Source organism: Cupressus sempervirens, chromosome 7 (genome assembly GCF_028749045.1).
Source record: "Cupressus sempervirens isolate cs-2001-9-10 chromosome 7, ASM2874904v1, whole genome shotgun sequence".
Lineage (NCBI taxonomy): Eukaryota > Viridiplantae > Streptophyta > Pinopsida > Cupressales > Cupressaceae > Cupressus > Cupressus sempervirens.
The window spans coordinates 650,756,111-650,828,199 of record NC_143124.1 but is presented as its reverse complement, the minus strand read 5'-3'; positions in this window follow the sequence as shown (position 1 = coordinate 650,828,199).

Below are 72,089 nucleotides of genomic sequence, written 5' to 3'. Positions count from 1 at the left end.
CAAGTTCAGATTAAATCTAGAATGATTTTTATTGAAGTCCATCAAATTGAAACATAGATAATGGACACTAAATTGGAAACATGAATGCAATACATTTTCAAAGGGTGCAAGTACAAAGATAATTTAAGTAACATTGATCACATTTTCAAAACCTGGGGGCTTAATATACCTTGGATATTATAATCATGTCAAAAGTTGAACTATTTTGGCTTAAGCTTGGTTATGTTGTCCTATATTTAAATTGATTCATTTTTCCATTACAATTGATGATCAACATAAAAGAGAGAGGAAAAATGAAATCAATTGCATCAATGGGTGTGTCCTACTCAAGGTTATGTGGAAATAATGACAGCACAAGGAGGATTCAGGAATGTTGCATGGGTGCTTATCAATTGCCTTATTAAAATGAAACATTGATTATAGAGAGAACATACATTGGCATGCCAATATTTTCACTAGCATGGAGATAATTAAAAGAAATATATTTCCTGTCAAAAAGTTCTAATACTTTGTTTCCCTCTTTTGGATACTTGATGGGGGCTAGGGAGCATTTCTTGGCTATACACGCTCATTTTGTTGTTGAAGTATGTTGTGGCATAGGAAATGATCAAGGACATTTCAGACATATCCCCAAAGTTTGCGACACTTTTAAAAACATCTTAGTTGTACCTACAATGTCTAGAAACCAAATTAGATCAATCTTATGATTGACTTCATGATTTTATCCAAAAAAATGATGCCCACACAACAATAAAGATTCTTTAATAAAATTGTGTCTTTATTGACACCTTTCCGCCTGTGCTTATTGCTCTTTATCCAATCAAAAACATTATCAAAACCATCCCCTTTCAACTTACATTACATTCCAAATACCCAACCATGATCTCAATCATCAAGACCCTCTTAACTTTTTTAAGAAATGCTTTTTTAAAATTGACATAATATTCAACTTGGTAGACATGAAAAGCTTATCTAAAGTTATTCCTATCTACCACCCTTAAACTTATAGACTACATAACAAGAACATAATTCTCCTCCAATTCTCACTCTAGCCAATTAAATTTGTTGCACAACCACTCTTTTCAACAGTTGTGATAGTTAGAATGACTCTATTTTGTTGGGTGGCTTTCTAAAATTAACAATGAAGAATTTTCTCGAAAAAAATAAAATCAAACTATTGCAAAATAGGGTGTTACAAAAACCATGTAACTATTGGCAGAAAAAACCTAACTAATTTGGAATGATTTATGTGGAAACTTTTAATTATTGTAAAATGAATTTCGTAACAACTATGTATTTGTTGATAAAAGCCTGCTATAAGAAATCAAGGTCATGAACTCTTTGCAAAAAAAACACTGATTCAAAATATCTAAACCTGAAATTCCCTAATAACTATAGTTGAGATATATTATTTTCCACTTCAAACTTCAAATAATTGCACATTTGATATTGTTGACTCAAAAAAAAAACCAATATTTAGACATCTTCTACCTTGGTGCTCCCCAACCATGTTATATCTAACCAATTGCTCAAATTCTTCTTACTAACAAAGTAACAAATTTGTCATTCTCTAAATTCCAAACACATTCCACCTTCGTATTCCTCAACTCTACTATGTCAAATGAATTAAATCTCTATAAATAGATATGCAACTATTTCACTCATATAAGACATCTTGTCTCTCTTCCTAAAATATACATTTCTCCTCTTGAAAAATAATCAAAACCTCTAGTTTTTGCTTTCATCCAGTAAGCTTCAAACTTCACCATATATTTTCCAACTGCTATGGACCTCTCTATAGAAAAATGATAATGAAACGTGGTTTTTAAAACTACCAATATTTAGACCATATTGGGTGCTAAATTCAGTGGTTTCTACCTCTTTAATTGTTCCCATAATAAAATTGTTAGAAAGTAAAGTCCACCAATAGAAGGGGTTGGGGTGAATTAGTTGTATGCTGAATCAAACTTGACTTGTCAAATCCAACTTTAATAACCAATAAAGAGAACAATTCCAAGAGATTAAACATATACAATGATACAATAATTTGTTAACTAGGGAAACACTTATTCAAAGGAAAAACCCTGGTGGGGATGATACCCACAAAATGATATACTAATATAAAAGTTCCTTGTAAGAGGATATGACCCTATTAGGAGCCAATTACATACAATTAGTCTATATGAGTACCTATTAGGGTACCTTTAATTCCTATAAGAAGAATCTAGTCTTGTTAGGAGCAATAAGGAAGGCATCTAAACTCATTGTCCAAATTGCTTCAAAACTATCCCACAAAAAAAGATATTTAGGATAACATATCCAAGTAGTGAACTGGCCAATATAAAAACCTCTTAGCCAATACAATTCCTTTTAAATTCTCAAGTAAATCTCAACATAATCCTCTTCTCTTCTCTGAACAAATTCACATCCTCAACATTGGAACATCGATTACACAATACCACACACATACTTAACTACTCTTACAACCAAGGAAACAACATTTCCTTTATACCTTGTCCTTATAACTAATTGAGTCAACATGTGAGGGATTTCCCAATATAATAAGAGTAATATATTACCTCAATGTAATATTACAATAAAGTTCCACATGCTACAATACACTTTACAATTTCCAAAATAAATCCCATTACAAGAGTTGACTACTGATAAGTAGGAGATGATTTCCACAGCTAGTCAAATTGTGATGTGAATATCAGGATTTAACTGTGTGATTTCTGAGTCAAACTCGATGACCCATGTTTCATGAGTAGTGATTCAACATGAATCCATCTCTCATGATAATAAATGGAACACTTAGCACTCATTGGATCTAGGTGATGCTCACAGAGTTGACTACTATTGAGCATATCACATGTTACACTTCAATGACCTTCACAAAATAACCTTCAGCATCTTCTATCATGAAGATATTATCACAAAGTTGTCTTCAACCATGAACTAATCTCTCTTACTTTTATTCCATCTCACTTACTAGATACAACTGAAATATATCGGTAAACTGTTTCCTGTATACTAGCCTACAACTAGTCTTCACTAAATCAACTATAACTCATCTAATATTTTACATTAACATGCACAAACACAAATGTAGAATCTAAACACATCCATGCACATAATAATCAATTATAATCTCCATAGTGTAGTTACACTTATCATTTACTCATGTAGTAGATGACATATTAGGAAATTTATGCATGATGTGAAAGAACAAATACATGACTAGTGATCCAAGTCTAAATGGTTGGTATATTTCATGCTTGATTCTCCTAATGCTCTCAAGTAATTGTTCAAGGACATTTCATACATTAAAGTTCTCTTTTTCTATCACCATCTTATATGTTGTATGTATTATACTTGCTGCAATAGAGTTGTGCCTAGAGCTATAGTACATCTTATATCCAAGAATTTTAGCAATCAACCTCACATATGTTTCCCTATTGTCTAATAAAGTCATATCTCTCTTATCCCATTTAGTCCTTGTATTCTCAACCATTGTAACCTGTGGAACTTTTAGTAATATCATATTGAGGTCCTATATTACTCTTTGTATATTGGGAAATCCCTCACAAGCTGACTAATTGGTTATTAGGACAAGGTATAAAGGAAAGTTTGTTTCCTTAGTTATAAGTGTAGTTAAGTGTGTGTGTGGTATTGTATTTGAATGTTGAGGATGGAATTTTTTCAAAGTAGAGAAGAGGAATGTGTTGAGATTGATCTCAAATATTTGATTAGTCCTTTGTTCTCTCTTGCATCTGCACATGCATATAAACTTTTTCTCTTCTTTGATCATCAAAATACCATCTCATCAACATAAAAAAATCTCACACATATGATCAATCATATCATAGAATAAGCATTGGCATCTTTGCTCATCCAAAAGATCTACCTTTATACCATTTTCTTTAACTCCTCTAATCAGTCAACCTTGTATATTATCAACACATTACCAAAACTTATTATTAACATCTCCTAGGTAAGGGTTATCATCTAGGATGTTGTCTCTATATTCTTAAGTCCTTGATTTGACAAGTCAAATCAATTCCTTAGACAAAATGACCATTTTGTCTCATATGTAATGCCCCGCCCGAAGATCCTTGGAAACAAGGATTCAAATCAAGCCAAGATATATATATATATATATATATATATATATATATATATATATATATATATATATATATATATACAAGTATGAATGCACAAGAAAACATCATACAAGGATCACAAAGATCGCAGCGGAAGACTTCAACACAATCCCGACAACCAACGAATCTTCGAACGCCACTACCCAACTGACACACCCAAACAAAAGCCAAAAACCACCACAACAAGATGAGGGCACAAGAAATGACCACTCATCAACAAAACACCAAGCTGGGGTAAAATGCAGAATCCCGAAATTTGGCCAAGCCTAAAATCCTGAAGCCCTGAAAATTGGCTAAGTTTGGATTTCTGAAGCCCTGAAATTTCCTGGAATCCATAACTTATCTCCGAGAGGTCTGAAACCTATCTCAAACAATTTTTCGCATATATTAAAATATATCTTAAGTATAAGAAATTAAATATACGTCAATTTATAGTTAAACGATATATTTTAAACCCCAAGAGACTAAGACAGAAACACGAAAACTCAATTTCAAGAGAAACCGACAGAATTCAAAATGCAACATCATAGGGTCGAAGAATGCCCAAAAGGGTATCTCAAACCACTCTCAAAAAGATCGAATCACGAAGAAAAGTGCCTGCTGATGGCATGCGCAGGTTTTTCACAAAAATCGTGCGACACTTTTCACTAAGGGAGGGTGACACTTCTCCCTTACTACGTGCAACACTTCTCAAGAAGGCATGCGATACTAGAAAAGTATCACGTGACATTTCTCATAAAGCCGTGTGACACTCTTCCAGTGTCGTACGACACTTCTCCAGTAATGCATGCGACACTTTATAGTATCGTACGACATTCTCTCTATGGGCGTGCGATACTTTATCAGTGTCGCACAATGCTGAACAAATGTTGCCCATAGAAAGTCAAAACACTTCTAGAACTCAAAAACGGGGAAAAACCAACAAAAGAACCTCCACACCGGGGAATACCGGATCCACAAAGGCTCGAGGAATGAACACTCGAGTGCAAGAACAACACAGAATGAAGAACACCAAACCATCTAAACTACAATAGCAAAGAACACACTGAAAATAAGCATCGCAGAGAACAAAAGCAACATCGCAATGTACAGAAATACATCTCAGGAACAAAGCAACCAAACTAAGTACGCGGTTCCTCCCAACCGTCAATAGCATCATAAGACCATCGTGGGTCCTAGCCATCCCCCGTGCGTAACATCCCAAACCATCGACTAGATCATCAGTACTGTCGTAATAGGGATGTCACTACTAAAACATGCATAACAACAGCATAAGAAAATCTAACATGCTAGTGATAATGCATAAGATAATCCTACAGTAGATAACATCACCTATCACATGCTAAACAACAGTAAGCAACAGATATGCTACTAAAGCAAATCACATCATCTAATCATATGCTAATCATCATAATAAGGGAATGCGCCAAATAAAATAACATCATCTAAACATGATATACAAGCATCCCAATGAAAGCATAAATCACAAGAAAGCATACTCTGAAACCCGAAGTAACAAGTGAAAACATCCAGCAATGGTTGCACTAGGACAAAGATCATCTTTGTACACTGGTCCCTAGCAGTGGTGAAGGTAGCTACGCCTCCCAACGACGTGGCACCCGTAGGTCCACACCCGTCGTGTTGATGGAGATAATGATCCAACCACAAACACACAAAAGAACATCCAGGCTAACACTCATGCCAGACAGTATGATGGCTGCAACCAAGAACCTAAGACAATGCAAGGAGTAAAGGTCCTGGTCAGACACTCAAAAGGCTACTAAGTAGGGGCTGACATCATGGAGAGTCGCTTGGCATCGACAAGCCCAAGCTCGGATCGTGCATTTCAACTCCTCAACGGAGGGCCCCACACACACATTTTATTATCTTAAGTTTTATTATCAGTCACACATTTTCTTTAATTATCACTTATTTAAAACTTCCTCTACCAACCCTATGGGACTAAGGTCACCAGGCTGTGAGATAGAAGACCCCTCCATATGCTACCCTACCCTACCCAAGCTCATCCTACAACAAGTGCCCATGGGCATGCATACTCCCATCCCAACCCCAATGATCATAACTTCCGACAAATCCACGAAAGATCGGGCCTCGCAAGTCACCCAACAAATGTATGCGCACGTACTCGTGTGTGGCACACCACCATCACGAAGATCATAAAACAAGGACAGGAATGAGAACACAATGCAAAGAAAACACCCAACTGAAAGCAACACGGGAAGGATGCATTCTACACGAATCCCAAAGCCAATAAAATCATACATCATGAAATCACTCAACTGGCCTCAATCCGAGAGTATGGATTCTACACGAATCCCAATGTCCATGAAACAAGGCAAAGGTCCAAAAGAAAACCATAACAGGTATAAAATCACTCAACTGAACACAACGTCGGGAGTAAGGATGCAACACGCATCCCAATGCAACATAAAAGTGCAAACATGGTTTGACTGATATCCAAATGGATCATCAAGGTCCACGACCCACATTGTGCCAAGAAAACTCAAGAAAATAGGGCAGCATGCAAAACGAGGTAAAAATCTCAAATTTTAAAAAAACTTCAAAATTAAAACCCATTTGGCCTTTGGGTTCAAAAACCCCAAAAATCCAAAAATAACTGAAATCGGGCACCGTATGCAAAAATGGCCAACATAACGGTGCAAAACTCCAAACACTCATCCCGAAAAAAGGAAAAATTTCATACTCGCCCAACTGGGTAGAATTAACATACAAAAATGGAGGGGAACACTAGTTCTCAGCCTCCAAACAAACGGCTACCAAAAATAGAAGTAGAAACGGAGCAGAAACAATAAAACGGGAAAGCCCTACCTCACAACCAAAAGGGCAAAACGGGAATCTGAACCATAAAATAAATATCTTGCAGAAGTAGCTGAAAATCATGGCAATCCAAGGTTTCCTCGAGCTGGATCCAATGAGCCCAACCTCGCGACGATCCCACGCCCGTAGCTCCCACAACGAACAAAACAGTAAATCCTCATGAAGAGGATTTTGGGTTTTACTCTCCAACTTTCCAATTTGAAAGTGAGAAGTGAGGAATTAAATTCCTTTTTTGGATACTTATTCACTTTTTGGGTGAATAATCGATTAGGGCATTTAACTAGCCAATCTAGTTAAACCCCAAATCGACCCAAACGAAAATAAGTTATTCCTATAAATAGGAATTCATCTATGGCAAAGCTGCCAGAAATTAAAATAACTCAATTAAAAAGCCCAAAAACCCAAAAACACATAAATCTCCTTAATAACTTTCGCGATAATGTGAACCTCTAAATGCATAGACACGCTTACTGGTCTAATCACATAATGCAAATGAGTTCGGATTTAATAATCACTGAAAGGTTTAATTTAAACATTTAATTAAGGATACGTCGACCATACAAGGATGACATTGGTAAAATATGAACGGTTGAATCACTAACTCCATGTGCCACTGCCAGGGATATAAATCCTGCACACTAAACAACACGATCAAGTGCAATTGCATATAATAACATAGCCGAAGAAATAAATGTATTAAATCACCTAATTTAAACATTTATTTAATTATATTAAAATAATCTATTTACATCACTCACGTTCGCAAAAGGCATAGCAACGCAGGAATGAAGTAAATAACCATAGCATTAAATCCATCACATAACAAAATCAGAAGTATGTCCAAATACCAGATAACCAAATAACATCATAAAACACACTATCATCTCAAAATGGCATCATCATGCAATATGATTAACTGAACAACATAGTAGTCTAATATCTATGATACTGGAATCAAAGAGTAATATTTGACCCTCAGGTCATCTCAAATGTAAAACATAACATGAGTAACAAATATCTCTCTAATCAAAATAAAACAAGGTAAATGTCCGCAACACATAACCAAATAATCCAACAAGAACAATCCATTCTAATTACTTAAGCATTTAATAATGATTGATTACTCTGCATTAAAAAGGCATTTAAAACACATAAGCAAACACAGTCATTAACATGACTAACCACTGCTACAAGAACCTAGTCCAGTGTAGCATGGTAAAAAGTACACAGTGCAATCTTTGCACACATCTCAGGGTAATCACTGAACAACCTCATAATACCACATTGATCCTGGCAACCACTGGCACAAACCTCAGTGAACCAAAAATCACATCATAATCTCAAAGGTCAGTCAAAAGCATAATCAACGCAACTGATAAAGAAACATAAATCCAAACACATCAATGGTGTAGACCACTCAGGGTCACAATCATGATCCATCACAACAAAAGTTTAGCAAGGTTGCATCCATCAGGAGGACTTACAAAAGTCAAATGGGAGAGGCACCACATCGTATGCTCTATTTTTGCGATAACAAATTGTCAGCATGTTTCCATTAAAAGCATGTGCTGAATATAAAACAAACTTAAGTAGCCTTAGATATATCATCTATACTCCCATTACTAACACTTCCCAGAGTTATAGCTATGTAGGTGTATCAAGTGAAGCTCATTGACAAAAATAATATGACTGTTCACTATTTTCTTGAGTTCAGACATTAGGCAAACATATTGATTGCTAAAATTAATGGATATAAGATGACCTATAGCTCTAGGAAAAAATTTATTACAACAATTCTAATACATACATCTTATAATATGGTGACAGAGAAAGAGCACTTTGATGTATGTGATAACTTTAGACAACCAGTACTTGACAACATATGGAGGATCAAACATGACAACTACCAACCATTTAGATTTGGATCACTAGTCATGTATTTATTATTTCACAACATGTATAAATTTTTTCATATGACATTGGAAGGATGTGGAGGAACTATAATTGAAGCCAAGGTATGTTACAAAATTTTGAGATCTTTAACTCTTGCTTATGAGATTAAAACATTAGCTATTAAAGAGATTATACCAATTATGTCAAATGTTAATAAAGAAACACTAATTGGAAAGTTGAAAGCATATGAATGAAGATTAAAATAAATTTTACCTAGATCTGAGACTTCTTTTAGAAGTAGTATGTAAAATGATAAAAGAATGCTAATAAAAAATGCAAGCACTAGTGGAGATTTTGCTAGAGAATAGATAGATGTAAATAAGAAGATTGATGAATCTTGTTCACTTATCGTAAAGAGGGAACCAAGAGGTCAATCTTTTTCTTGTTGGTGTTGTAAATAATTTGGAAAAATTTCATCTCAGTGTCCTAAAAGAGAAAGGAAGGTGAAATCTAAAAAACCTTACAAATCAAAGATTACAAAAGATCATTTCTTTGCTGATGAAGATGATGAGTTTGATTTCAAAGATATAAATTTATGAGATAGTGAAGATGAAGGTGAAATAGGATTATTTTTCTATAAAGAAAGAAAATCTTGTAAAAGAAGAGAAAGAACTTGTATCACATGTAAAAAAGAAAAAATATGATTGAATAATAGATAGTGGATGCTCACATCATATGAAAGATGATAGAGAAAAAAATTTTGAATTCAAAAACTATGATGGTGGAGTAGTCAGAGTTGGTAAAAATGCTCCATGTCCTATTAAGGGAAAATGATCTATTTTATGGTAAAACTAATACCTAGAATGTCTATTTTTTTGATGGATTGAAATATAGCATTTTGAGTGTTGGACAACTTCTAGACAAGGGATATATTTTGTGATTCATTGAGAAGACATGTGTTATCAAAGAGGAAAATGGAAAAATGATTGAAACAGGTTTAAGGACTAGAGGTAATGTATTTCAATTGAATGTTACAAAAAGTTGTTTAGTTTCTAAAATTGATGACCGTTGTGGCAAAAGAGATTTTTCATATAAACTTTGATAACATTGTGGGGTAAGTGCACCAAGTTGTGGTGCCAAAAAGATGACACCTTTTTTTTTTCTAGTTTTCAAAAGCATGTATGCACTATAGAGGGCATGCGCTATAGCATGTACACACTTTGTAAAATAATTTTTTTTTAATAAATGAGCTGCAAACCTACAAAGCATTTCATTTTAACTTCATTTTACAAGATTTCCTCCTCATGGAGTGTACATGAGTTGAAGGAATTGAAGATTTTTGCCACTCGCCTCCTCGTCACCGAAGTTCGAGATCGAGATTACGTCGTATATTTTCTACCCTTGTTTTTGCATTATTTTGTAGGTTTTTTCAATTTTTCTTTAAATTTGTTTATTTATTTAGATTGCAATTGGTTTCTTATCAAGAAATGTGAATAATGAACCGAAAAATCCCCAACAAGATCAAAACCAAAACCTTGCACAAGATCCAAAAAAAAACCCTCCACAAGATGAGAATCAAAACCCTCCACATCAAGAACAAGAAATTTTGTAACTTGCACCAATTGGAAGACCTCCTCCTAACACACAAGACAACATAATAAATGAAATAGAAAGAGGGAAAAATGAATTAGAAGCACTCATTGGTAGGTTGAAAGCTTGTGGAAAAACCATCCAATGAGAGCACAATTAGCATCCTCCCTTGAGTCCATTATGACCCATGTAGTTTCTGCTAGTGGTCAGTTGGATATTTGGCATGTTAAGAGGGATGAAAAAAAAATAAAATTATGCAAACAAATTATCATATCAAGATGTCAAAAAAAAAATTCCAAAAGGTAGCATTTGTGCATTGTTTAGAAAGCCTGGTGAACAAAATACTGTTAGAGAGACAACTAAACCATTCCCCATCCATTGGTTCATACATGATAATCACAAGGTCCCAATGTATTTCTTAAGGAAATTGTATTGTGAATTTTTCCTTAGGGAGATCCCCAATTATTTTGATATATTATAATCTCAGGGTAGAGGTCGGGGGTCATCATTTGAGAGGCCGGGGGCACATCATGACCCTAATGTAGTTAGGGCACCTATTGTTAAGCCATAGGGTGAGCATGTGATTATTCCTTAAGTTGTGAAGGAACATGTAGAGACTAGCACTCTAGGGACTATTAATGCTTTGACACAAACCCTCATTCATTGCATGAGTCCATTAGTTGAGAAGGAGCCTTTTGTGCATTGTGGTCACATGTGCACATCATGCAGATCCTTATGCACATTTGGCAATCATGCTAGAGATAGTATGGATGATGGGCTAGTCACTGATCAGATCCTGAATGATACATTTAGCATTAACACGCATGTAAATTACAATTATCATAAACTAATTTGATCACATTTCATATGTATAGTGAATGACTAATTAATTAGCATATATTGACATTGTTCAAAATTTAGGGTCAGAGTGTTGGTGGCCCTAATAGAGATCCCCTGACCCCATCTTTTGTCCTATCAAAAATTCTAGAGGTATGTATCAATTTAATCATTTAAATTAATACATATATTTGTTAAGTAATCATATTAATTATTGACAAAATTTTTATGCATGTGCATCAGTTCTCTACTGGACCATCGACATTCACTAGGGACTCCAAGCCTAGGCGTGATATGAACTTCGTAGAGGTACATTTGTTTCATGTTAATTTAATTCATTTGATTATATTTGTTTTATGTTTCATGTTACATGTAACTTGTATTGTATGACATGCAACTCTTGACATCTGAGACTCCTCCTCATCTTTGACAATCCATTGATTGTGGAGTTGCTGCAGTGATGGCTAGTTCAGAGCCATTGACTCAGGTATGAAAGAATTTTCTTGGTTTTAGTTGTTGTTTATAATAGTTAGTATCAAAATTTCTAATGTTATTTATATGTGATTATATTGATTGAATTTTTGTAGGGCCTTGTTACACTTGATCATCTATGAGCCTTTGAGGTGGACGTGCAAATTGACTATTTGATGACTGTAAGAAAATAATTAATTTTGTGTGTACATATATTTGATTTCAATATATAATAATTATTGATTCATAGCTACTTTATTTGTATCAAATTGAGTTAGAGAAGATCCTAAACAAGAGGACAAGCGAGTGTGTGAGGAAGACCCCATCATCCCCATCATCTCCCTCCACACAACGACCAAAGACCTATAGGGATTTGTTTCGTTCCCCTCATGGGAAGGAGAAGATATAGTTGATAGACACATATGTATAGGCATCAGTGGACATATATGTTGGATTTTATGTTAGTGGACATATTCAATATATATTTGATGTATGACATTATTGGTTAATGTATAGTATGTTTGTTCATGTATGGCATTATTGGTTATCATAATATATTATGTGTTTATTAATGTATGACATTATTGGTTATCATTTAATATTATATGTTTGTTCATGTATGACATTATTGGTTATCATAATATATTATATGTTCGTTCATGTATGCCATTATTGGTTATCATAATATATTATATGTTCATTCATGTATGACATTATTGGTTATCATAATATATTATGAGGTTACATGGGTACTTGTACCCACACCCTTGGTACTCATACCCAAGTACTCGGCACATGTATCCCAAGTATCGAGTACTCAGTGGAGAGCATCATAGCTAAGGACCTTGATTGAGATTTCTGAATTTTTTTTTGGTTTTTTGTTTGTATATCAACTCATTGTTTATTGAGCTTAATTCAGTACCTAATCAGTTCAAAACTTTGATAGAATATTGATTAATAATAAATTTTATCATTGTTCAAGCATAAGTTTATCATTTCCAATATGTCATCGTCATATGATTTATGATCTTGTTCATGTTTAAAGTTTTCCTGCTTTGTTATTTGTTTATCAAGCTTAATTCATACCTAATCAGTTTGAAACTTTGATACACTATTGATCAACAATAAACTTTATTAGTGCTAAAGCAAGAAATTTGTCATTTGCAATATGTCATTTTCATATGATTTATGATCTTCTTGTTCATGTTTAAAGTCTTCCTTCTATGTTATGCATCTAAACATTTATCATAAATTATTATTACAAACATATAACAAATTAGAAACTAAAAATAATACATTACATTTGCAAACTTTATCACTATTCTTTATTTAAAAAATCATTGTCGTGACTCATAAATTCAAGTTTTCTATAAAAATAAAAGTATAATTAAAAATAAAGTTTGACATACCCAAGTACCCCCATCCTCTATTATAAAAAATAGTTGTACCTGTACCTGTAATCGTACCCTAAGTACCCCAAGTACCCCCATCTCCATGCAACTTTGTATATCATATGTTTGTTCATGTATGACATTATTGGTTATCATAAGTTAGTGAACAGATTATCCTCTAAAGAAATAAATACAAATTAACTCTAAATGCCCATATAGGAATCAACACTAACAATTGGATAGGTTATCATTGAATTGATAACCTTCCTCTGAATTTTATTAGGTACAACTCCCCATACATGATTTGCAATGAATTAAATATGGATGCTTTTAACTAGAAAGCACAAAAGTTTTGCAAACATCTACTCGTACACACGAAATAGATGCAAAAACTAAATGACTAAAAGAAAATAATAGGAAATAACACAAAGTCTATTTGCCTAGATCTTGCATTACAAAATGAATGAAAATCTTGATAAAGTGAAGAATTAGAACTTTAAAGGTATCTTGAAATCAAATATATTCAAGAAATAGCGATACTAAATGCATTTAGAATAAACTGAAAGTTACACTAAGATAACAGTCAGTGGAACAAAATTTGCCCAAACTCAAAGTTTTGGTATACAATTTTCTCCCAGATCTCCCTTCCCTAACATGTATAAGATTACACAGATCTCAACACATATTGCATCAGAATCACTCTCTGAAGTAAAACAAAATCTCCCTTCATTACACCTAAAATCAAAATTTCCTATTCTTACTAACACAAAGTTCAGAAAAAAACAAGAATAGGTCTCTACAATAATGGATCTCAGTGTTTTTGAATTGCTTGTCATGGTAATGGGTGGGAACCTGGAAGGGGAGAATCTCATAGGGGGAATGGACCCATGTGGGACAAACGGATCCCCTAGCAAAGTCTATAGAGGAGGACGACTTGGGGATTTGTGGGGTTCAAAAGTCCTCTTCGGGTCAGTCACCTGACCCTCACGTGGTTAGTCAGGATTCTGGTCAAGTTGATGTGTTGAATGTAGAGGCTTCTCAAGATAGAAAAGCAGATAATAGGCAGAAAGGTTTGGAAGATCAAAGGCCGTAGGCTTTTTTATTTGGTAGGAAACTTGGTGGAAAATCTTCTTTCCCTCCTATGACTTTGAAACCTTGTTGGGAAAAAGGTGAGTTCCAAATCTACATTCCTGATTAGATTGTTGATTTTTTTGTAACTTCAATGGAATATACTTTGGTTGGTAAATTTTTGGGGGCAAGACCAAATATTGATACCTTGAGAAATATGTTGAAATGAAAGTGGGTTATTCGAGGTGAAGTTGATATTGCCCCAATGGTGAATGGATTTCTATCTTTTATTTTTAACTGTAAGGAGGACATGAATATGGTTCTATGTGGAGGACCATGGATGTTTGGAAAAAGTACTCTCATAGGTAAGAAATGGGAGCCAAACATGGACTTATCTGATGTTTTTTTCTTAACCACTCCTATATGGGTGAGATTGTTGGGCCTCCCTCTAGAATATTTGCATGAAAACATCTTTAAAGGAATAGCAAGGTCCTTTGGGGAACTTATTGTTGTTGATCAAGCTACAGCTACAAAATCTAAAATGAATAGTGCTAGGCTATATGTGAAAGTGGCTAATTTGAATAACCTCCTTGAAAAGGTGGAGCTATTTTCAAAATTAGGGAAAAGAACCCAAGAAGTTACTTATGAGGATCTTCTAAACACTTGTTTTGCTTGTAAAAAATAGGGTCATTGGGTTAAGAACTATCCTACAAAAAGTAAAAATCAAGCTAAGATTATTCAGGAGGACAAGAAGAAGGAGGTTAAGACTTAGAAGAAAATTTGGAGACCAAAAACTACTAGTCAGAATGATAAAGGTAATACCAATAAACTAGGATCTGAAACTGAGAAAGGTAAAAAGAATTCCTTGAATCCTGAAAAGTAGGAGAGACTTGATTTTCCTGAGAATGGAAATCTTGTGCCTGATTCATGAAGCAAATTTTTATATACCAAAAGAATGACTCTAAATGGGAAGATCTTGATGACCAGGAGGATATAGAGGAAGCAAAAATCTTGGAAGATCTATATGAGGAAGATCAAGAAATGCACAAGGGGGAAGATGGTATTGAGATACAGAAAAATGAAGATGGTCAAATTTTTGAGATATAGATATTTTAGTTCGAGTCTCTTGAAATACCTCAATGTAAGGACTTAATCCCTTTGGGGGATGAGGTGGATCTTGAACATATTAGCTTGGATGAGCATGATCCAAAACAAAAACAGAGTCAAAGGAAAAAATTGAGAAGAAAAATCCCTCAATTTCAAAGAGGATTGAGACTTGAAGTAGCAAGATGGAGCAACAATCAAAGATAAAACCAAATGTGGGGACACAAAAAAAATTGGGAAGAAGATCTTCAAGGAAGATAAGAGAAATTGAAAGCCTACAGAATATTATGGATGGGAGATAGGAAACTATTCTAGATTTTACCCCTAAAAAATTATCATGAAGATCATAACCTGGAATATTGGGGGATGAATAGTATGCATAAAATGGACATTGTTCATAATTTTGTTAGGGATCAAAAACTAGATTTTTTTGATTCAAGAAACAAAGATGGATAAGGAAAGAGCTGAAAATATTAAATCCTTCATGGGTTATAACTTAAAAGCTAGTAATTCAGAAGGGGCTTTAGGAGGTACTCTTATTCTTTGGAAAAAATCCTTTTTTTCTGAATTAGTTCTAAAGGAAAGAAAGCACTACATGGTGGTCAAAATGACTAACCTTTTCCAAAATTTTGAATGGTATATTATCAATATGTATGCCCCTAATACTAGAAATTCAAGGAAAAAGGTTTGGAATACTTTATCTAATATTAAGAATAAAGAGAAGAATGGAAGGTGGATCTTTATGGGTGATTTTAATGTTCCCCTCTATGACCAAGAGAAAAAAGGTGGTAATGCTAGTAAGCTTGAGGGGATGCTAGATTTATTGGAATTTATCAATAATGAGGGGCTTATGGATATGGATCTCCATGGTTTAGAGTTCACTTGGAAAAACAAAAGGGTTGGCAATGAATGTATTCAAGCTTGATTCGATAGGGCTTTGATATCTCTAGACTAGACCAATGAATTTATTTGTAAATTAGAGGCTTCTCAAAAAGTTGGATCGAACCATTTTCCTTTGATTTTTACTGTTGTTAAGGAAAATTCTAAGAAAAATTATCTGTTTAGATTTGAAAATATGTGGATGTAGCATCCACTTTCTAAAAGAAAATTGGAGGAATGGTGGAACATTGAAGTTGATGGAATTGTTCTTTATAAAGTGGCTACTAAACTTAGGAATGTTAAAAGGGAGGATAGAATCTAGAATAAAAGATGCATTGGGAACATTTTGGAGATCAAACCTAAAATAAAGGAAGAATTGACTATTATATGTGATAGGATACAGAAGGAAGGGTATACCCCTGATCTGGTTAGAGAAGAAAATGAGAAATTGGCCGAGTACCATGACATTGTCACTACGGAGGAAATCTATTGGAGGAAGAGGTTCAAACTTGTATGGATGAAGGAAGGGGATAAAAATACCTAGTTCTTTCACCTTTCTACTATGAAGCGCAGGGCTAGAACACACATCTCTAAATTAATGAAAGATGGTAGGAAAATTAGTGAGGAAAAGGATATAATGAAGGAACTGGTCTCTTTCTTTGCTTGCTTGATGACTGTTGATCCTAACATTGATCCTCTTAACCAAGATGAAATTCTAAGTGTCATTCCTTCTTTGGTTTCTAGAGATCAAAAAAATATGCTAGGATCTATTCCAAATGATAAGGAAATTTATTAGGCTGTTTGCTCCTTTGGGGGGGGGGAAATCTCCTAGTCTGGATGGATTTCCTATGTTCTTTTTTCAAACTATGTAGAATCTAGTCAGGAAGGATGTTTGTTGTGTTGTCAAGGAGTTTTTTGGGGCAAAGAGAATGCTGAAAGAGGTTAACTCTACTTTTCTTTGCCTTATCCCTAAAAAAGTGGGTGTTGACTCTCTAAACCAATTTAGGCCAATTAGTTCATGCAATTCTTTTTACAAGATCATTTCAAAGGTCTTCACTTCTAGACTGCTATTGGTGCTCCTAGATATTATTGCTAAATAATAGAATGGCTTCATTCTAGGTAGGAAAATTTTGAACTCTGTCATAACTATGCATGAGAATATATTTATTGTTTATCTTGTTCTAATAACTAGGGATTCATTATGAAACTTGATATTGCAAAAGCCTATGATAGAGTGGAGTGGACCTTTCTTGAAAAGGTGTTACTGGCTTTTGGTTTTAATTCAAATATTGTGAGGATGGTCCTTCAGCTCATAACAACTTCTTTGATTGTTGTTTTGGTCAATGGGTGCTCTTCTACTTTTTTAAATCCCTCTAGAGGTTTGAGGCAGGGAGACTCGTTATCCCCTATTCTCTTCACTATTATGACAAACTACTTAGGAAGGTATATTGGGAAATTGGTTTTGGATGGTGACATTAAGGGATTACAACCCTCTTCCTAGCCCCTTATCTGCTCTCATGGTCAATTTGTTGATGACACTATATTTATGGGAAAAGTGGATGTAAGGGAAGCCAGGAATATGAAAAAAGTTCATAACGTCTACTCCTCGGCTTCAAGACAGTTGATTAATTGGAATAAAAGTTCCTTTTTCTTTGTGAATACCCCAGTGTCTCAACAAAATAAAATTGCTGGAATTCTAAGTTGCTCCATTGGTTCCTTTCCTTGTTCATATCTTGGCCTTCCCTTGGGACTTAATGCCCCTGACTCCTTCTGGGAAGACATTATAAAAATGTTTTCTAAGAAACTTGTTGGATGGAAGGGAAATTTGTTGCATCAAGCTGGTAAAGTTAGTCTTCTCAAATCTTGCCTTCAAAGTATACCTACTTATGCTTTGAGCCTTTTCAAAATTCTTGCTAAATATGTTGACTCCCTTAACAAAATCCAAAGAAACTTTCTTTGGTTGGGCTCTGAGGAGATGAAGAGAATGGCTCTAATTTCCTAGGACCAGAATTGTAAACCAATTCAAGATGGTGGATTGGGAATAAGGACTATCCAAAGTATGAATAAAGCTCTTCTTACAAAGCAAGGTTGGAGAGTGTATCATGATAACAAGGAATGTTGCTCCATATGGAAATATAAATATCTATATGATGCCCCCTCTCTTTTTGATTTCTTAAAGTATCCTAACATTATTTCCCCTTCTGCTATATGGGGGGTAGTGTAAGGTGCTAAGTCTATCCTAAGTGAAGGGTGCTCTTGGAAACTTAGTAATGGGCAGAAGATCAGGTTTTGAAAAGATTCCTGGATATTGGATCATCTGTTGATTGATGACTTTGAGGATAGGAATTTCATTGAATAATGTAAGTAGTTATATGGTACTTATAAGAGAAATTATTGGGTTAATAATAGTTGGGTTAGCCTTACAAACAATAACTAGGTTTTTAACAACATCCAGATTATGCTGAATGCTCATTATTTTTATCCCTACAAGGAGGATAGAATGATATGGAGGAATGATGCTAATGGGAATTTCAAAGTCTCTTCTATTTTCAGATCTTAAGATAAAGGACCTGGACCATTATGGTCGAAATCTTGGATTAAAGGCCTAACTCCTAAGATCAATATCTTTTATTGGATTCTTTTACAAAATAAAATTTTGACCTAGGATAATTTGCAAAAAAGAGGGATAAATGTGGTCAACTGATGTTGTCTATGCAAGAATGATTTGGAGGATAGGGATCATTTGTTTTTGAACTGTAATTATAGCCAAAATGTGTGGAACAATATCCTTATTTTTTGGAATATTGCTTGGGTTCATCATAATAAAATTGAGCATTGTTTTCAGAGTTGGATTTTCCTAAAGAAGGATAGTGATGTGGAATTTCTATGCAAAATTACTCTCCCTCATTTGTGGTGGGGAATTTGGAAAGAGAGAAATGATAGAATTTTTAGAGAGAAAGAAATGCTTGCTAATTTTGAAAAGGTCATTTTTTTCACATTCCATATGTGAGGGTAATGTCGTTGCTAACTAGATTGCCAACAGGGCAATGCAAGGGGATACTATGTTGAGTTGGCATAATGACCTTAGATCTAATGTGGATTTAAAGTCACTCATTAATTATGATAGTACATATGTGACAGAGGGAAAGATCTTCCAAGATTAGTAATTTAATGATTATTAATAGTGGGCCTATGGAGGGGTGTGTTATTATCCCAAGATTGTACTTTAATTCCATTATTATCTGGACATGGCATGAAGGAAGCTTAATGAAACTTTGGTTAACTTTAGTGATGCTTTTAGCTTTCTTTATTTTATCCTTTTTACTAGGGTTTGCTTCCCTATTGATTTTTAGTCTGCGCATGAAAATGGGGAGAGAGCCAAGGAAACAAGAGCCCAAAAATTGTAAATATTGGAAGGAGAAAGCTTCAACATGGAAAATTCTTGAGAATGTAAAGGTGACTCCTTACCTGGAGCATTTGCATGGGTTTAAACCACACGTAACAGAGGGTTTCTTCAAGAATTGGTTCGAAGAAAGGGTTGTTCTACATGGGGTCATGGTCCAAATCATTGAGGATTTTATTGTAGAAGTAGCTGGTCTTCTAAAGGAGGGAATGAAATTTAGCATGGAAATTTAGAAACTAGATTCAAAGGACTAATACTTTTGTTTTTATCATATCTTAAAATTTTGAGCATAACTATCTTCAAATTCTTGTTGAAGTTTAGAAATTTCTAATTTCAGAAAAAGGTGTCCACTTATACCCCCTTTTTAGCACCACAACTTGGTGCACTTACCCAATGAAGATCAGTAACCATAATACAACAAATTTTCCAAAGATTATGAAACTTTCTAAGATGATTTGTAAGGAATGTATGATGGATAAGTAGAAGAAGAATTCATTTCCATGAGATGTATTCACTACATCAAAGAAATTGGAGATTGTTCATACAGACTTGTGTGGTCCTACAAGAACTAGAACATTCTATGGTGAAAGGTATTTCATTTTTTTTCATTGATGACTTTACAAGAATGATGTGGGTAGCATTTATTAGAGAGAAATATGAAGCATTTGAGAAGTTTAAGATTTTCAAGGCTAAATTTGTGAATGAATCAATATTGAGAAGTAAAATTTTAAGATCTAATCAAGGAAGTGAATTTACATCAAATCAATTTAATATTTTTGTGAGAATAATATAATCAACAGAAAAATTTTAGCTCCTAGAAAAAATTGCAATAGAATGTGATAACAAAAATAAGGAATATCAAACATGGAATCCACACTCCTAAGGATCTCTTTTCAAGAGCCACCATGAGTTTCAGGTCATGGGAAGCTATGCAAGTTCAGTACCGCCTTATTAGTATGAATCAATAGACTTTTGACCTTCTGCTGTCATCCATCCCTGTGCACCTTGTTCATAAGGTGGGGATTCAGGCTCGTCGACCTTGGTGGCATGATTGGAAGTGGTATGCTGCCACTCCATTTGCCAATTATAAGCTTAGTATGGGGTACTGATTGCTCTCGCTCCATCTTTCGATGGTTGACACGCTTAACTAGTGGTGGCATTTGCAATCTTCGCTCTCTCAATGGAGAAAACATTTTGACACCATTTAGTGTGCCATTACAAAACCCAAGATTGCCCACTTTGCTTGGTGCTTTGCCTTCCAAGGTCTTCCCCTGGGGCCTCGGCTCAAGCACATTGGGGTTCTTGATCCTAGATGCCCCTTCGGTGTTCAGCCTGATTCTTTTTTGCATATTTTCTGGTTTTGTAAGTGTGCTCAAAATTATTGGCACTGGATTCATGATTTTTTCAAACCTTTTAGGCTCGAACCATTTTCATGGCACATGATCCTATTGGGTGATTCCCCCAGAATTCCTCAGAAATTCACCTAGATTTGGCATACCTTCAGGATGAAAATTTTGTTTTCTTTGTGGAAAGATAGAAATGTTGTCCTGTTCACTCATAGCTTTTTGGATGTTAACATTGTTATGTACACTAAAGCATGCATTTGTAATAATGTGATTATGCAGATCCAGGTGCAAGCTAATAAAGTTTCCTTAGAAGTTTCTCACTTATAGGAATTGTTAAATCACTGGGGCAATGCTCCTTGTACCATTGCCAAAGTTCCTTCGGATTCCTCAGCTGATACCTCTACGCCTCGTGGCCACCGTTCTTTCTGCCACTCCTCAGGTCGCCAATCTCACATGCCGCACTCCCAAGCTTCCCACCACTGCTCTCCCAGTGGTGGTGATGGCAGATGGAGGCACCGCTCTGCTTCCCCACCCTGCGGTGGTTCTGGCTAGTCGTCAGCTCCACCTCCTGGGCCTCGGTAGGCCCATTCAGGGAAATTTCCTTTCCTGGCTTTGGCAGTTTCTCCTCCACGACTAGAGGTTAAGGAAGTAGAGGCTGCCCCTGATCTTGTTGTTGCAGATGACGATTGGACTATTTCCAGTCTGCCCCACAATCCCATTGATATGTGGGGATTTCCTGACAAAGATGACCCTCCTCCTTCGGCTGGCACTACCTTGGTAGCCTGAGGTGGTTTATTGTATTTTTTTTTGATGAATAGTTGCTGTTTTCAGCTGAAGTTGTGTTGTTAAGTCCGGCCACAGCCATGTGAACTCTTTTGCAAGGTGATCTTGTATCCCCTGGCCCCTTTTTTGTGAATTGTATTCTTAGTATATTTTTTTAATAGAAAACGACTATTCATTAAAAAAGAAGAAGGAATAAATCATTATGTAAAGCAACTAGAGAGATGATGCTTAAAGGAAATGTGACACATATCTATTGGAGAGAAGTATTTACTATAGAATTATACACTATGAACATAGTTAGATCAGTCAAGGTACTAGTAAGACATCCAATGAACTTTGGTTTGGACATACACCTATTGTGAAATAATTTAAAATCTTTCGAAAAAGATGTTACATCAAGAGAGAAGATGACCTAGGATTTTTGTATTCTAGAATCGATGAAGGTATATTTATTGTTTATTCATTGAAAAGAAAAGCATACAAATTTTATCATTAGAGATTAAGAGAAAAAATTTGAGAGAAAAAATGTCAGGGTTGATGAGAGATTCATAATATAAGAAAGAATACTTGATTATGATTATGATGATGAAGCAAGTACTAGTCAAAGGCCTAATCATTAGAATGTAGAATAAGAGCTATTTTATGAGATAGATAATGATTTTTAGATAAAAATTGAAGAACCTAGAGATAAACTTGAATAAGAGGTTAGAGAAGAGAAAAGGCCACTAGAACAATAGACACCTAAATACGTTGTCAGAACCATATTTGTGGAACAGATTATTGGAAGCACAATTAAGGAGTAATGAAAAGGAAAAAGCTAAATGAATAGATATGTTTTATTTCAAAAGTTGAACCTGATACAATAGATGAGGCATGCTAAGATGAGTATTGGATGAAGGCTATGAGAGAAGAGCTTGATCCGATTGAAAAGAACAAGACTTGGGAATTGGTCCCTAGACCTAAAGATAAGAATGATATTGGCACTAAATGGATATTTAGGAAAAATACGAATGAAAAAGGTGAAGTGGTAAGAAACAAAGAAAAGTTAGAATGGAAAGGGTACTCACAATAGGAAGGAATTAATTTTGAAAAAACTTTTTCCCATGTTTCTATACTTGAAGGAGTAAGAATGTTTTTGTCTTATGCATCTAACAAACACTTCAAGGTATATCAAATGGACGTTAAGTCAAAAAAATTGAATGGAAGACTTGAGAAAGAGAAGAGAAAAGAATGATAGAAGAGATAGAGCCTCAAGGAGTCGAGTCTTTAAAAAGGCTAGGACCAAGGGAGGCTTGAGGGTATATCACAGGAAGAGGTTTGCTAGGAAACTGATGGAGCTCGTAATACTAGAATTTTAGGAAGTTGAAGATCCAATTAGAAGAACTCCTTCTCCATAGTCTCGAAGACCACTTAGTCCACCTTCACCATTAGGAATGCACCATGACTTTGTACTTGAACAAAATGGAGCCTCATGAAGTGTAGAGCCCCCAAAGATGTGGGGCAGCTAGGGGAAGTAGATATCCCAAAGGAGGAAGATGGGGAGGAGGACTATATTTACATTCCAAAGGAGTTATTAAATGAAAGACTTCTTCAAGTTCCTAGGACACCATTTTCTAACATTACTACTCAAGAGATCAAGGGAGTTTTTCCTAGGGATCTTAGAACAAAATTTTTTAGACATTTGTTTGAGGATGATGAATTGATTAAATTAGTGGCTTTCAATTAATGATCTCATTCAAGAATTTAAGGTAGAGATGATGACCAAGTTTGAAGCTATTATCCCAGAAGAGGGGAGTAAAATTGTGAAGGAATTAGGAATTCTATTATTTCTAAATGTCAATATATTTGATGCTATGGCATTTGATTTGGTTATGCAAGACATGAGGTTGAAAATATCTAACATTAAGAAATCAGATAGACCTACAACAAGCATGTATTATAGTGAATACCTAGATGCCTTAGCTACTTGGTCTTTCTCATCTTCTACTTCTAAGAAGGAGATTGTTGATGATAGTGGAGTAAGGGGAAACATAGTCTTGGAGAGAGTGGAAGATGCAAAGCTCTAAGAGAAAATAGGTATTTAAGAGAAAATGTTTTTTATGTGCACAATGTGGCTAAAGTGAAAGATAAGAAGCATAAACAATTACAAGAAATGTACATGCATATTTTCACTTCCTATGAAAATCAATCAAAGTAAGTGGATAGATTAAAAACTTAGGTAAGCCTATTAGAACATAAAATTTTTGAGTCAAAAGAAGCTAAGCCCCTCCATGCAGATAGGCTATGAAGTGTAGATGAAGCAAGCCCTTCAAGACTGTTGAGTATAGTACCATTTACCCCAATAAGTTCAGTAGTGTCACTCCAAAAAATTCCACCTAAGGAAGGAAAAGATATTAGTTCTCTGATTAAGGAGGTGACTAACTTGCTATTAAAGATTGAAAATGAAAAAAGCATTTTTTTATTATAATAAGGATATCATTGCTCAAAATGCATTAATACACTTGCATGAAAAAATCAATTCAAGAATGTTTAGACTTCACAAAGAATGTTTAGACTTCATAAAAAATTAATACTTAGCAATTAGCAAGATGGAAGATTATAGGAAGTTGGCCAAACCAACTTATCAAAAGTGGGTGAATAGAATTGAGAAGATGAAACAAATTGATTTGTGTGTGAGGGTAGACCCAAATGTCCCTCTAGTTTCTACGCTCACAGCTAAAATTGTTAAGTCACTTAAGATTTTTTTGGTTTTACGTAATTATATTGAAAATAAAAGGATGGAGCTAAAGGAAATAATAGAAGGATTTAAAGAAACATTGGTGCCACCTATTCTTAAAGAAGATAAAAGTTTGAAAGAATTTATTGACTAGAGAAATGAGGCCATTGCCAAGGTGAATGACATGGTAAAATCTATAGCACAAAATACGAATATGACACATTTTTAGGAGGACATTTCAGAGTTAATAAATTTCTCCATATTCTATGAAAAATTTGAGAAAGAAGTTACACAAGTGACACTAAATTACAATCCTTATAGACATGTGGAAGATCATATCCTCGAGCATAAATGACCAACCAATGATGAATATGAGGAGTGGGTAAGAATATATATACCTATTGATGACTCTAATAATGAGGGCCCACCTAAATAGCAATGATTTCTAAAGATATTCCCTTTTGATGGAGACAGGTATTTAAGATGAGAAATTAGAGAATCACATGAATCAAGAGATGTCACATTAGGCTGGTGAAAGGCTAACTACATATGTTATTCTTAGTAAGTCACATGCTTTTTTGTAACTAGAAATTTTTTTCAAATGATAAAATGACATGTGTCTTTTCCTTCCAAGTTTGAAGCTTGTTGCAACTCATCTCTATAAATGAGTTCCCAAGACTAGAAGAAGGGTCTGAATTTTGGTTTGAGAAATGAATATTCACTTTGAGTCAGTCCATCTTCTTTGCGTACTCATTTTATTTTGTTAATGAATCAAATATAAGTAGCTTAAGTTATGTGGTTTTCTAAGATATAGATATGATACTGATGTATAATTTTCAACTAAAATTAATACAATTTGAGAAATTAGTGGAGTTATGCAATATGGATCTCGTCTCTCTTTATTTTTTTCTTTGATTATTTGGATTCAATATCAAGTATATGTGAATTTCAGCTTTAATTCTTTTTGAATTATATCTCATCTCATGGTTTTTTATTAATATGATGGATTGAGTAATTTCCAATCATGGTATGAGAGAATCACAGGGTGTTACAAATAGATTGTGATAAGTATGGGATGTTGATAGTATATTGGTTTTACTTACAAGGTAAGGGAATAGATCATAGGTTGCAATGTTGGATTTATAAATTTGAGCTCAAAGGATAAAGATTGGTCACACCCCTATTCTGAATGGAAATAAAAGGTTACACAATAACAAAAACTTTAATCAAATTCTTTTATATTTCATGTTATATTATGGATCTAAATGAATTTTCCCATACTAGACTTAGGTATCATTAGATATGAATCAAAATCTCCACTTCACTCTTTTGGTTATCCTATAGTTAGAAGAATCAAGGCTTGTTGTCTACTTTAATGGGGATTATTGTTTAAATATTACTGTGAAGGGAGTGGTGATTAATCCCAAGGTATACCCACCTAAATCCTATAGAATTCAAAGGAATAAAGCATCTATTTTCTTATCAGTTAGTCCTATTGATTTTATTGGATATACTTGTCATGATTTATATCTAATTCCTATGTATAATCCTCATCTGAAAGGGTGATTAAAATCTTATAAAGTTAGGAGTCAACAATATTGAATTCATGTAAGTCACCCAAAAATTATACCAACTAAATCATTAACATTAGTGAACATAAAAATATCATGCATAATCCTTGTTCTAATATATTCCAAATTTTTGGCCTTTCATCTACTTCCAATGAAGCTCAGTGATGTAAACTATGTATCTGCTAATGGTTTTTCCTAGATATACTTAGATAATTTCTTCATCCCAACATACCAATAATTTGTTCTTATCTTAAGAGGCCTTAGATATTAATGTTGTTTAAATAAATGAAAAAATATAACCATTCAAATTATCCAACTTGCCAAAAATCTCCCCCTTTGGCATTGATAGCAACACTTAGTGAAAAATTGACTAAGTGTCAAAATTATTCAAAAATTCAAAATTAATTTTACCGTAAACTTTTATCTTCTATACATATCTAACTATCTTTCCTTTACAATCCTTAATACATATCTACTTGATTCCTTATGTATGTGCAATACTTATTTGATTAAATTTTTCATTTTCTACTTACTCCCCCTTTGACATCAATAAAAAAGGTGAGTTATCTATGTACAAGTCAAAATTGTAATGCCAATCTTCTTCTTAACTCACATACCTCAATATACATGCAAAATTCATTCTCACAGTCACATGATTTGTATCTTATGATTCATTTTTCATTAAATCTTCTACTTGGGTGATTTCACATATAGCATAGTCTTATATCTTTGCTCCGTTTATGTCCAGTGGAGTGAATTATTCACAACTCTTTCTTGAAGACTTCAAATTTTTGAGTTCCTTCTACATCATATCAAGTTTGGGGTTAGAAAAGTTATTAATAAGGTTTAAATCTCCCCAATATCCCATCTCTATCTCTCTAAAGTATACTAATAGAATCATAAGTTTTACTTAATCCCTTATCCATCTCAATAACATGTAAATTTTTTTTTTTTCAAATTCATTAGCTAGTTGTTATAACTTATCCTCATCTTCCTCGATGCATTTAGTAAAATCCTCTACATAATTAGTTGAACTAGTACATTCAATGTAGATCTTCTTACCCTACTGAATTCATACTTTGATATCCTTTACACCTTCATCTATTGCCTACACATAATTGGATATATGTTTGTATGTACTTTTAAAAACTATCCTAACTCAAGATTTGTCTTCGGTCCTATTTTAGCTACTTCTAATAATAAAGAGTAATGACTATCAAAATCTTCTATTACCTTGCTCAAATTTTCTACAATGTTGTTTCTTAGAATGTAATGTCTTCTAAAATATATCAAAATCTTGCTCAAGAATCTTCATGTGTCTCTTAGACTTCTTCTCAAACTTTTCTTTTGCATTTTCATATGTAAACAATGGTATTTTTAAAAATACATCTTCGTCCATGTCATATTTTACTAGCTTGGTAATATCTTGGCTCAAGCTACTAGTTGGCAACAATTCTTGGAATGAAGTTTTTAAAGTAACATGAGTGGTAATCTACTTTTCCTTCTCAACTATGATATTACCTTTCATATTTATCCTTTGTACAAGGGAAGTGGATAGAGTTTCCACTTGGTTATTATCATCTACTATGGGAAATGCATATTCATATTAGTTTTCCATATATGTTAACTCTATCTGATCAACATCCATAATTTTTTTCCATTCATCCTCTCCTTGGTTCTAAACTTATTCTTAATTCTGATTATTATCATCACTATCAATATGACCTACCATATCTACCACCTCTATCATGATTTATGCAATGATAGTTGTATTTTTTAGATTTTTCTTGACATTTTCCTTTTCTTTCTTTGTCTCTTTAGGTATAGCATTAAAAGTCACTAATATCCCACTTACAAAGAAATATAGCTTCTTCTAAGTGATAAACAATTGATTAGTATCATCTACCTCATTAGTAACCTTATATGTAGGTTCATTAATACTTTACCCACTAATCTTATCTTAGGTTTTAATGTAGTGTGAGGTAGGTGAATCTTTGAAGGAGATGACCTAGCCCCCAACAAGTAACCACATAAAAGAAGATAAAATATAGAAAATATATTTAGATCCAAAACAACACCAATTCTCATAGTAGAATCATAAGATTTACATTCAACACACCTGACTGCAAGGTCTTCTAGGTTATGGCCATATATAAAGAAATTACAATAATAGTTTTGCAAGACTTCACAAGATCCAAACTCTAGCTAGTCCAAACCCACAATCTGGTAGAAATCCCAAGAAGAATCTAAACTTATGCTCGCTACCAAGCCACATTCATGTTTCCCAAGCCCATACTTAGCTACTAGTTCTGCCAAACTTCTCTCTTCTCATATTCTCCATCTTCTCCATGCTCAAATGATGTCTCAAGACAAGAAAATAACCTCTATTTATATTAAACCAAGCCATAAGTTAGTCTAGCAAGTCACATTAAATAAACACTCAAGCTAAAAGTTGGTCTGACTAGCTAAATTAAATACATACTTAGGAAAAGCCCCAAGTTTATAATGCATAACTAACTCTTATGACAATGTAGAAGTATACACCCTTAGGCATAGATCCATATGCCATCCAAAAATTTGAATCCAAGAGCACACAAAATAACTTGCATAGATCAAAGCTCGTAGAAATAATCTCCAAAGCCTGCCTAGGAAATAGGAACATGTTACTAGTAGCCACCAAAAAAGGATCTAACTCCAATTTGATAACTCCAATCCTTATGCACACATAGGAAAAGGTCCACCAATATGCCTTGAACATAAACTTTAATGCTCCAAACATAGATCCACAAAATTTGAGCTCGGTTCTCTTGCATATAAGACTACCACTACCCTAGGATGCTCCTGCATTAAACACCCCATGTGTAAAGAAAATATTTTCTTAATAGCTAGAAGAACATTTTCTAGGATTCAACACATAAATCTTGAATTGGTTTTTCAAATACATGTCCTCCAAGTTATCAATTTTTACTTTCTTATGTTTGTTCCACTTCTACAAATCTTTTCTAGAAACAAGAAAATACTCACTTTTCTTCTTCACATCCTTCCTTGGTGTACTAAAGGTGTTTTTTCCATAATAATCTCTAACCCTTTAGGAATCCTTCAACTAAACTTGGCTACCAAAACATAGGTTCCTCATATGAAGTTTTGCATCCTACAAAAGAATCAAGGAAAACTACTTGCCACCCTTCTCAACAATAAACACATTCTTGACACAATCATGCACTACCCTACAATAATATTGCCAAAGTTTATTGAGTAATATTTGATAACTACTCATGTCCACAATATCACACAACACTTAATCAAGATACTTCCCAATTTTAAAATTAACAAGACAACACTCCCTCACTTCTAAAGGATGTTCATCTTGCAACCAATTGATCCTATAAGAAGAATGATGTCTCACTTTCTTCAAACCAAGCTTATGAACCAACTCATTGGCAACTAGCTTATTGGTACTACTACCATCCATAATCACATTTTAGTATTGATATAGTGCAAGGAAAGTTAATCCCCAAAGGAGATGACTTAGCCCCCAACAAGTAACCGCACAATAGAAGATAAACAACAACAAAGAGATTTAGATCCAAACAACATCAATTTTCATAGTAGAATCATAAAATTTACATTCAGCATGCCCGACTCTAAGGACTTCCACTTTATGGCCAAATATAAAGGAACTAAAATAATACCTTTGCAAGACCTCACAAGATCCAAACACCAGGTTGTCTAGACCCATAATCTGGTAGAAACCTTCAGAAGAATATAAACTTCTGCTCACAAGCCACCAAGTAGCCTTCTTGTTTCCCAAGCCTAAACTTAGCCACTACCTTTGCCAAACTTCACTCTTCTCAGCTAATCCATATTTTCCATGCTCAATTGATGTTGCAAGACAAGAGAAGACCCTCTGCTTATACTAAACCAAGCAAAAGTTGTCCTAGCAAGTTACATTAAATAAAAAATCAAATTAAACAAATACTCAAGCCATAAGTTGGCTTGATAGACTAAATTAAATACATACTTATGATAGGCCCCAAGTTTACTTAACCAACTCATATGAAAATATTAAAGTATGTCCCCTTAGGCATACATCCATGTGCCAAACAATGGTCCAAATCTAATGCCACACAAGATAAACCACACAAATTAAAGCTGACAAAAATAATCTCCAAAGACTACTAAGGAAATAGTAACATGTTACCAATAAGTACCAAAAAAGGCTCTAACTCCAATATGATCACTCCTATCATTATACACACATAGGAAAAGGTTCAATGTCTCAAACATAGCCCTAACTATGTGAAACATAGATCCACAAAATTTGAGCTCGATGCTCCTACATACAAGATTGCCACTACCCTAGGATGGTCCTACATCAGGTTTAGTGGCATGAGACTTCTTAAGACTAGGATCATTTAGTATGTCCATTAGTTATTTTTTAGTTTATCTCCTACTTCATCATGTAAGTCATTCATTATCTTTACTAACCTCATCTTTGTCCTCAACTTAGGTCTCACATTATCCAATACTACATGCATCTCATCATATGTAATGAGTGTTCATATCTTTCACAACTTATCTTATATCATTTAATTTTCCTTCTCTAATTCTCCTAACCTCTTATCATCCCACTTATTGAATAAATGATTAGGGATACTATCCCTTCTAAAATTCAACAAATATTTGATGATATAATTTTCAATCATACCTTGTTGATTCTCACCATACCTCCAATAATACATTTGAATTTGATCCAATTTTATATCATGCTTAGTTATAATTGTGATAGACTTCAAGTCTATCTTCCATTTCTTCCTTTCTACCTCAACACCAATCTATGGATCCTTAGGTGCATCCATAGTAACAAGTTCTTCTTGTGCTTCTTCAAAATTTACTATTTTCTTACCATTTTGTTCCTTCTTACTTTCTATGACCTTAGGCTGCTTAGGGTTAGGAATTTAGGCTTTTTCTTTCTATCTTGGGGTCCTCTTAGACTCACTCTTCTCTAGTTGTACTATATTCACTGATGGAGGATTCCTTATGGATCTCCTTGGTGGATTGTGAGGTTTGAGTGTAACCTCTATAGTTGTAATCTCCACATTTGCAACATCCTATAATTAATTGCCTCTAAAGTTGGCTCCCTTGCAGGATCGTTACTTGTTCCTTCAAAATTGGTCCTAGAGGGGACTTCATTTGATCTTTTGATTTCTTGCCACTCTTCCTTAGTTATCCCTTCTTGGGTGGAAATCATTTCAACCATCTTCTCTACCTTTCTTTTTCTTGTACCTATGTATAGATAATCTCTGACTTGGTTGAACTTTTCTTTATAAGTTCCCTATCTCTCACATTACTTGTCAATTGGCACTTTTTAAACTGATATCTAGGCCTCTCCTTAACATTATATATTTGAGGTTTTCCTATTATTATATAGTCTCAAATATAACTGCAATTAAGTTCTTAACATCATAGTGATTAAATACACCATTACAATTCTTCTAGGGAATCCACCAAATTATTCACAAATGCTTCCAAATCATCCTTATTCTTCACTCAATGCTCTCTGCAATCTCAAATAGCTCAAATTATGATGAATTTTTCAATTTTACCCTTTAAATATTTGGTAAAACACTAAGTTATTAATGCATTTTTGTGTAAGCATAAAGTTGATACTGATATAGAACATGCTAAATTTTACAATGTTCCTCTATAACATCAAATCAACATCTATGAACTTAGATACAAGATCAATGATAATCGTAGATAAATTTGCATACCTTAACTCATCAATTAAGGAGACTTATATTTTTATCGTAAAGTGCTCCCCCTCTAGCTATGTTGGATATTTAGATTATAACAGAGGGTTCAGTGCTAGGCACTACATCCACTTTCTTCTATGTACATATCTATTTTTTCTCTTTCCATACTTTTGGGATGGCAATACTTTCTTCTCTCACAAATTTCTTATCAATGTTCTTATATTATTTCCTATTAGTATTAGCATTTATTCTTCCACCATAATTATTTCTTCTAAAATTGGGTGTTCTTATTGTATTCACAATTCCATTGAATATACATAATCAACTATGTAACCCAAATTATTGCAAATATGACATGTAATGACTAAATTTCCATATCTTGGCCCAAACTAATTTACTTATAATTGTTAATCTCTTCTCGTGTGTCCAATTTTTTTACATTTATAGCACATGACACCATTGTGGACGACATTATTCATTCTCAAAGGTCTACTTGCTATCATGTTAGTTCTCTCACTTGTTTTCACCCTAGATCTTTGATTAGGAATTTTACATTCATGTGATTTATGTCCATAAGGAAATCAATTGAAATAATATCCAATAAAGGGTCTTGTACCCACATTACCTTTTCAATCCTTCTTCATGTTCCCATATTTCTTCATGTACAACATTTGCATTTAAATGATTTCCTCTATTCTCTATGTTTCTCATTTTTATCCAATATTTGATTAGGTCCATGCCAAATTATTATCCTATAGTGTTTAGAAGATTCACCTTCAATATATTTAATTATTTTCATATCTCTTTTAGGAATTTGTGTCATTAATTGCTCATCTAGTTTATTTGTACTTGAATATGACTTATCAAGGTGTAGATTCATTTAAACAAGTTCACCTTTCATAATGTTGTTGTATTTCTCAAGTTATTTGTACTTCAACTTTGAATGATCAAGTTATGACCTCACCTTGGGAAGTTGAGTGTTCAATTCAGTAATCTTATCTTTCATATCTTCTTTTGGTTTAATCTCATCTAATATCTTGACCATCTTTAGTGATGTGACTTCAAGCTCATGCCAAGGTAAATTTTAGTGGCTAATATTCAGTAATTGGCTAATTTTAGATTACTTTTTTTAGAAATGTTTGGCTAATAATTTAAGATTTAATGCAACCTAAATTACCACATTTTTATAAAACTTCTAGTTATAAAAATATTTAAAATTGCCCATAATTTATTTTATTAAGAAAATTAAACTCAAAGATTTCCCACAATGTTCAATACATGATTAAATTTGATTCACTTAAATATTATATATTACTCAAGAAATTAAAATTAATTCACCAATAATTATCATAATTATTAGTTACTTTAGGGATATATCACCAATATTTAGTTTTCTCTATTGATTTAAAATACAATGTAATAATCTTCATAATATTCCATGAGGTAAAGAATGTTCAAGTTTGATTTGTAATGCTTATGGGGGCTAATATTTCATTTGGATTGTGGATCACAATAGAAATTAATGGCCTTGAAGTAATTGTGGGTCCTACTAGAATTAAAAATATTATTACATTTATGTTACACATTGCAATGAGGATTATTAGATTTCATTTTAAAAATAATACCAACTAAATATTATATAAGATCTATAGTGCCTACCCCTAGTTTACTTTTCACTTATTATTGTCAAACTCTTTTAGGCCAACTTTATAATTATGTTTGATGATTAGTGGTATTTGTTTTCCAGATTGTTGGATATTATCCTTGCTCAGTTGATTATATGATGAGACTACTTGGTACTAGTTATTTCATGTATGTATGATTATTCCTTGATGATAAAGATTGTTTATAGTTATTTCATTTATTTCATGATGTTAGTTAGATGGGTTATTTATATGGGTTTTCTATGAATATTTACCCCATACTTGCATGTGTATGGTGTACCTGTATTTTTTATTTTATGTATGATGTTTTTGCTATGGTTGAGGGAGGGAGTTGTAGTCACTTGCTAGTCAGGATCTACACGATGTACCACTTCTTGCCATTGCCTATTTGGTTTAGACTATGTGTATGTACATGCATGAATTTTAAGTAGATTATAGGTACTGGGTATCAACTTTCCTGAATTGCCAGGATGAGTGTACCCTATCACAAATATCTCAATGGTAAGAGAGGGGAGATAACTCTTGAGTTCAAATCTTATCCTTAAACCATTTCTCTTAAAAAGTAGGGCAAGAATCTAAGTTTTCTACCTTCCAAATTCGTCAAGTGACTAAACTTGTGATTATAACCCTTGAGTTTGATCTAGTTTTTTTTTACTTTATTATGGGTTTTCTTTTCAGTCTTATGGGTCTGTGATTATTTTCTGTTATAATTTAATCAAATTAAAAGAATTATAAAAGATTTAATTTAATGTGAATTTTATAAAGAAAATTCAATATTTAATTATATTTAATTAATTGAGAAATTAATTAAATAAAAGAATTAAATTTATAAATAAAGTTATAGTTCTAATTTTGGAGCATAATAATATTAATTTAATTTAATAATAATATATTTAGGAGATCATTTTTGAATAAATTTTAAATATTATTATTACTTAATAAATATTTTTATCAAAAATGCTTCAAAAATTAAATTAAAGAGAGAAAGAAAATTAATTTAATAAAGATATGTTAAATGGTAAAAAGTGTGCATGAAAATGTAAAAGTTAATAAAGTATTAAAAAGAATTTGATAACCGAGTTCCCTCACATGATTGCACAATTAGAGCCCCAAATTAAGGGAGAAATCTTTATTAGAGATGTGGAGCTCATTTTTCAATAACTAGGTTTTGGAAAAGCGACTTTTAGAGAAGGAAGTTTTTAGAAGGGGTTTTCTCGTGTTCTTCATGGGATTGCGTGTTTATGTGTTAACATTAGATTCAAGTAGAATCTTGTGATTAATTTATGCAATAAGATTTCCATCTTTCCAATCTTCTGTTTGCTTCATGTTTGGATAGATTGGTTCTCAGATATTTGTAGATTTGTTTGATATCATTGATGAAACTCTGTTGTGAATCTTAATTTTTCTTCATATCAAAGCTATCTATGTTTGAGGAATGAAGTTTTTGAAACCCTCATTCGTTTAAATTTTTAAACAAATGTATTTGTGGATTAAAAATTGAATTCTAGAATATAATTTCAAATGCTTTTTCTAGGTTTCCCTATCAGAGTAATTGATCACGTTTAAAAAGAAATTAGTGAGGGGGTGTTTGTTTTATTTTTACATACCAAAAAAAAATTTAAAAAATAAAATAAATAAATAAATAAATATATATCTAAATTGGTGGGCGGGGGCCACAACCCCCCACCTACCCCTTACCTTTTTCCTCCCCCCTCCTGCATGGTAGAGAGGCTCCTGCTGATGGCCATTAAGGTCACCACACGACAGACTTTGTTGCCGTGATAGTAGGTACTTCCATAGGTAGTACTTTGCTATTGTGATAGTAGAGCTGCCCACGACAGGCTTTTCAGGCCAGGCCAACGAGCCTTTAAAATTGCAAGGACCTTTGCTTTATTTTTTATTATTATTAAAATTTAATTTATTTAAAATTTAATGTATTTAACTTTTAAGTTATTAACATTTTTAATTTAATTAAAATTCAATTATTAATATATTTGATTAATAGTTTTCTTTTAATGATTAAAGTATTTCAATTATTAAGTAGCTTCTTTAAAATGTATGTTATCAACAATTAATTAAATTAATTTGTTAATAGGACGTTAGAAGGGAATTGATTAATGAAGCTCATTATAATATTTGGTAGTGTTAAATAATTATTAGTTAATTATTTAAATCTAAGATCCTTATAAAGATGTCAGTTTGGTGAGTTGGTGGTTATTGGGTGATCAAATTTTAAAATGAACATGGGTTCAATTATATGGGGTTTTTTAATCAACTTTATCAAATCAAAAACTTACATTGAAACAAAAATTTGAACCCTATTATAAATTTAACTATGTATTTTCAAAACCAACAGAACTACGAAACTACATTGTATGTTGTATGTTTTCTTGTATGTTGAGTTTGGGGTTGACTTAGAGTGTTGACTAGGTTTAGGATGTCTACCAAAGGTCGGGAGTATATTGTTTTGACGATGTCATGTTTTGTTACAAGTATGTACTTGACTTTTAATCAGTCCTATTAAGATGATTGTATGGGTAAAATCTGTGATGCCTTTTCAGTAATTTTCCAGTTGCTTGCTTAAGGACTGGAGAGTATTTATGGTTATATGAGACTTTCTACTTTTGTTGAAGCCTAGGGTAGGTTATCTGTATGTGATGTTGGAAAGTGGCTTGCAATGGAGGATGAGGCCTTAAAGAGGCTAACGGGTAACCCATTGTAGCTTATTTTAATAAGTGATAACATTACATTAAATGAGAGTAAAATGAACTAATAAGAGTCTTTTTCTTTCCTCACCCATGCCTTGAGTGCTAGTATAGACTAGGATGGGAGTAGAGAGGATGCTTGGTTGTAACCTTGCTTAGTTAGTATGCCTTGTTAGTACGAAAGGATACTAGTGCCACATAGAGTCATTAGGGGGCCAAAGTATTAAAGGACTAGCTAGGTAACCTCAGAGTTGGCTCATGCAATGAGACTTGCCCACTTACATAGTAGATTCCCTACATGTCTTTGTTTGCCTCTGGGTTTAGATGTCACATATGTCTTGGTACCTTGAGCTAGATTACTTTAAGGTTTTCCTTGACCTAGATATTACTTTTGACTTTTGGGATTGTTATCCTATTCTTGACTTGAGACTATCCCCTTAGCATGGTGGGAGTGGACCCTTTTCAGGTTACCACGAGCTCAGGTGGTAGTGCTTTTTACTCTTACCATTGAGATCTACCAGTTCAATGTTGTGGCTAGAGTTCTATGTTCTACATTTCCTTTCTTTCTATCTTTGTGCACTATGATGGATTGTTATACCTATTGTATTGTATTTTTATTTCATGGAATTCAAAGAGATGATGTAATTTTTTTATGATGTATATTCTTTAGCCTTTCATACCTTGTGACCCATATAGTAAATGATTTTGTATTTCGACTATTGCCAAGTGGGATTCAAGATAATTGTATATTATTTAAATGGATTTGAACTTATTCTTTAATGTGGATGTATTATATATATTCATTTTAGTATTAATTAAACTCAAATGTGATTCAACGTCATGAGAGCCCTAAGAATTGTAATCTATTTTATGGTATGTGCTTATGTGTATGTTATTTCTTCTGTTATTTTATATCTATTGTTGTTATGTTATTATCTTTCAAAAAGAAAAATTGTTGTCAAACTTAGTGAACTTTAGGTTATTTTCTTTTGGGTTCCTTGGTGGGACATTAAAATGTCTCTTAAACTGATCTCTACATATAGCACAATAATTTCCAATAAGTATTCCATTTTAAAATGGAAGTATTTACCATGGCTTATTGCTCTAGACAGGGTTTTTTCTATACAGGACTTTGACTCTAACATCAAAGCAAGGTTTGCATTACCAACTTGGAACACTTTGGGACCACTTGGTGGATCATTGAAGAGAAGAATCTGAAGGCAGATATGAACATTGTCACATGGAAATTATTTCTAGTCCACAACCTGAGACAATTCACTATGACCATAGTAAAGTATGAGTGTAGAGTCTATGAGCTCATGCCCTATGTGGGGATCATCAATAGCTCATCATAGTTGGTACAACATTTTATCAGAGGTTTGAATTATTATCTAGTTAAACCTAAAACCCTCAAAGATGTAGTACATCGAGCCATACTTGTAGAGAAGAGTCTTACTCTAGGACATGGTGGCTTTGTGGGAGCACTATAGTATCAGGATCCAAGGTTAACCACAACTCAGGTGGAAATAGGAAACCCCCTTATCCTAAGAGAAATTAGAACCAACAGCAACCTTAGAAATAGTAGCTACAGAAGGGATCATACCCTTTGGCACAGAGTGGTGGTAGTGGTTCTAATGCTAGGAACTACCATAACTCTTAGCACAACAAGCAAAATTAGAACAGTCAGCTTGCAAAGAGCAACTAGTCTTTTTCTAGTAAGGCTAGCCACCAGTAGTTGAGTGCACCTCCAACAGAGAGGGAATCTGGTAGAGGCATGGGATGTTAGTCTTGTGGATAGTTTGGACACATTGTAGCCAACTACCCACAATGAACATCTCACTATGCAGGTTCTAGGCTAGTAGTATCTTAGCCTATAGTTGGAGATGTAGGTAGAGCTCACAAAGTATTTGCAGTGGTGGACCACTGCCAAGAAAATTATCAGGGAACTATGGTTGAAACTACAAGAGCTATCTGAGGTATACCTCTCTCCATCTTATTTGATTTAGGTCTTACAAACTCTTTTATTTCACCATCCATAGTTGCTAAATATAAGCTAGAGGTGGTAAAACAGGGCTTGGGTTGGAAAATGGAACTAGCCTCAGGCACTAGGGTTCCAATAGATTCCTTAGTGCAATAGTGTGAACTAAACCTAGGAGGGTTTTTTATGTTAGTAGACCTTCGGTTCATTCCTCTTGGTTCTTACAACATGGTTTTAGGTATAGATTGGTTGGGCTCTCATAGAGCTAGTATTGATTATAGAAAGAAAGCCATTTTGTGTAAAGATGATCAGGGGAAGGATTTAAAGATTATGGGTATCTAAAGACCTATATCTCTATGGATGATATTCACTATGTAATTAAAGTGGAGCTTTCATAAAGGATGTCAAATGTTTTCCATTATAGTGAGTGAACTGGAAGAAGAAAACCATGTAGGGAAGACTTTAGACCATCCTATTCTACAAGAATATGTGGATCTCTTTCCTAGCGAGATTCCAAGTATGCCTCCAAATAGGGATATTGATTTCAGCATTGATCTTATTCCAAGAGTGGAGCCTATTTCTAGAGCTCCTTATTGGATGACCACTCAGGAATTGAGTGAGTTGTACCTACATCTTGAGGACCTTCTAGCCAAGGGTAGTATTTGATCAAGTGTATCTCCATAAGGAGCACCAATGCCCTTTTTGAAGAAGAAGGATGGTTCATTGCACTTGTGTATTGACTATAGACAGTTAAACAAGGTGACTATAAAGAACAAGTATCCTTTACCAAGGATTGATGATTTACCTGATTAGATAAAGGGAGCCACAATATTCTCCAAGATTGATCTAAAGTCAGGATACCACTAGCTTCACATTCAAGATGCTAACATTTTCAAGACTTCCTTTCGAACTCACTATGGGCACTATGAGTTCACAGTAGTCCCATTTGGGTTGATGAATGCTCCATTGGTTTTCATGTGTCTGATGAATGGAGTGTTTTGTTCCTATCTTGATTGATTTTACTTGTGTTCCTAGATGATATTTTGATATATTGTAGATCCTATAAGGAACATGAAGAACATCTATGATTGGCTTTGCAATGCTTGAGAGATAATCAACTTTATGCCGACTCGACGAAGTGTGATTTCTTTTAATCAAAGATACAATATTTATGGCTTATCATATTAGATGATGGCATCTCTGTAGACCTATGTTAGAAATTTGTAGCTTCATGGATCTAGCCAGTTATTATCATAGGTTCATCCAAAACTTTTCTAGAGTAGCATATCCTATCACTTCCCTTTAGAGGAAAGGAAAGAAATTTATATGGATAGAGAAATGTGAGGACACATTTCAAAAGCTCAAGGAACTTTTGACCAGTGCACTAATATTATCAGTACCTAATCTAGTAGGTGACTTCATGGTGTGCACAGATGCTTCCCTAGAGGAGATTAGAGCAGTTTTGATGCAAGATGGATGGATGATCGCTTATGAATCGTGTAAATTCAAGGATCACGAGTTGAATTACCCTACACATGATCTTGAGTTAGCTAAAGTAGTTCATACCTTAGTGAGATGGAGACACTTCTTTCTGGGACACTGATTTGAACTTCATTGTGATCACCATAGTCTATCGTACATTTTTACACAGCCTAATCTGAATGCTAGGCAAAGGTGTTGGATGGAGTCCCTTTTGTGGGTATGATTTTGAGGTGAAGTATATCTAGGGAAAGGAGAATATGTTAGCTGATGCTTTGAGTCATAGGAGACATGTGACACTATCTTTGACTCTTAGTGTGGACTTGAGGGGCCATATACTTCAGGCACTTCATACAAATACTTGGTATCAAGAGGTGAGCATGAAGATAGATTCAGGAAGACTAATGGAGGGCAAGTTTTCAGGTTATGTTTTGCAACCATATGACATTTTGTGCTATTCAAGAAGGATCTGTGTACCACTATTGGATGAGTTGGGTACATTGATCCTATTAGAGGATCATCATGCACCTTACTTGGTACATTTAGGTGTCAAAAAGATGCATGCAAATTTGTGATGTCTATACTATTGAATAGGGATGAAGCATGATATTTTTGACTTTGTGGCTAGGTGTCTTGAGTGCTAGAGAGTCAAGGCAAAGCACCAACATCAAAAAAGACTTTTATAGCCTAATTCCATTCCTTCATAGAAGTGGGATATCATCTCTATGGATTTAATTATGGGATTACCTTTGACTGCTTGTCATCATAACACTATTATGGTCACCATTGATTGGTTGACTAAAGTGGCACACTTTTCATGGATGAGGTCATCCTACACATTAGCTTCAGTAGCTAATGTCTTCATGTGTGATATCATGAGATTGCATGGTATTCCCTAGAAGATCATTTCGGATAGGGATCCTATATTTACATTTGCATTTTAGACATCCTTATAGCATGATCTTGGAGTGCAATTGAACTTCAACTTAGCTTATCACCTAGAGATAGATGGTCAGACCAAGAGAGTGAATCTAGTTCTCGAGGATATGTTGAGGATGTATGTAATAGATAGATAGACTCTTTGGGAGGATTATCTTTACCTAGTAGAGTTTTCTTATAATAATGGGTATCATAGTTCTATTGGAATGACACTATATCAGGCTTTGTATAGTCATCCTTTTCATGCACCTTTGAGTTGGGAAAGTCTTGAGGATCACATCCTATTGGGTCCTGAGATGCTTTGAGATATGGAGCAACAATTAGTGTGCATCCATTAGTATGTGTCTATAACACAAGATAGACAAAAGAAGTATGTTGATGCTCATAGGACGGATAAGCTATTTGCAGTGGGTGAGAAAGTTTTCTTGAGAGTGCATCTACAGAAGAGTCTAATCCGTTATGGAAAGTGTTCAAAGCTAGCATCTCATTTTGTGGGACAATTTGAGATTCTTGAGAGGATAGGTCCAGTTGCCTATTGTCTTGCATTGCCACCCAACTTAGCTCATGTTCATGATTTTTTCCATGTTTCTATACTTAGACCATATATTCTTGATGTGATACGTGTTCTTGATTGGAATGCATTATAGGTAGAGGATGGGTAGCTAGCTTTGGAGCCAGTTCACATTATGCAACAATGGGATTTGACCCTCAGGGGTCCAACCATAGAGTAGGTAAGGGTCCAATGGGACCCTACTGATGAGTCATCAGCTACATGGGAGGATGCATCTGGTTTACAGGATTTATACCCTTACTTGTTTATAGGCTTCCAAGAGTAAGCCTAAGTCTAGGGAGGGTGGATGTAGTGCCTACCTCTAGTTTACTTTTCAATTATTATTCCTAAACTCTTTTAGGCCAGCTTTATGATTATGTTTGATGATTAGTGGTATCCATTTTCCAGATTGTTGGATATTATCCTTTCTTAGTTGATTATATGATGAGACTCCCTAATACTAGTTATTTCATGTATGCATGATTATTTCTTGATGATAAGGATTGTTTATAGTTATTTCATGATGCTAGTTAGATGAATTATTTATACTTGTTTTCTATGAATACTTACCCTATACTTGCATGTGTATGGTGGACATGTATGTTTTATTTTATGTATGATGATATGGTTGACAGAGGGAGTCGTAGTCACTTGCTAGTAAGGATCTACACAATGCACCACTTCTTGCCATTGCCTATTTAGTTTAGAATATATTTTTATGTACATGCATGGATTTTATGCAAATTGTAGGTACCGAGTATCAACTTCTCTGAATTGCCAAGATGACCGTACCCTATCACAAATATCTCAATGGTAAGAGAGGGTCCGAGATAACTCTTGAGTTTGAATCCTATCCTTAAACCATTTGTCCTAAAAAGTAGGGCAAGAATCTAAGTCGTCTACCTTCCAAATTTGTCAAGTGACATAAGTTCATGATTATAACCTTTGAGTTTGATCTAGTTTTTTGTACTTTATTATGGGTTTTATTTTCAGTCTTATCGGTGTGTGATTATTTTATATTATAATATAATCAAATTAAAATAATTATAAATGATTTAATTTAATGGGAATTTTATAAAGAAAATTCAATATTTAATTAATTGAGAAATTAATTATATATAAGAATTAAATATAAAGATAAAGTTATAGTTCTAATTTTGGAGTGTAATAATAATTATTTAATTTAATAATAATATACTTAGGAGATCATTTTAAAATAAATGCTAAATATTATTATTACTTAAGTTAATAATTTTTTTAATAAAAAAAACTTCAAAATTAAATTAAAGAGAGAAAGCAAATTAATTTAATAAAGATATGTTAAATTGCAAAAAGTGTGCATGAAAATATAAAAGTTAATAAAATATTAAAAAGAATTTGATCAATAAGTTTCTCACATGATTGCACAATCAGAGCCCCAAATTAGGGGAGAACTCTTTATTAGAGATCTAGAGCTCATTTTTCAATAACCGGGTTTTGGAGAAGTGATTTTTAAAGAAGGAAGTTTTTAGAAGAAAGGAGTTTTCTCATGTTCATTGTGGGATTGGGTGTTTGCATGTTAGCATCAGATTCAGGTAGAATCTTGCGATTAATTTATGCAATAATGTTTCCATCTTTCTAATCTTCTGTCTGCTTCATGTTTGGATAGATCCGTTCTCAAATATTTGTAGATTTGTTTGATATCATTAATGAAACACTATTGTGAATCTTAATTTATCTTCATATCAAAGCTATTTGTGTTTGAAGAATGAAGTTTTTGAAACCTTCGTTCATTTAAATTTTTAAACAAATGGATTTTTGGATTAAAAATTGAATTCTAGAATATAATTTCAAATGCTTTTTTCGGGTTTCCCTATCAGAGTAATTGATCACATTTTTATAGAAAAAATTATAAAAAATAATTATTGAGGGGGTGTTTGTTTTGTTTATATATATATGTTGGTGGGCAAGGGCCACCAAACTTCCCACCCACCCCTTACCTTTTTCCTTCCCTCTCTCGCATGATAGAGAGGTTGCTATTGGTGGCCATTAAGGTCATCACACGATAGATTCTACTGTCGCGACAATAGAGTTGCCCATGATAGCCTTTTCAAGCCAGGCCGACGAGCCTTTAAAATTGCAAGGACTTTGTTTTATTTATCTATTATTATTAAAATTTAATTTATTTAAATTTAAATTTATTTATTAATATATTTGATTAATAGTTTTTTAAAAAATTATTAAAGTATTTCAATTGTTAAGTAGCTTCTTTAAAATGTATGTTATTAGCAATTAATTTGTTAATATGACATTAGAAGGGAATTGATTAATGAAATTTATTTTAATATTTAATATTGTTAAATAATTACTAGTTAATTATTTAATAATTATTATTTAAATTTAATATCCTTATAGAGACATCGGTTTGGTGAGTTAGTGGTTATTAATTATATGGGGGTTTTTTTGAACTTTATCAAACCAAAAACTTACATCAAGAATTTACATTGAAACAAAAGTTTGAACCTTACTGTAAATTTAACTATGTATTTTTAAAACCAAATAGAACTATGAAACTACATTGCTTGTTGTATGTTTTCTTGTATGCCAAGTTTGGGGTTGACGTAGAGTGTTGACCTAGTTCAGGATGTCTACCAGAGGCCGAGAGTATATTGTTTTGATGATGTCATGTTTTTTTGTAGGTATGTATACTTGACTTTGAACCATTCCTATTAGGATGATTATATGGGTAAAATATGTGATTTTGATCTGTGATGCCTTTTCAATAACTTTACAATTGCTTGCTTAAGAACTAAAAAGTATTTATGGTTATACGAGATTTTCTACTTTTGTTGAAGCCTAGGGTAGGTTATCTATATGTGATGTTGGGAAGTGGCTTTCAATGGAGGTTGAGACCTTAAAGAGGCTGACGGGTAACCCATTGTAGGTTATTATAATAAGTGATAACACTACATTAAATGAGAGTAAAATGAACTAATAAGAGTCTTTGTCTTTCCTCGCTCATGTCTCAAGTGCTAGTACATACAAGGATGGGAGTAGAGAGGACATTTGGTTATGACCTTGCTTAGTTAGTATGACTTGTTAGTATGAAAGGATACTAGTGCCGCATAGAGTCACCAGGGGGCTCGAGTATTAAAAGACTAGTCGGGTAACCTTAGAGTTGGCTCATGTGATGACACTTGCCCACTTACATAGTAGATTCCCTATGTGTCTTTGTTTGCCTCTAGGTTTAGATGTCACATATGTTTTGGTACCTTGAGTTAGATTACTTTAAGGTTTTCCTTGACCTAGATATTATTTTTGACTTTTGGGATTGTTATCCTATTTGGGACTTGAGACTATCTCCTCAGTGTGGTGGGAGTAGACCCTTTTAGGGTTACCATAAGGTTGAGTGGTAGTGCTTGTTTACTTTTGCCATTGAGATCTGTTAGTTTAATGTCATGGTTGGAGTTTTATGTTCTACATATCCTTTCTTTCTATCTTTGTGTACTATGATGGATGGTTATACCTATTGTATTGTATTTTTATTTCATGGATCTTAAAGAGATGATGCAATCTATTTTATGATGTATATTCTTTCAACCTTTCATACCCTGGGACCTATACAGTGGATGATTGTGCATTCTGATTATTGCCAAGTGACATTCTAGATAATTGTATATTATTTAAATGGATTTGAACTCATAGTTATTCTTTAATGTGGATGTGTTATATATATTGGTTTTAGTATTAATTAAACTTAAATGTGATTCAATGTCATGGGACCCCTAAGAATTGTAATCTATTTTATGGTATGTGTTTATGTGTATGTTATTGCTTCCGCTATTTTATATTTTTTGTTGTTATGTTATTATCTTTCAAAAAAAATATTTGGAAAACTTAGTGAACTTTAGGTTATTTTCTTTTGGGTTCCTTGGCAGGGCATTAAAATGTTTCTTAAACCTATCTCTACATATAGCCCAATGATTTGAAGTAAGTATTCCATTTTAAAATGGAAGTATTTACCATGGTGATTAATAAAATTATTATTATTATTGAGATTTGCCAATATTTTCTACACAAAAAATATGATTTCAAAATAATTTCCAATGTAAATAATGTTTTAATTTAAAAAATTGAGATATTTCTGATGGAAATTACTTTATTTTTCAAAATAATGAAAGATTTGCCAATATTTTATATCTTTTTTTGGAGGGGGGTTTCTTAAAGTTTACCTTGGCTCATGCTAGAGAATTTTATTCTCTTTCTTCAATTTGGTAATGAAAACTGAATCCTTGATCCAATCAAATAACTCTTTCCATTTAGCCCTTAAAGTTTCAATTCGATCTTTCATCTCTTGATAAGGTCTTGTACATCCTTAAGCTTATTTTCTAATCTTTCTTTTTTTATCATTAGCTTGATCGAATTCCTCAAGTGCAATTTTATAGTTCCTTTGCAAATATGTTGAATGCATTGTGACCTCCCTTAATCTATTAGACTTCTTCTGAGTAACTAGGTTCTAATACCAATTGTTAGCAATAGGAATTCTAAGGAGGGGGAATCAATGTTCCAACACTTTTCACCCAACTTTTGATTTCAATAACTAACCATAAACATGCATAAATAGTTAAATTGAATAAAAATAAAGAACATGCCATAATGGAGCTCATAAAACCATATTATTTTAACTAGGGAAACCTTGGCCAAGGGAAATCCCCACTAGGAATGGTACCCACAAAATGATACACTAATAAAAATATACCCAGTAAAGAGTTTTAACCATTTTAGGAGTTCATTACACACAATTAGTTCATCTATCCTTGTTAGAGGAATTGACCTTGTCAAATGTGTCAACCCTATTAAGATTTGTATTACAAAAGGAGCTTACTTCTCATACAACAATATACAATCTATAAAACCAATAAAAGCAATATAGATATTGCACCAAAATTGATTATACTGATATCTTTGATATCTGACAAGTCCTTGTGTCTTCCTTACATATTATCGTGGCCATATAATCCTCTTTTCTGATTTGGCCATGAAAAAATACATATCTCATCATAAACAAATCTCCCATGACATAATCATAACATAGCATAATATTGTATATCTTTTCCTATAAAAAAGATCTCCTTATAAACTCTTATCTTTAACTTTGTCTAGTTGGCCTGAATAAAAAAATGTGTTACATTTCCAAATATCTTTATCACAATATTATAAATGAGGGTAAAAAACTAGGATTTCATCCCTACATTAGTAATTTCTTAATGTAATTCAATTCCTTAGTCTAATTATCCAATATTTACCATATAATCTAGTTCTATGATAAAAGATGAACTTCATGTAATTTACCCAAAACTTATACCAACTAATACATTAACATTATTGTTGTGGTTCCACAATACACACCCCATTTTCGATTGGAAATGGAGACCCCCTAATTTATAAATAAAAGTGGGGTTTTATGTCCCTAGTTGTTTTTTGTTTTCGACTACTATCTGGTTTGCTAGTTTACAACTATTACTTAGACTTGGGTTGGCTTGAATGCCAACAATTTTATATTCTAAACTTTAATAGTATGTTAAGTATTATAGGTTTTGATATTAGAATCGATGTTTTTCTAATAGATGTAAATGGTAGTGTGTTGTTTCTGAGATGGGTTGGTTTGTTTATGCCAACAGATTATACTTTGAACAATCATAGTATGGTTAGTATAACTATTAATTTAGTTTAGTTAATTCTCTACTAGCTAGTTGTTTCTTGGTTGTTAGGGTAGTTCTCTGCTATAGTGATGTTTCTTGTTTGTTTTTGCTGGTATTCTGTTGGTTGCTAGCATTTTTTTTGTAAGGGTTGACCCCCTTGTTTTGGCTGCTTTATATTTCAAAAACATTATTGTTGTGGTTCCACAATGCACACCCCATTTTTTATCAGAAATGGGGACCCCCTACTTTATTTTTTGGCTTTTTGGATCCCTAGTCTAGGATCTAAGTCCTTCCATAATCTTATCTAATGTCCTAGTTTATGTTTGGGTCCTGACTATAAAACCCATTTGTCAAAAAAATCAGAATTCTAATAGAAAATTTAGACAAGTCTTTTCCAAAATTAAAAGGCACACCGACACATCTAATTTGGTGTACTAGTGCACCAATAGTGTGTGAAAAGTGGTACATCACCTTTGGTAATGCATAGTTATACACTTGCATAGCACCAAAGGTGGTTGGGAGTCTATACAAGCTTCCCCCCCTTCTCCAATTTTCTTTCCTTGTCTTCATTTTTTGCATCTCCAACTTTTCAAGTGCAACTTCATACTTTAGGAGGTCTACCTCCCTCCTCGCTCTACCTTCACTTGATAAAACATAGACATTAATATCAAACATAAAAAAAAAAGGTGTGCATCAGTGCACCTGCCTGCGTGTGCTAATGTGTACCTATTTTTACATTCCAAATTAAAGCAAAAAATTCAAAAAGAAAACAAAAGCCTTAAAATACTAAGCAAATAAACCTATATAAGGTGTGCTACTATGCACTGTAATAAAAGCAATCAAAATTTCCTAAGTCCTAAATGAGGTGTGCATTAGTGCACCCCATGAGGTGCACTGATGTGCACCTCATATGTATGAAGTTTGCTTTTAAAAGGTAAGGGCACACCAAGTGCACCTATTAGGTGTGCCATGTGTGCCATATCATTTTTTTTGCATTCCAAGGATCAATAATTAGGTTTTTTGTCCTTTTCTAGATAATCAAGTTTTAGGGTTTTGTTTGTAGGGTGTCGTTGATCCATTTTTTTAATTTTGAGCTAACAGATGTAATTCTTTTTTAGATACAATGGCATCTTCTTCATCCTCCCTTGGTGAGAAAATGACACCAAAACTAATAGTGTTTAAGTTCTAGGGTGTTCCTACAAAATCACAGTTTCAAGATGATTGCTCTGAGATTCGAGACATAGATTTGGGGGAGTTCTTAAAGATATGCAACAAACCAACTAGGAGTTTCTAGATGATCTCTGCATTGATCTGATTAGGGCTCATTAATGTCACATCACACCTAATGTTAGTACAGTCTTTAGAACTGATCATGGCACTCACAAAACATTTTGTTCCTGAAGAGAGGGTAGTCAAGAGCATAATGGGAGAGATCATTCTCAATATATGACCCAAGAACATTGAGAAAGTATTCCATCTCCCAAGGGTGGATTAGTTCATTAGACTAACCTATGAGCAAGCAGAGAGATGGTATCACAAACATATTGATGAGGCTTCTGAGATCATCCAATCATCGTACCTTATAGGCAAGACTCCTCTAGGAAAGAAAACTAGAAAAGTAGACATGACAAGAGGATACATGAAGAAGGATATTAGATACTCAATCATACTCTTGAGCAGAGTTATGGATTTTCTAGCAGGCGGACACTTGAATATTTTTATGGTGTATTTTATTGAGACAATAAAGAAAGGAAAGATGCCACTAGATTGGGCTTCTACTCTTAGATAGAATTTAGGTGAGCAGTTGGTGGTGGCTAAGAACAATAGGAAATTTCATATGACTTCGTATTTACTATACCTGCTAGTTGTGAGAGCAACATATTATCCAGGGCTCTATAAGAGGGGCAACATGTAGGATGCAAATGCATGGTCATATATTGTATATCCTCAGCTAGTGAAGAAAAGGCTTTTAGAGAAGAGCAAAGAATACAAAATTGTAAACAATGCTTTTATCTTCACAATAATCTAGTTCATAGAAGGAGATTACATGAAGAGAATATCAAAAGAGGTAGTTGCACAAATATCATTGGTAAGAGCTTATTATATCTAGTTCTAAATGTTTACATATTTGAGGGTAGTGAGCACAACTATTGACCCTACGAAGCTCCCTAAGTATTCTAGTGATAGACTAACTATCATCCTAGAGATTTCTTGACAACTCTTGTCTACATATGACAGAGTTAGAAAGCAACATAAAACATGTTGGGTATGGCCTATGACTATAGGAGCTTTTTAGGTAGGTTGGAGGAAAGATATCTCCTCTTTTGAATGTGAATGGGATCAATATCCCTTGGAAGAGTATAATTCTCCTCGACCGTATTTTGATAATATTGGGAGAGTGCAATACTTAGCAGAAAAAACATTTCAACATGGAGAAGCTATTGAAGATCACTGGATGAATGTGACAAATGACTGTGATGTCCACATAAGGGATTATTGAAGGATGACTTTGTATCTAGCAAAGAAGGCCTTGAAGATAAAGGTTCTATTGAAGATAGTGCAATAGGACACAAAGGAGTTACTTGATCCATTATTTAATAGAGATAAAATTGGTGAATGATCTATTATGAATGTTGAGATAGAGAATAAAACTTAGATATCAACCATAGGGTGAGGCACGCCATCAAATTGACACAGGATTGGATCAAGAAACCATTCAAAATTGATCCAATTCTGGAAATAGTAATCTTCCATGCGCAGGCTTGTCCAGCTAAAGGTAGAGGGAGAAAGGTCACTATCCCTACATTTATAGCTCACTCACTAGTAAGGCCAAAAATAATGCACCAATTTGATAGGCCAATTGGTTATTATCAAGTTCAAAAGGGTAAAGGTAAGGGCAAGAGGAAAAGGAATTTTCCTCAAAAAGCTAAACCTAAAGAGGGAGAAATTTTGGCATCTCCATAGCAAGGAGAGGAAAACATACAAGGGTCAGAGAATGTAGAGGCCGTACAAGCCCAAGATGATCCTCGAATACTGTTAGTTGTACCAAGCCAAGAGGAAATAGAAACAAAAGTGCAAGAGGTTTCCCTACCTTGATAGGTAGAGAAAGCCTTCCCCTTAGTGCCTAAAAGAAGGAAGATTAAGACTCCAGTAAAGAGGAGACAAAATGTGATCAAGAAAGTGATTCCTTTTCCATCAATCCCCAAACCCATTATGGAAGAGGCCAAAGAAGAGGATGATGAGGAGGAAGAGGACAATTTACCTTTGAATAGGAGAACTTGGCTAGCCAAAGCCATAGAGGAGGAACAGAGGAGAAGCTCCACAATTACATTGCCATCTATCCTTGATGAACCCATGTAGACCACTACATCAAAAGATGAAATGTAAAAGTGGATAGATGAGCAGGATGTGATGGGTACTGATGCCTTTTTGATGTGAGATTTTGAATTTATGCCTATGGGTATTGAGTTGGTTGGGGATAAGATAAGAGACACTCCAACTAATCAACCTCAACAAGAGGATTGGACTTAGATGCCCTATGAATCACAAGGACCTGAGGAAGTTTTGGCATCTCAACTACAGGTCATATTTTGTGTAGACAAGGGATTGGCTACCTCTCTGCCTCCTAATACAAAAGTTGTATAGGTCTAGATGGAACACGAAGAAGAGCCACAACAAGTATCCACCGATGAAGTGTTAGAAGAGGGATAGATAAGTGAACAACCTTAGCAAGCTTCCTAGGACACAGAGGTGAGAACTATGGGCTCCACAGATATAGAGACTACTAGCATAAACAACTCACAAGGGGAGAAGACTCCAGAAAGGAGTGATAAGGGGAAGAGTATAGGTGAGAAAACTCCTTCATCCTCTAAAGGTAAAACCCTAGTATAGCATAAACCAAGGTGGCTTAGAAAAGAGGTAATAAGAAACAAGAAACAACAATTCACTACTGAGGAGGAGGATAGAATGGAATTAATAGAAGTTTTAAGGAAGCCTGATTCACCTCTAAAGGATGTGCAAGCACTAGCCTTTGTCATGAGTGATAAGAATCAAGACCTCTTTTCTCATGTAGCTATCCCTCCTTCAAAATTAAATGTTGAAGAATTGACTCCAAGGGATTATTAGATCCAGGAAATTATGCTTGGGAAACCAACCTTGGAGACTGCAAAGCTGATGGTAATAGTAGGGATGAAGGAGGTCTTTAGGAGATTAGAGTAGGATGGGGCAGAATTGATAACACTTTGGTAGAAAAACAAAATCCTAAGGGTATATTTGAGAAAATTTTTTGGCCCCTTGGATCCCACTAATGCCAAGGAAACTTTAAATGCTGCAATTCAAAGAAGAGATAGGGGAGCAGTATAGTTGGACCCATTTTTGAATGCTTGTTAGCAATGGCGAGAAATTTTGAGGAAAAGGGCATATTGATTATTCAAGGGAATATTAAATTAGTACATGTTATGTAGGAAAATTTGGATAAGTTGGTAGCAATTTTGAATCAAGATTTTGGATGAAGTGCATACCTGGGGGAAAGACTTGTAGGCATTACATGCAATAATAGGGCAAAGGTACTAGATGTTAATGGATGCATATATGACGAAGGAATTAGATAAGATAGATGATTGGATAAAGAAGATTATAGATAGTAATAAAGTAATGGAAACATTGCATGACAAGATTCATAGCTCAAGGACCAAGCCCAAGAGCGAATTTTAGAAGCTAAGAGACATTATAGTGATGCATGTCTAGACATTTTTGAGGATGATGCATGGGAAAAGCTAATACGATTAGAAATAGTAGTTGAGATATTTTATAATTTTTTTGATGAAGTTTCTAATGATGAGGATATCTAGCAAGCATTTAGAATGGAAGAAGCTTTATTAGAGCTTGATAAAAAAACTTGGGGATTTTGTAGAAACCTGTATAGAAGTGGATAACTAAAGGCAGCAAGTAAAGGATAAATATAATGACTTAGATTTATTGGATGTGGCTGAAGTCACTGAGATAATTGAAAAATTCAAGGGAAAATACCTAGACGTAGCTCTGGTATAAAGGGGAACAAAACCCAGATGCCAAAATTTCAATTTTGACACTTAGTGAAATTTTGCATTTTTGGAGCCTGCTTTTTGAGGTGCACTACTGCACCAGGTGTGCTACCATGCTATGCACTGGTGTGCATTTTGAAATAGTATCTTGGAAGATTTTGAAGAAATCAGAGGTGCACTAACAATTAACTGCCAGTTCCAAAGTTAGAGCTTTCCATGCATTGGAAACACATTCTGATAGCAAGTTAACTCCTACGGATGTCTAGTGATGATGGAGCTTCTATTTTTGCCACTTCCAAACACTCCTACATCAATTGGAGGCTCTCTTCTTATTTTCTCATGTTTTCTTTTTTTTGAGACATATAAAGGCTCATGCATCCAATTAATGATATAAAAATGGATGGAGTCCTACTTAGCACAGTTAGATAGATAGTTTGTATGTAAACATACTTGTTTTATTAGTTTAAAAACATATGATTACATAAAGATATCTCTCACTCTCAACACAATTTGAGGAGAAAATTTCTTATAAATTTTTTATTGTAATATGTAATCAAGGCCGTCGTTATTTTGCAATAAAATATTCTTTTGGTGCTTGCATTTGGAGTGTAGTGATTCTTTTCTAAGTTTTTTATATTTTGTGAATGTATTTTCATGAATGGTAATTGAGCCAAAAGTTTATTACATTATTTTTGGTTGTGTGATCTTTTAATTCTAGTGTTTGCTATGATTTTATGAATTCTACTGATGTACTTAGTTCGAGAAGAGATCATCATCTTGTTCTTGCATAGCTTTTTGTCTCACATGAGTGCACTTTCCATGGCCTTTCAATTTGATGAAAAGTGAAACATCAGATGGTTACTGAATTCCCCATCGACGATTACATCAGTGGAATTAAGGAAGTGCTGCTCCTACTTTCATTGGTTACCCATTGATCTTTTCAAAAGCTTAACTCTCAGACATGTTGTTTCTATAGTTTATGTCCTTATTATTTACTTTTCATGTTATTTTCTTAAATTTCTTGTCACCTTATCTTTGTTATTTTCTTTACTAACCCCTTGGTTAAATTAGGAATTCATATAGTTGAATTGTTAGATTACATTCATCATCAAACAAAAAATTAAAAAAATATGTTTCTTTTTGTGCATTTACTCTTTTGAAGCAGCAAATACATTCTACATCTTATCTGAAGTTATTAGAACCAGAAAAAGCCTCCTCGCGAACACTCACATTTATCTTCAACTAAGCAAATTCTAGTAGGTTGCAAGATCACCTAAAACCTTGGAGTTGATCCCCAGATTAGCTTTTCAAGAGAGGAGTTTGAAAGGATTCCTGTCGTTAAGCATCATGCAAAATGATAGCTCAACAATTATCAAACACAAACATATAATATATATTCCCTATTGTACCATATTCCAAAATTATGGCCTTTCATCTTCTAGTAAATCTCATAGATGTAATCTATGTAATTGTTGACAATTTTTCTTGGATATACGTAGACAAATTCTTCATCACAACATATCAAAACTTTATCCTTATCATAAGCAACCTTAACTGCTAATTGTGTTTCCATATGAAAACATACAACCATTCACATTATGCAACTTGCTAACAGACCTCTCTTTTTAAACACACCCAAGGGAGAACTACGCATATATAATAATACACTCCAGTATGTAGAATGACTCTTTGGATATATAGACAATTAATATCTAACAAATTCTCCATTCAATGACACAAATCTTAGTATATTGAAGAAGATTAAATATTTTAGTCACATTGGTATTTTTTTTATATTAATGATAGAAAAATGTCATGAATCATAACAATGTACAACCAACATGTGTTCTACTATATATACAAGTAGAATTAGAGATGCATCTTTAGTAGTGGATGATGTTTGCAATATTGTGATTTTTGTAAAAACCAAATTATAGAAGATTGCAAAAAAAGTCGCAATAGAGATTTATGATTGATTCCATCAGAATGAATTGTCAAAAGGAATGTCTATAGCATATCTTATTTTTTGCAGAATACTTGATTCAAAAGAGTTTCGTAGGAGGTTTGTTTGAGGCTTTATACCCATCGATATATTATCAAAACATTTCATTTTGACAGGACACACACACACTAGACTTCCATATGCAAAAGGAGAGGTTTAGGCAACATAGTGAGCAATAATGAAAGTGTTAAAGAGAAAAACACATCAAGTTCAGTGGTTGTGTTGTGAAAAACTCAATTGAGAAAGGTGTATTTTAAGGCTGGAATGAAGAAGGAGGTATAATGTCATTTGACCAGATAGGTTGGAAATTAGATTTGAGTAAGTGGTGACACTTGACAAGCTAATAATTGATTTTCTTGAACTACTACTAGGTATCTAATAATTACCTCCCCCCCCCCCCCCTTGTAATCAATTAATTAATGAATCATGAATCATATTTCCAAATCCAAATTGGTTTCTCTAAAGAAATGGAATTCACTTTTGAATTTTTCTTTTATCAACTTTCTAGAATGTTGTAATTGAAACTTGAGTAGCACTATTGTGGTGTAGCCTTATGGAAATTGGTTTACATAGAAAACACAATATTATTAGGATCTAATATGTTCTATTTTTTGTTGTATTATCTTTGTTCTCTAGTTTTACCGTGTTCCATGATTTTTTGTATAATGTACTTGGAATTTGAGTAGCTTACAACTCTACTATGTTCCATGAATTATTGTATAATATCTATCATAAATATGATTAATCACTTTAATATTTCTTAAGTAGAGAATTAGTTGTCATCACACAATCAACATGTGCTGATGTGAAATAATGACATGTGGCTCTCCTAGTATAGCAATAGTCAACTCTATCACATTTTTTAAAAGATAAGCCTACTACTAGAGTGCAACTAAGCCATAACTTTTCATTTGACATACTGTTAGAGACCTTAGTGAGATTATGTTTTAAACAAATATTAATATTTTATAAGTTGTCAATCTATATTTATTGCATATTTTTAAAAATAGTCATTTCATCTTATAAAACATTTGAAAATTAAATGTTGCTCACTCATTAATTGGTAGGTCCTACCTCTAATGTATAATTTTGGACAATAATACAAAGTGTCCCATCTTCAATTTATAAATATATGTAAAATAATAGAATTAACACCAATGTCAATATTTTTGACCCTTTAATATCCACAACTAATGTTCAAAACTATGGCTTAGGTTTTGTTTGATCATTTTGCCAAAAACTTGTGACACATGTTTGTGGTGCTTCATAATTGCTTTCAATTTAGACTATTCATTATCTCAAAAAATCATTTCTTGTCAAAATCCCATATTTCAAATAATCCTGACTGAAAGCATCAATATCTACGATATTTCAAGAACAAGTAAGTTCTTAGTTGTCATTTTATTGTTAAATTTCCTTTATCCACCATAGGGTTTTCTTAGTACTAAATTTGGGCGTAATTTTATAAAACAATCATTCTAATTATGAATTTTCAAGAACATGAATTTTTGATATTCAAAATATTTTTTGAGTAATTTTTGATATGAGTAGAAATCCAACATGGTTTAGGTAATAGTAAGAGATGCCCAGATGAAGATATTATTGCTAAATTTCTAGGCTCTTTGAAAGAGGAAAAATGTTAAACGGTAAAACAATTCTATTTGATATAGTCTTGGATAATGAAATATCTTGCAAGTATCCTTCCACCCAATTTAGTTTGAGGGATTTGTTCTTGTACTTTTGCATTTAAAATAGGGAAGCCCCAATTCTAGTGAACAATTCATGGAGATCATATTGGGAAAGATTGTCATCCTAAATATTTTTATCAATGTATATGTTATTAGAATTGTAGGAAAAAAACCTCTAATCCATATAATAGGCCCGCCTCTATAGAGAAGGGTGGTTTATTTATTAGGTTGGATAAGGAACCTTTGTTAAACATGTAATCTAAACTATAATACCTACATGCCCATTACTTATCTATCTCTATAAAGGAAATATGAGACACAAGTAGTTTCAAGGTTTAATGAATTCTATTTTATAGAAGGAGGAAGAAGAATAGGAAGCTAATTGCATTTTTGGAAACTAATTTTAAGCCCTTTGATTGTGAAATTTTTGAGGAATACTTCTTATAGACACACTTATCATTTTTCCAAGTTTTGGGAATAGATGTATGGTCCAAGATTCCTATTTCTCTTATGATGGTGGCTACCAAAATCTTCCATACATATATCAATACCTTTTTTGAATTTTCCTCTTTCATTTTTAATGATATTCATGAATCCCTACTTGATATGAAAAATGGTATCCCTATTGTTTTATTTAGGTGGTATTCTCTATTCTACCACATTCTTTTGTATGGTGGAAGAAAGGTTTCTCCTTACCCTTAGGGGCCATAGATGAATTTGATAAATGTAGATGAACAAAACTAGAGGTTTCCTATTCAAGAATGAATATATTTATTGGACATACATTGTGAGAACTCCAATAACGTCATATTTTAGGATTCATTTATCAAAGTTGTGTTGCAAAATTTGGGGCACCTAATGAATTAGATAAATTATCAGATAGGGTGAGGAGGTTTTTTAGGCCACTTGAGATAGATCCCATGAAACACCATCATTAGAGTTTATGGTGCTCCAGTTAAACCGCAAGTTTTTCTTTCCAAATAGAATCACTTTCTTAAACATCATTTGGCAATTGAAAGAGTATAGAAAGTTTAATTTAAGAAATAAAAATATAAATAAGGGATCCTTCCTCCCAAAAACATTATTTTTCTATGATTTTGAGATGTTTGGAAAAGGAAGATTGAACCTATTATATTCCAAGCTAATTCCATACAAGATGAATTTTGCAATATTTAGATATTGTGATTTAGAAAAAAATATTCATGGGATCAAGACCAAGTCTAGAATGAGAGCCTTAGATTAAGAGTATGATCATTTTGACTAAATTATAAGTTATTCTTTTAATTTTGAAGTGCAAGTGAAAATATAGATGGAAGACGAAAACATGAAAAATATTGACCTAACATACAAAGTGGTACCCATTGACTTTTAGGAAAAAAGTGTCATAAATATTAGAAGCATAGACACAAGAGATGAAATTAGATCATTGACATGTTCTATATTTCTCTCAAATAATAAGTTTTTGTTGTTGGCTTCTGAATTAATAGCTTTTGAATAACCCAGTGATAAGAACACATACACCTAGGGGTAGCTAATTCCCATGGTCAATGCACCTATTCAAACACCAAGGCCAACTATAAGGTTAACCTCTCCTTCTTCTTCTTTAGGCTTTGTAAAATCTAGGCAGGTGGACCTTAGATTCTTTATATGGTACCAGTGTAAAGACATATAATTGAATCTAGATAACATATAAAAAACCTTGAATCTTCTATGTTTATGCAACCAATCACAGACATGAAATAGCTACTAACATGACCTATGAACGTGATAAACTAAGTGAGGGAAACTTCCTTTTAACTCTTAAACTAAAAGGGAAAAGATATTCAATTAAAGATTGAATCAACATAACCTGGGTATGCAACAACAAAAACATGCAATCTCCAAGCTGATCAGTCTCTTATCCATTGGGCATAAACTAAGTCAAGACATACACATGTATACCTAAATTATACTCATATACTCAAATATTTGATCTATCAATCTACATTGTAAATAGATATCTGTTTTCATAAGAAATCTCATACTTATTGAATATCCTCTTGGTAAAATCTACAACACTGTCAATGTAAATAAGCATTTACATGGCTTTTTGTTCCAATAGAAAATCTATCCATGCATACAACCTTAAGGGATTACAAAAAGGGTCTAAGCTCTTTTTTCTTAAACACAAAACACTACAAACAATAGAGGAAGGAGATGAGAATCAGAATGAAACTAAGAAAATGAAGCTTTTGTATTAATCTCATTGACACTAATATATCATCTATATGCCAGAACTCAGAGAATATACAATGAATGACTGTATCTTACGGATACCTCAAAAGAAACTACAACATGTTGTTCAGAAAAGAGAAAATACTGAAAATATGGTCTCACAGCAATTGGGGAGACTCCCAACCCAAAAAACTGAAATTCTTACAATGAGAAGAGAAAGGAATACACAGACAAGAAAAGGCTTAGATTGAAATCTAATATTGACAAGTGTCCTACTAAAAACTCCTCTTTTTGTTTTTATTGAACTCATGTCTTCCTTCCTTCCTAACAACTTTGATATATCTCCCTTAAAGAAATGAGAAAAACATCCTTTGAAGGAAAATCTAATATTAGATAAGATATGAAAGTCTTCAATCTGATCTAGTTTGTCCTCTACTACTCTTGTCGTGAATCTCTTCAACTATTCTAACCGACAAAACTTATTGTCTACATCTGCCTTTAAATCATTTAAGTCTTTCTTTATAGCTACTTAGTGAATATGCTCTCATGCAAATCTGATCTGAATTTGATTGCATTCCTTCTGAAAACATCAAACTTGCATAAAAACTGAGGATGTCCTAGAAATCATAAATTTGCCTATAGCTTCCTCCACTTAAGACCTATGCAAAAACTGATTGCAAAAATGGAACATTTAGATTCTCCCAATTCTGATGGTATATTATACTACATATTTCTAATAAGAATAGTGCCTTTAGAGTGTAGTTAGAAAACCATGCCCAAGCCATGAACAAAGTAATAAAATTTAAAAATTTAAAATAACTATAGAGTTAAACTATATAATATCATTAAATTAAAATAAAATCTTTAAACTTTTGAATGATGAGCTCTCAATTGAAGATATGTGATTTTGATATTTGATTTTATTCTTACTTGCCTTGTCTCCAATCCCAAGATGCCACTTGTCCATTTCTTATTTGCCTGAGTGGTCCCCACATCACCTTATACAACATTTGAAACATTGTAATTAAAATCTTCCCATCATAAAATCTTAATACTAATATTTGACTTCAGCGGCCATACAATGTCACGATGTTATGACAAATCGTAGCATCTCAACAAAACTTCAATCCCTACGACATTATTCTCGTAGCTCTCATTTCTCTCCCTCACGATCTCCACATTTTCATCATCCCGATCCTACGCTTTTTGTAAGATCGTAGGCCTCCATTTTCCATCTTCCGACCATACGATTGGTCGTGGCATCGTATCTCCTCACCTTTCATGTCCCGATCTCACAAAATGCTTTCACTTGCCACGTTACATTAGTCTTTCGGTCTGGTTCAAAAATTCGTTAACCACAGTACCCATGGCAGACCCCTCCGCATTTGCTACGAATCTTCAAAAATGAACTGTGTTTTAAGTGCTCAGGTATTTAAAAACAGCGGAACCTGATGGCGTAACAAATGTTTCAACCATTCTATAGGCATACAACAGCGGCCTAACAATGGCTCCAATGGAGGCATCGATATGAAAAAATTCTTTCGTGCTCTGCTGGTCCCTGTTCTACTCCTCCGTCGTGGATGTTTTTCCTTCCATGTCCGCTGCCCTTATCTTGCGGGTGCTTCCATTTCCTCAACGTGGGTGCCCTATTCTATTCTTCAACTCCTAGTATTTCCTCCCTCACTTTGTTGACATCCCCCCTTTCTCAAGGTCTGCGGCTTCCACAATCATTTTGTTTTCATTCTAGCAATGATATCCCACTCCCCAATACGTAAACCTCACTCGCCGGAGTGTCCTTCTTCTGGTTGTTGAGTAAGAATTTGAACAGGTCCATGGTCACGAGAATAGATCTAATCATCCACCACATGCTTTATATGTTGGTAATGCATAGGATCTAGGGGAGAGGATCGAGTACTTGAACACGTTCCAATAGTTGTGAATGGAGTTGTTCACTTGATACCTACACTTGTTGACTTAATGTCCAATTTTTTTGACAACATTGTACCAATACTTGTGACTTTAAAGTTGTTAGTACAATGCTAACTACCTAAAATTGAATAAAATGTACCTTTAGTTATAAAAATGAACCAATGATGTGATGCCACATCAGTTGTTCAACTATGGGTACCTTTTATGCACGACCATTGGTCTCACTTTTTTTTTGGGCTATTTTGGACAACTTGGCAAAAAGCATGCTGATGTGGCATCATAACAGGTGATGTGGACTTGAAACCTTAGTTATAAGTAGGTGACTCACCAAGTAAGCTACTATAAAAAATTGGGAGCGATTTGAAATTTTTACGTGGGATTTTGATAAGCGCAAAGTTAGGGTGTTCAAGTACTGGGTCCTCTCCCCTAGACCATCAATGCACCCAACTTTCTGCCACTGCATGTCCATTACACATTGTCTCAAAGCCTTTCGCGGCCAGGTATCCACATTTATAAAGTGTCTTGTTGATGCTGTCAACAGTGACATCACTGAAAGGTGTCACATCTCCCTCTTTTCCCACCTGAGTAGCAGCCTTTCCCATGATACACCCAATAAGTTGGCTGATAGTCATTCGAGAAAGAAAAGCATGTGGATTTACTATAATATCAGGGGTAATGCCCTCAACTATCTAGGACATGCCCTCCTAAGTATATGTCATACCTACAATTCCCTTTTGACCATGTCTACTACTAAACTTATCCCCAATTTGTGGTATATGGACAAATCTCATTCTAACTTTAACAAATCACAAGCCATCCTGATTGGTTGTCAACATAACTTGATCAAACATCCCACTTTCACTATGAGTAATACAAGCTCAAACTTTCCATTTGGGGCTTCATTGGGTGAAAAATTGCAAGCACGCTAAAGATTTCATTATCAATATAATTGTCTTTCTTATTTCAATCCCAATGCCTTGTCAATCTGACAGGATTATTCAGGCCCCAAAGTGGGTCCAATTAAATTTTTTTTTGAATTAAAACACCTGATCCTTCAAATTGATCAAATGAACACCTGACCCTAACTGGAATCAATTTCGAGCATTGAAATGTCATTTAGAACTTATTGGCTTTAAAAACTAACCCAAACAAATAATTGGGCTCTAAAAACTAAAATGTTGATACTTTGTTCTACATCCGTGTACCCTATCAGATTTCATCATATGATGACACCTAGATCAAAAGATATTGATTGTCAACGTTGCTCAGTCAAAAATGCCTACAAACAAACATGTTAGAAAAACATAAAATGCGTTCGATTTTGGCTTTGGAAATGGGTCAAATGAATATCTAGAGGCTTGAAAAATGGGGCGTTAGTTCATTGTCATGAGAGGAATATAAATCTATGATTTGGGATCATGACTAATAATAAAGTGCATTTGAAAATTGTGCAAAGTGAGGTACTAAGAATTATAGAACTGGAAACATCAGCAAAACTGTGGTTTTAGCAAATGGAATGGACCTGGGAAAGTGTGTAGATGGATTGGACATGACTCAAAAATTGGTACACTTCAAGAATTTTTAGAGTAGAACACAGTGGTATAATCCAATTGGTTTCATCTGTTAGAGTAATTAATTATTTATACTTATTAATTAAATCACTTTGATTTAATTAAATAAGTTGCCTATTACTCTAGTTTTCTTAAGCTATCTCTTAGGTACATATAATTAATATTTTATATTAATTATATTGTGCAACCTAACTTTTTTAGGCTTTAGGGCTTTCGTTCACCTTTAAGGTTGAACTCTTATAATTCTTTTTTCAAGCATTTTCATTCAATCAATCTTGGAATACATTTTTTCTCTCATCTTGTTGAGTTTTTTCAAACTCTTCTTTTTCATTCTTTTTTTCGGTTTCTCTTCAGTAGGTTATTTGTATGCAAGTGATTTTGGCAATCTGTGAAGTTGGTTTTCACAACTTCTACATGGTATCACAGCCTCCCTGCTACTTCTCTGTTGAATGATTTTTGAAACTGTGATTCGAAGACACAAACCCCAATTTGTTTGTGCTTTTTTCTTCAATCAAGAGGAAAAGCAATTTTTTGGAGCACTTTGGGCCCAAACGGATGCTGCCATTGGATCCAGAAGGCCATTTACAGTTAGGATCCATATAAAATTTGTATTTTTTGGCTTTCGTAGTGTCAGGAAATTTTTTTTTTGCCAACTAGGAGGTTGTACGAACACATTTATTACGATTTTTCAAAAACAAAATCTAAATTTTTTTTTTTGGGCCGCTCCGCCCAACGACCACCTGACAGCCACCCACACACCACCAGAGGATTGCCTGTGCCCAGCCTACATGCAACCACTGCCCCTGCGGCCCCGCCATCTCAGTAGCGCCAGTGTGGAGTCCTGCCCACATGGCACATTTTGCACCAACCTGTCGCTGACACGTGACACAAGTGCCACATTGGCATCTACCACGTGGCCCCTGCCATGTTAGCAGGTCTAGTCAGCACCACCACGTGGATGCCACGTGGCCTTCTTTTTTGCTGCAAAGGCCCCTAGGCCATCAAATTTAAGGTATGGTTTTGCCAATGTTAGCATGATGTCATCCTACATCAGCACCCCTGCTAGCACTCCAGGTCCTTTTTTGACCTACTCGCAGTTTTTTGGCCATATCTTGAGCATACAAAGGTCTTTTTTCGATCCGAAAGAAGCACCAAAAAGCTGGTTTTGAGATGGAGACAGTGGTGTAGAAGTTTTTTGGTTTTGATGCAGTTTAGTTTCTTATTTTTGTAGTTGAAGTTTGAAGTTCTATTGTTGACTTCGGCGAGTGTTTCTTGTGTGTCCCATCTCCATTTTTTGAAAACGTGATATTTTTGGAAAGCTGCTTCTATCTATTTTTCAGAAATGATGTAATTTCTTCTAGATTTTGCCCCATGCTCTTTCTATCATGTTTTTGGCATTTTTGCTCTATGATGGATATCTTGGGTATTTCAGGTCTGGGGATCGTTTTCTTGGCATGGGATCTCTTCTTTTGGGCTGTACTATCTTTTGTATTAACTTTTTTCCTATTTTGATCATTGTTGATATCATTTATAAGCATCTTTATGCAAACGCACTGAGATAAAGTGCCATTCTTGCATTTCGAGATCCTTTTCATCATTGTGGTTTGTTGTACTCGCACTATTTTATAAAGTGCCATGGGGGGGATAGTTGTTTGCCAGTTTTGCGCCCTCTTCCTCTTTTTCCTCATGCAGTGTCGGTGACACGTGCCTTTATAGGTGTCTGTACCTCACTCTCGATGTGTTTGGTTCCTATGTTGTAGGAGAATTTTGGCCCATCTTTTTAGTTTCCTGTCACCTCACCTCGTCTACATTAAGGGGGGGTTATATTGTTGGTTCTAATGCTTCCTTGGTTTGATGGTTCATTGAAGTGAGCTATGTATTCAGTATTTGATCCTATATACTAGGTGATTACAGTGGTTGGCTACCTATGCATTTCGGTGAGATGGATAACCTACCATATAGACACTCTCGGTTTGTGCCTTCTATTTCCATGGAGGATCTTTAGATTAGAAGTTTCTTTCTGACAAAGTTTGTGGCTTCTTCTACTTTAGTGGTTCTCTCCATGATCTTCTCTTTGTTCCTATCTTCTGGAACATTCTTTGCTATCTCTTTTTGGAGAGGGGTTTTTCCCACTGGGTTTTCTCCTTTGTCTCTGGTTTATAGAGATTTTCTTGTTTTGGGTACCTGATCAGGCCTTGTTGCTGGAACCCATTTTTTCTTGCTTTCTTAGTTGTGCTAGGTTGGCTTACCTCTCGAGCTTCTCTTAAGGGGGAGTGTTAGAGTAATTAATTGTTTATACTTATCAATTAAATCGCTTTGATTTAATTAAATAAGTGTTAGAGTAATTAATTTTTTATACTTATTAATAAAATCACTTTGATTTAATTAAATAAGTTGCATATAATTAATATTTTATATTAATTATATTGTGCAACCTAGCTTTTTTAGGCTTTAGGGCTTTCGTTCACCTTTAAGATTGAACTCTTGTAATTCTTTTTTCAAGCATTTTCATTCAATCAATCTTGGAATACAGTTTTTCTCTCATCTTGTTGAGTTTTTTCAAGCTCTGCTTTTTCCTTCTTTTTTCAGTTTCTCTTCAGCAGGTTATTTGCATGCAGGTGATCTTGGCAATCTGTGAAGTTGGTATTCACAACTTCTACATCATTTATCATGGATTCAAAGTTATGACATCTCGGACAAGGGGTACTGATCAATCTGCATTTCTTGACACCAGTAAATGGTTATAAATTGCATTTGGAATCGTATTTGAAAACTAATCAAATGGATTTGTCATAGGCTCAAATCTAAAAAATAACAAGTGTCTGACCTCTAAAATGCAATGAAAAAGGAATTTTATCAGTATGGTCAACTGGGTCAAAGATACATATGGTCAAACAAGGCCTCTATAAATTTAGGGCAATTTGCATCAACATGATAGAGATAAGTAACCAACTTCAAAGGATTCAAAACTTAGTCAAAACATATCAAAATGACTTGAAAATTGAAAAATAGATTCCTAGATATGTGTACTAAACACTCCCAAAATAGAGAGTCATGAAACCTAATCAGGTGCAAGATATTTAAATGCAAAATAGGCCTCCTATCACTTTTTGACTCTTAGGCAAAAATGTAGAATTGAACAATGCTCAAAATAGAACTTCACGAAATGACTCGGAATGACAATCTATCATCATAGGACACATAGACATACTTAATAAAAGGTTTTACAAACATAACACACCTCATAGACCTCAAAATGATAGTCAGGTACACATGCAACAAAATGCATTTATAAGGCTTAGAATTTTGAAATGGTACTAAGAATGAGAATGCAATTTTGAGTCCCATAATGGTGGTTTTTTATTAGATGGAGAGGAATTTTCTTCTATAATTATATTGGATTCCATAAGAAGGGAATATTTAGACTTTCCATCTATACCAACTAAAGAGAAAGCTAGTGAGTTATATTTTGGTTCCTACTATAGCCCTCAATATCATGCATTGATAGTATTGTCAATATTTCATGATGACAACCTTAAGAAGACCTAGATTAAGATGAGGGTAGGAGACCTTATTAGTAACATGACTTCTATGATTATTGATAGATTTTTTAAGGTCTTAACAAAAGAGGTAGTGAATTCTTGGGAAGATATTAACAAGGTTCAATAAAATACAAGTAATTTAAGACTTCAAAATGAGAAATTGTTGTAGGATTATAATAAATTAATGTCATTCCTACCTTCTCCATATCTTAATTCATCTTCTTTTAATGCTTCTTCTTCCCATCAACTAGAATCATATGATTCAAGTTCACTTTAGGAAATAAAGGTTTTCAAGGATGAAGTAGACAAGTTGGAAGATGAGCTCAAATAGAGAAAAGTGTTTGAGAAGAGTTTCAATAATGATGAAGAAAAGAGAGTTAATGATTTGGTAGAAGAGAATAGTTACTTTTCACAAAAGAGAAACAAAGTCAAGGTTGAAATAGAAAGGTTAGAAGATGAGCTATTGGTGATAAGCAATTCATCTATGTTGAATTCAAATTTATGTGACTACATGATGATCCACATCTATGATATTTCTAACTTATTTGGGGAAATTATAAATAATTTCATGATACAAGGAATGAGATTCATGCTAGCGCAACATACAAATTGAGATGCTTTTAAAAAATTGGATGCATCCAACTCAATGTCTATAAATGTTTCTCAAACATGGAAATTTGGATGATATTAGTCAACATTTCATTTGGAAAATTGTTGAGGGTTTTGACAAGTTACACATTAATCTAAAAAAATATTCTTTTTTATGACAAGTTAGTTCAATTGGTGATGTTTTATGTGGAAAAAAGTAGATTCTTCCAATTTTGAAAGTATAAGGTGACTTGTGGATCTTTTCAATCTATAGGTCTGATATTTATTTTGAAGTCATCCACAAAAAAAGATGATATGATAATTTTGGCATATTAAACATGGAAGTGGTGAATATAATGCTTGCCAAACCTTACTCCATTGAGTATTGGATGTTCACACATTTTGTAGGATTGTACAATATGCATTTCATCAATATAAGAATTATCATATGACAAAAGTTAGTCAATTTTCTAGGCCTAAAGTGTAATTAAGTTCTAGGATTTGCAACAAGGTTACAAAATTATAAAGAAAAAATCCTTCTGTAATTGTACATTCAATTTTTTGCTTGAGAACAACATGTAACATGTTACATATATCATACAATAATAAGTTGCATAGATTTTTTAATTCCAATATCCATTATTATGTCAACTTTATTTCTTCAACTTCATAGTACTTGGATCTAAAATTTAATATGTGTTTTTATCATACAATAAAGATTAATTATGCCATTTTAAGTTTACTTTATAGTTTTTCATTTTGACAAATTACACACAATTGAATCCACAAGCTACATTTGTTAGATAATCTTACAACCCCTTCAAATGCTTTAGTACAAAATCAAAATTCATTAACATCAAAAGCATTTACTTGGCATCCTCATCCTACATCATAATTAACACTTATAATCATTTCACTGTAAACTGTTAACTCACTATTTCTATTATTACTGTCTGTCAGTAATATAACTGTTATATTACCTAGTTGTTATTGATCAGGAAACTTAACTTGCAACATAACAACAATCACACATTTGACAACAAGATTTTTACTGTGGAAACCCTGTAAAGGGAAAAACCACCTATGACCTACAACCCAAAAAATTCACTTTTCTGAAGTGATCTTTGTGGGAGCCAACCTTGTTAAAGGTTTACATACACATTGCTAATATCACTTAGTTAGAGGATTTACACCAAAAGACCATCTAGACCTTATCACTCATTGATCTTGTCTAAAGAGTGACCTTCTCTAAAGGACTTATAAACACCATTAATTGATGTTACCATATAGACCTTATATACTTGTTATGTCCACTCATTTAAGAGATTGTTCTACTACAGTGGTAAGAAAGTAACAATACAATTTGATCTGTTAGGTTTAGCACTACCTTTCTTGTTCAATTCTATGTTCTGCTTGGTCTCTTTCTAATCTTTTTACTAGTTGATTCACACCAATTCATTTTTACTTTACTTTTACTCTTCTTTGATCTTCTCTCTTCTTGTCTTGGCTCACCTTGCTACTTTCATCTTCAACAACTTCACACTTCGATCTCCTTTCTCATTATTCAATCAACATTCAACCAGCAACCAAAAAATTCTCAACTACTCCTTGTATGGTAGTCTCATTCCTTACATATTCTTCCAAGTTTTTCCTCTTAACCACAATCATTGATCTCAAATTCATTGCATGTGGTGACTTAGAAAATAGAACTTTCATATAACTGTGTACTCTTCTTTATCCTTCTTCAGTATCCATCATTAGATCTTTATTGTATTTTTCCAACGATAGATCTTGTAGCAAACTTTGACTCATGCCTTTGAAGTTCTCAAACATTCATTATTTCCACCAAAAGTTGGCCTCAGATTCTATCTTTACAAAATTTATTTCTTGGTGTTATTGAGTGAACATAACATTTCACTTAGGCAAAACATTACTTGGTCAATACTAAAATTACTCATTTAATACTGAACTTTATCTTTTCCTTGCCAACAACTTGGTGATAACTGTAGTCACTCAGTATAGCTTTTATAGCTCACTACAATATAATATCACTCGATTGCAAAATAATCAAACCAACATTACATTATCATTGTCCAACTAATTCAAGTGTCCATTGAATACCATACTTATCAACTCTATCATCAACATACTTTCTTCAAATCCTCTTTATCAATAAATTAATATGACACTCTACTGAATTAGCATAATTTCTAGCCAACTAAGACTTTATATCAATGAAAATATAACAATTGATATAACTCTTTTACATATATTTCTATAGCATTCTTAGTTACATCATCAATTGAGTCTAGCAATATCCCCCTTTGATATTGATTACAATACATAACATATGATTTTACATTACAAAACATTACATAATATAATTAAATGTACACATTGATAAAAATTAAACTATTGAGCACTTTGAATTTATATTAGGTTCTTTGTATAATATTTTCTCAATAGGTATACTCAACTTGTATCTTCAGCAGTAGAAAAAATATTCAACATTTCTCCTCCTTAGGATATGATGTCTCCTTCTGTCCAACAAAAAAATCACTGAGTCTTCTTCTTCTCTTTGACATATTTACTCCCCCTTTGGTCTTAATCTTTGTCTACTGGCTCTCTCCTTAATGGTTCTCTCTCCATTTGACTTATTCATACCTTTCATTTAGTATACTTCTCCCATAGTATATTATGTATATCACTCTCCTTACAGATTCTCCCCCGCTTTGATAACAATGCCAAAGGTAACTATAAGTTCCAATTTGAAATAAAACCTATTAGTTATCCTTGTACCTTGCATGTACAATTTACATCAGTTTCATCACATTTATTCTCACAACTTCAAGAAACTCCTAAAGACTGAACTCTTGCATTAACTCTACAATTATGTTTCTGTTCATTCATGAATTAATGTAGCATGCATCTTTTACTTAGTAAAATTTGGTTAGGAGTAGAACCCTTAGTTTACCTATTAGATATTCAAAAGCATCATTAGGAAATGGCTTAGTAAATATGTCTACAATTTGTTCTTTATACTTCACATATTCAAACCTTAGTTGTTTCTCTTGTACTTTAACCCTCAAGTAATGCTACTTGATTGATATATTCTTTGTCTTTGCATGCATCACCAGTTTCTTTGATATATTTATTTCAATAATGTTATCACAATAAATAGTATCAATTTCAATTATCTTTTCTTGCATACCTTCAAATAGTTGCTTAATCCATATGATTTTTGAATAATTCATTGCAACAAAAATATACTTAGCTTTAGCAGAAGATTGCGAAATACAACTCTGTTTCTTTCTTATTCATATAATCAATCATTATCCTAAAAGGAAAGCTCCGCCACTTGTTCTTTTCTTATCATCCATATTACCAACCCAATCAACATCAGTATATACTTTAAGATTAAAGTAATCATCTTTCTTATACCACAGGCCAAAAACTTAAGTTCCTTTTAGATATATGAATATCCAATTCACAACAGTCATGTGTATTTGTCTTGGATTAGATGAAAACCTTACAACAATTTTGACAACATGTGCAATATTTGGTATACTATGCACAACATATTGCAATTTACCAATCATTGATCTGTATTGTGTTTCATTACTTGTATTTTATTATCTTTCTTAATAATTTCACTCCAATCACCATAGGTTTACTAACTAGTTTAGACTCATCCAATCAATTTTCTGTCAATATTTCCTTCACATTGATTGAGTCACATAAATACCTTTCTTTGTTTGATGAACTTGTAAACCAATGAAATTCTTTATCTCACCAAACATTGACATCTCAAAGTCTTTACTCATTTGATCAACAAATGTCTTACATAACATGTCATTTCCTCCAAATATAATGTCATCCACAAATATTCTAGTAATCAACCCTATATTATGGGATTCACATTTCAAATATAGATTACTATTCTCACTTGTTCTAGAAAATCCAATCTTAATCAAATAAGAATTTAACATTTCATACCATGCTCTCAATGATTATTTCAGTCCATACAATGCCTTGTTCAATTTGAAAATCATGTTCCTATGATCAGGTTCAATGAATCCTTCTAGTTGTTCTATGTAGATTTCTTCCTCAAGTGTTTTGATAAGAAATGAAGATTTGACATCCATTTGATAAACTTTGAACTTATTTTAGGTAGCATAGGCCATAGATGTTATTACGCCTTCCAATATTCCCATAGGTGCAAAATTTTCACCATAATCTATTCCTTATTCTTGAGCATAGCATTTTCAAACTAGTCTTGCCTTGTTTCTGACTACTCCATTTTCATTTAGCTTATTTCTGAAAATCCATTTTGTTCCTATCACATTCTTGTCTTTAGGTCTTGGTACTAATGTCCATGTGTTATTCTTCTCTATCTAATATATTTCTTCATTCATAGCATTTATCCAATTCTCATTTTCCAATGCACCCTTAATTGTTCTTGATTCATAATTAGCTATCAAATAGGTATTTTCTCTTAAATTACTTCTTTTCTGTACTCCAATTCTTCTATTACCGATGAGTTTCTCAGGTGAATGGTTCTTTCTCACATATTTTTCCAATACAGTTTTAGTTCTCATATTTTCATCATTTTCTTGCCTCAGTAGGGGTTCAACTTCCTCCTTAGGTTGTACTATTTGGTGTTTAGTTAAAGCAATTTTTAACTTAGAAACTCTTAGCTATAGCTTGGGTAGTGTGTCTAGTGCCTCTTGATATACATACACAAAATTTTTGTAATCTTTGGGTTCCTTATTTCTTTCCAAATCATTCTTATCTGCAAACTCATTAATCCTCACATATGCACTTTCCATCATTTTGTTAGTAGCTTTGTTTAATCATTTATAAGCCTTTCTCTCAAATGAATATCAAAGAAATATACCATCATCTCCTTTTAAATAAAATTTACCATTCCTTGCAACCTTATGATATAACACCTACTTCCAAATATTTTGAAATAACTTACATTGGGTGTATGACCATACCAAAGTTCATAAGGTGTTTTGTTTGTTCCTTTCTTCAACTAAATTTGGTTGAGAGTATAAACAATAGTACTAAAATATTATCTCTAGAACATTTTTGCAACATCTTTTTCAATCATCAATGTCCTTGCACAATCCACAATTTATCTTTTTCTTCTCTTAGCAACTATATTTTGTTGTGGTGTCTTTGGTGCAGACAACTATCTCTTAATACCATTCTCAACAAAAGATAATTAGTGAATTCAATAGACATAAACTCATCTCCTCTATCAGATGTTAAATATTTCAATGATTTATTAATTTCTTTCTCAACTCTATCTTTATACCATTTGAACATATCAAAAACATGTGATTTTGACTTCAAGAACATGAAAATTATCATCCTAGAATAATGATCAACAAACAAGATGAAATCTATGTCACCATAATAACTTTCCATACTAGTGGCTCCATATAAGTCACTATGCACAAGTTCCAAAATGTCATTAGAAGTTTGTATCTTTCTTGAAAAACTTGACATTGTCATCTTACTGAGCTGACATTCTTTACACATAGAATTCTTAGGTTTTCTCAAATTTAGTATGCCTCTAACTCTTTTATTTCTACTTACCATCATCATGTTCTCAAAGTTTAAATGACACAATCATTTATGCCACAACCATACATCTTCAAATTTATCAAATAAACATGTCTCAATAGTAGGATCAAGATAAAATAAGTTACCTTTCATTTGCATCCAATTTTAAATTAGACGTCCTTCATCATTATAGATCTTGACTTTTCTATTTTCAAACTCCAATTTGTGACCAAAACTATTCATCTATGCAACACTCAAAAGATTATACTTTAGTCCTTTTACCCAATAAGAATCATCACATATGATCTTACATTCAACATTAACAATCCTCTTCCTTTCATTGGACATGGAACATCATTACCTAACTTAACAGTTCCACCATCATCAATTTCTTCAAATTTGTCAAACTTACTTAAGTCACTAGTCATGTGATGTGAGCATCCACTATGTATAATCCATGAATCATTCTTGCTAACATGTAAAATAAGGGCAATTTTATTCTCGTACCTTTCTCTATTAAGATCATTAATGATAGCAACATATATACCATCTCAAATACTTCCTTTTCTTCATCAATACCAGCCTCAATTTTCTCTTCTTCAACAATGTAGCACAATTTCTTCCCTTTATCCTTGTAGTCCTTCTTCCTGTACTTATAATTTTTCTTGTCATTTCTATCACACATACTTCTATTAGGACACTTAGTAGAAAAATGACCAACTTCATTGTACTAAAAACAAATTAGGGGCAGTTTATCTTTACCACTTGATAACCTTCTAGCAAGAAATGCTTCAAGTCCATTAAGATATTCTTCAGATTTGGAGTCACTTCTTTACTTTTGTTCTATTTCTTTGAACTTCCAATGGTTAGTGACAACTTAAAAGAATTTCCAAGTGTAACCATACTATTGTCATAATTTCTCAATTCAAATGTAGTCAACTGACCAACTAAACTATTACTTGGACTATTGAGGGAAGTATAATGGAAATTAAAAACCTTATTAATAAATTTGATAATTTTTTATTTTCTAATATTTTTGGGAAGGGAAATTTAGTTGTTGACTGGATTGCCAACCAAGCTATTTATATGGAAAGCAAGCTGAGTTGGCAA